General features: G+C 44.2%; 1 protein-coding gene and 2 long non-coding RNA genes across 3 annotated transcripts in view; 2 read left to right on the forward strand and 1 right to left on the reverse strand.

The window, feature by feature from the left end:
• LOC308484915 overlaps nucleotides 1-3,343 on the forward strand; it is a 6,549-nt gene extending 3,206 nt beyond the window's left edge. The window contains exons 3-5 of the long non-coding RNA XR_013990160.1: nucleotides 1,097-1,170; nucleotides 1,851-1,874; nucleotides 3,329-3,343. This is a non-coding gene — a long non-coding RNA (uncharacterized lncRNA). The remainder of the gene's footprint in view (nucleotides 1-1,096; nucleotides 1,171-1,850; nucleotides 1,875-3,328) is intronic.
• A 28,417-nt stretch (nucleotides 3,344-31,760) lies between these two features.
• On the forward strand, nucleotides 31,761-47,126 carry COPS8 (COP9 signalosome subunit 8). Its single transcript, XM_081019536.1, has 8 exons — nucleotides 31,761-31,940; nucleotides 32,296-32,366; nucleotides 36,911-36,959; nucleotides 38,045-38,177; nucleotides 40,185-40,292; nucleotides 41,339-41,401; nucleotides 44,537-44,578; nucleotides 45,765-47,126. The coding sequence occupies exons 1-8, from the start codon at nucleotides 31,857-31,859 to the stop codon at nucleotides 45,842-45,844; spliced, it is 630 nt and encodes a 209-aa protein (XP_080875662.1). The 5' UTR covers nucleotides 31,761-31,856; the 3' UTR covers nucleotides 45,845-47,126.
• A 15,985-nt stretch (nucleotides 47,127-63,111) lies between these two features.
• Nucleotides 63,112-66,793, reverse strand: LOC308484849. Its single transcript, XR_013990140.1, has 3 exons — nucleotides 66,499-66,793; nucleotides 65,322-65,368; nucleotides 63,112-64,402 (listed from the first exon to the last, which is right to left on the reverse strand). It is a non-coding gene; the product is annotated as an uncharacterized lncRNA (long non-coding RNA).
• Between the last annotated feature and the right edge of the window lie 5,084 nt (nucleotides 66,794-71,877).

A 71,877-nucleotide genomic window follows, 5' to 3' on the forward strand; every position in this document is an offset into this window, starting at 1 on the left:
GACATGTGAGATTTTAATCAAAATCTGAGATGTAGTAGTTACTATTATTGTTTAAATGTGATCTGTCGTGAAAAAACCCTGTTGAAGAAGATAACGGTGGTTCCCCAGACCTCATTTCTGGTTGCAAAGGAGCCCCCATGACAGTCCACCTTCAGGGCCCCATAAATGTAGATCCACCACTGCTTGGCCCAATCCCAGCTGCTGACCAGGAGAGTTTGGGTTCAGCAGCAGCTCTTCTTCCACCTCTTTTGCAGGCAAGAGGCAGCAGAACAGAGCAACCCCCACTGCCTCTGCTGACCGTTGGCCATGGTGACTTGGGTGGATGGAGAGTTGCCGCCCCCCTACACTTGGAGGGCATCACATGGGCTACTCCCGCATCTTTAAAAGGGACATTGAATGAAGTTTTATGGAGCTACATCAACTGAGATGCCTGGAAATATTGCTAGTACTTTTGGCATTAACTAAACCAGTTTCAGTGCTAAGCACAATGGTGTAAACTGTCCCAGGGCAGCTGACATCTAAATTGGCAGTCCAGCATCTGTAAAAATCCTCTTCAGCACAGTTTTATCTCTTACTGGTTTCTTCCTTCTTATGCAATGACATTCATGTTTTCAGCTTTTGGTATATTTGACTGGTATAGATTATTTTTAAAATAGCTTTACATACCGTATTTTTTGCTCTATAAGACTCACTTTTTCCCTCCTAAAAAGTAAGGGGAAATGTGTGTGCGTCTTATGGAGCAAATGCAGGCTGCGCAGCTATCCCAGAAGCCAGAACAGCAAGAGGCTATCCCAGAATCTAGATCCCTCTTGCTGTTCTGGCTTCTGGGATTCAGAATATTTTTTTTCTTGTTTTCCTCCTCCAAAAACTAGGTGCGTCTTGTGGTGCGTCTTATAGAGTGAAAAATACGGTAATTTGTTACGACAAGATAGATACACCTTCTTGAAGATACAGAAACCCTCCTACAGGGTTTAGATAAAACAATTATTTCCAGAATTATGGGGATAAAGTACTATGCTGGCCCATTTTGCAGCATCTAGTTTTACATTCTCTATCACTCTCTAATAGAAGCTATTCTGTGTTGTTTTGCATCCAGAAATGCAACTAACCATCTATGGCTCTTTTGGTATAGAGCTGAGCTTGGAGAGCCTAGGACTTGCCGATCAGAAGGTCAGTGGTTCGAATCCCCGCGACTGGGTGAACTCTCATTGCTCGGTCCCAGCTCCTGCCCACCTAGCAGTTCGAAAGCACATCAAAGTGCAAGTAGATAAATAGGTACCGCTCCGGTGGGAAGGTAAACAGCTTTTCTGTGCGCTGCTCTGGTTTGCCAGAAGCGACTTAGTCATGCTGGCCACATGACCCGGAAGCTGTACACCGGCTCCCTCAGCCAATAAAGCGAGATGAGCACCACAACCTCAGAGTCGGCCACGAATGGACCTAATGGTCAGGGGTCCCCTTTACCTTTACCAGTTCAGTATGTCCAAAAAGGACCAGTTCCAGCTCAGTTCACTCTTTTACAAAACAAAGTAGCTAGATTCAAGTCCATCCAAATGATTAATGGCAAAAAACAGCATTCAGAATATTACAATCTGCTATGCTGAAGTAAAAAAATATATACTTAAGAAGACTAAGAAAACATCAAAGCACAGACACAGCATCTTTATCCCAGTATTCAGCCAAAAATGTTTCAAGAGCTGCTGAGGGAAGAAGGGAAGGTATTTTTATTGTATTGCTTGGCTCTCTGCTTATCTTTGCAATAGGCAACACTATGTACCATAATTGCTGTGCGGCTACAGAATCATTCCTCCTCCCTATTTCTCTCTCTCTCTCTCTCTCTCTCTCACATACAGCCACTGCTACCCCTCACAGAAGAGGTGCCTGCCCCTGAAAAGATTTTTGTGTTTTGCCAGGGAAGGGGGGCAAGCAAATGGCTTATTTTGTTGGTGTTGCAAATCAAAGAAGGGTAAAACATTAGGATAAGAGACCATCTTCTCACTCTTTTTCTCTCCCAAGTTCTCCCTACCACCACTCAATAGTAAATAATTAGAGGTGATCCCATTTGTTAGTGTTCTCTCTTGTGCTGGGATTTTCAAGAAGGACACTGTGCCCTACAAGCAGGTTAAGCACAGGGGGCTGTGGGGTCGGGGTGGATGCAGTGCTGGCCTGGTATGTATGTGACCATGAGGCAAACTGTTTCAAAGAAAAGAGCCAACACACCAATCTGGCGGTGATGCATGGATACCGAAGCTCTTCAGTGCAGACAGCATTTAAACACCCTCACTTCTACTCCTGGGCATGGTCGGCCAATTGGTGCCAAAGAAGGATAGAACTTTTTTTATGTATGCAACAACAGCAGCAAGAATACTCATCGCAAAGTATTGGAAGACACAAGATTTACCCACCCGGGAAGAATGGCAGATGAAGTTGATGGACTATATGGAATTGGCGGAAATGACTGGCAGAATCCGAGACCAGGGAGAAGAGTCGGTGGAAGAAGACTGGAAAAAGTTTAAAGACTATTTACAGAAATACTGTAAAATTAATGAATGTTAGAAAAATGTTGGAATGAAGTTATATGGCTTTAGTAGAAATGTTATAAGGAATTAAGTACAGATAGGTTAATAGAGCATTAAAGGAAAAAATAAGGTTAGAATGAGTTAAGATAATTATAGGATAGAAAACAGAGGAAGATGGAAAGGAATTGCTGAAATAATTAACAGAAGTGGAATACAAAAAGGGAGGTGTGAGGAGGTCGTGGAAATAAGTGAATGAAAGATGGGATAATGAAATTGTTTGATTTATTTTATTGTTTTTGTTTTGTTTTGTTAATTTGATGTGTTGTATTGTATTGTATTGTCTTTTTAGTGTTTAAGTTTTTGGAAAAATAATAAATATTATTTTTTTAAAAAATAAACACCCTCACTTCTAGCAAAGCACATGGGCCAGAGACATGGAATCAGTGATACATTGACAGAATATGGACAAACCAAATAAGGCTTTAGCCCCTCCCCCATTCAATTTGTTGCACTTTGTTCCTGAGAAGCTTATTCCACATTTCTGGGGCCACCACAGAAAATGTCCTACTCCTAATAGATGACAGCTTCACCTCCTGAGAGGACACAACCTGAAGCAAGAACTCATTGAGGGTTTTGCTTTGTTTTTACAATCAAGTGGTGTATCGATTTTATGAAATAAATAAATGGGCAAATCTTAAAGCTCTCAAGGAGACATACTGCACAGGGCGAGTGGCAGCGTCTGTATCGAGGGATGGGGCTTCTGGGTCAGCAGAGCTAGAGGGTGTTGACCTTCCTCCCTTGATCTGCTCCAGGGCCCAACGCAAAGGCAGGGAACCAGGCAGCGTGCCACCTGGCCTCTCACCAAAGCGGGAACTGTACCTGAGGCCCAAAGCAGCCACACTCCTGCATTGCAGGGGGTTGGACTAGAGGACAATTCTAGGAATCTGCAGTTCTACCATACTGGACTGTAGTTTTCTGCAGCACCTCTGAAGGAACACCTGTGTGAAGCATCATTCTGGTAGAGCAGTCATCCATGGATACCTTGTTTGTGGTGACCCTTTCCTGGAAGCTGGTGAATGCCAGCTGGCTCTCCTTGGTGTGGATCAACTGATCTTCTTCCTTCAAATCCTTGCAAGGTGCCATAAATACCAGTTCCAGAAGACTTCCCAGACTCCCTGTCTTGTTGGCCTCCCTTCTCATATGGTGTGCCTAGAGGCTTTGGCAAATGCTACCTCACAACAGCAACCTACTGGTACTTAAAAGCTTGCACTGGCTGCCCATAAGTTACTGGAATAAGTTCTTGTATTAATTTGCAAGGACCTTAACGACTTGGCTCCATGATACTTCTCTGTTACTGTTCTTCCATGGTTCAGATGCTGGGCTCTTAGCCACCAGAAACCATGCAGTCAGTACTGTGCGCCCGATTCTGTGAAACTCCCTGCCACCTGAGATTAGGCAGGCTCTCTAGTGTTTGACAAAGACCTTTCTATTCCAGCAGGCAATTTAATGAAGACTTCTGTTATTGGGATTAATTTTAATTGAATTTTTCCACTGTATGCTTTGTGTGATTTTTAGGTACACCGCTTAGAGATTTTGGTTATTACTGGGTAAGTGGTATATAATGAACATACATACATACATACATACATACATACATAAATAACAGCATTCCCAAAACCTTTAGGTATTAGATGGAGAACAGATGGGTGAGATGCTATACACAATGCAACATATTTTTATTTATTGCTCTAAGGCTCAACCCACTTTTCACTATATCAAGGGGAGGTCTATTGCCAAAGGATATGGTACTGTTTGGAGCTGAAAAGATTATGTATTATGTGATTTTTCCTGGACTGAAAAATCTTTACGTGTAGAACAGTAAAAGCTCTTAGGCCATTCATGTTGTTGTTGTTGTTGTTGTTGTTATTAATTGAATTTACCTGCCTATGCCTGCAGGTCTCAGGGTGGTTCACAGAATAAAATCGGAATACAAAACCACAAAATGCATAATCAAAATAAAAGCAACAGCCCAGTAACCTCCCCCACCCCAATGCATTTTAAAAGGGCACAGGATGTCTATTCATGTTTAAATCCAGGGCTTTTTTCCTCCAGCAGGAACTCACCTGAACTCAGTTCTGGCACCTCTCATGGGGCAGGATAAGAGAACAAGGGAGGTGTTCATGGTGAATTCTGGCACCTCTTGTGCTAGAAAAATAGCAGTGTTTATATCTGATGATGATACTGGGTTTCTTACTGAGTTTGTTCAAGTTAATTGCTTTGATTACAACAAGGACAAAGTACAGTGATACCTTGGGTTACAGATGCTTCAGGTTACAGATGCTTCAGGTTACAGACTCCGCTAACCCAGAAATAGTACCTCGGGTTAAGAACTTTGCTTCAGGATGAGAACAGAAATCGCGCGGTGGCAGCAGGAGACCCCATTAGCTAAAGTGGTGCTTCAGGTTAAGAACAGTTTCAGGTTAAGAACGGACCTCCAGAACGAACTAAGTTCTTAACCCGAGGTACCACTGTAGCTGTAACTGTAGTCAGAAAACCCTGGGATTTTAGACAAGCTTTGAATCTGCATATGACAGGCAGCTGTCCTTTAACAGCTGAAAAAATAGCCTGCGGTGTTAATGAGAGAAAATCTACTATGCTCACATTCCAAATTGTTTCCATTCATTTTTCAAAGAGTTTAATTGGTGTTGTATAAGAAGAAAGGCAGAAGGATGACATGGGGAAGAAAAGACACACAGCAAGTAAATTAATCTATTCCAAATAATTGGGGGGCATCCCCCATTTTTTTCCAAGGCACTTCTATTTTTATTTCTCCCACATTGTCTTTCATTTCCCAGATTTTCTTTGCCATGTGCAATTTTGCCAATACCCATTGGGTCCTCCGTTGCATCTGGGGTTAAAAGTGAGTCCTTGGTCTGAAAAGTTTGGAGATACTTAAATTACAAAAGAAGTTTGATCACCATAGCGCCTTTCTAGGGAGATCCTGACTTGGTTACAGATTGAGACCTAATTCATGTCTGTGTATGCTCCTACCTGGTACAGAAACCCAACCCCAAGGGGAATATGGGGCTTTCCTGCCATAAATCCATGTTTAGGCTTAATCTCAAATTACTATAAATCATTTGATTGGAATTAGAGTGAAGGGTTACTTTGGGCAGATTTATTGTGGCCATTGGGGATTGTCTTACAATAACAGCTCTGATGCATGATTATAAAATGCTGCCATTTGTATTCCAATCCTAAGTGGGGAATTTGTCATAATGTGTTTCCCAGGTAATGCTAACAATGCTGCTGATATTCATGCATAATAGGCCTGGCATTTTTCCTGGCCTTAGAAGAGAGGCCAGACAATGACAAAAGAGAAATGCAGCTGTTAAATGCTGTGTGGCAGTTCTAAGACAAGGTCACAGAGCGAGTAACCACCTCAATGACACCGCAATAAAGAAACAAGATTTCTGAGTCACAAAGGTCTGGGAAATTAGACATTGCAGAGAGTGCGCATTGAATGTGCCCTTTTTCATTACTTTCAGAATCTCTCTTCTGTTGGAACTATCACTGGAAGTGTAGCGTTATCATTTTCCCAGGCTGGAAATAGATAATAGTTTTTCAGAGAGCTGAAACTAGGGTGAATGAGGCATTGCTTCCCACGGAGTGCACACACTCCTTTCTTCCAGCCCTACTGTCGTCTCTGGCCAACAGTTTTTGCAGGTTTTTGAAGAACAAAATTCCTGTGAACCCAAGTGCCATCACATCACTTTCAAAATTCAGATGCTCCTCATGGCTTGGCTCCAAATGTCCCACTATGAAGCACTGCTGCTCATTCAGGGTCCTCTCTTCCCTCCCTGCTGGACGCCCCTTGAGCCCACAGGAAACTGGCTCGGCAAGCTCAGGGGATCCAGCAAAGAAGCCTTTCCAATGGTAGCAAAGCCCTGGGCCTCTCCACCTGCAGAGGGACACACAGCAAGATCTTCACATCCAAGCCACTGAAACTGGAACTAAAAATGCTGTGTTTCAATTTCTGTATTAACACAATCATTTAAAATTCACCTATTTTTATTGCTTAGATGAGGAGTTCTTAACCTACCATCGGGGATCTGTGAACGGCGCACAAAAATAATGGTTCCCCCCCCAATGCAATAAAATAATTTTTACACTACATTTTGTGTATATATGTTTATGTGCATTTTTCAGATTCTCAAAGGCTTCCATATAAAACAAGGGTCCCATTCAAGTTTAGCCAGCCTTCCAAGGGCTGTGTGCCAGCCATGGTTGTGGCACACATAGAGACCATGCAGCGCATACCTGTACATGGCCGTACATACAGGCCACACACACATGCAGACACACAGTGCATAGTCTCTCTCACATAAGCATTCTGGCACACACAACACTCAGCTTTTTGTGTTTGGGCTATCGTGGTTCTACGCATTCATCATTTATGTATGGACAAGTTTATGCATTTTTAAAACTTTTATTATTAAAAAGTACATCTTGGCTTATAACTCTACAGGATTTTTACAATTTTGAACTGCCTCAGACAGTAGGGGAGGTATCAAATGCTAATATGCACCAGCTGTTACAATTTGGCAATATTTACTGGTTATATGCAGTGCTCCTCTATGTCAGCTGTCATATATTGACTGTCCTGGCCCCTGGTAGTACACATGCTGTATGGACAGTACATTCGCGGTGCAGCCCCCGGCATTTCCAGGGAAATGAACTGTAAGTAGGGCAGAGAAAGACCTGTGCCTGAGAATCAAGGGTGGCCCGGGGACAGACCAGTCAAAATGGACAGAAGCAGGAGAAAACAAGCTTGCACCATTTCCCATGTGGCAGCCATTCAGATATTTAGAGATGGCCATCAAGCGCTCCTCATAAGGCTGTTTTCAGACCCTTGATCATCTTGATCACTGTCCTCTGTGGCACTCAGAATTGGACACAGTATAGCAGGTGTGGTCTGACATGGCAGAATAGAGTGGTACTATGACTTCCCTTGATCTGGACACTAAACTTCTGTTGACACAGCCTAGATTAGCATTAGCTTTCTTTTGCTGCTGCATCACACTGTGGACTCATGTTAAGCCTGTGATCTACTAAGACTCCGAGATCTTTTTCACGTGTACTACTGGCAATTCAAGTGTCCCCCATCCTACATTTGTGCAGCTGGTTCTTCCTGCCTAAGTGTGGGACCTTACATTTGTCCCTACTGAAATTCATTTTGTTAGTTTGGTTTCTAGACCTTTTATCTTGGTCACCCTAGAATAGCATAACTTTTTTTGCTGCTGACTCATGTTCAGCTTGCACTGCTGACAATCCTGGTGTCCCCCAGCTGGTTCTTCCTGCCTAAGTGCAGAATTTTACATTTGTCCCTACTGAAATTCATTTTGTTAGCTCGGGCCCAGCTCTCCAATCTGTTAAGGTCATCTTGAATCCTGATTCTGTCTTCTGTGGCACTGGTCTCCCTTCCCTGTTTGGTGTCATTTGCAAATTTGAGGAGGGTCCCCTCAGTTCCTTAATCCACGTTGTGTATAAAGATGTTAAACAACAGGGGGCCTAGTGCAGAAACCTGTAGCACCCAGCTTGTCACAAGGACATCACCTGTTTTCCAGGAATTCTCAAAGATTATAGTGGTACCTCAGGTTAAGTACTTAATTCATTCTGGAGGTCCATTCTTAACCTGAAACTGTTCTTAACCTGAGGTACCACTTTAGCTAATGGGGCCTCCTGCTGCTGCCGCGCAGCCGGAGCACGATTTCTGTTCTCATCCTGAAGCAAAGTTCTTAACCCGACGTACTATTTCTGGGTTAGCGGAGTCTGTAACCTGAAGCATCTGTAACCTGAAGCGTATGTAACCCGAGGTACCACTGTATAGATAAAGGCTCTGAGATTACACCTGCAAGCTCCTTTATAACCCTCGGATGCAGCTCATCAGACCTTGGAGACTTGAAATTTGCTACATGATCTTGCAAAATCTTCAGTTAAAAATAAGTGCACCAACATTTAAAAAGCAATTGCCATAGAACAGGGATGCCCTCCAAGTACACTTCCACTCATGCACTGGGGCTCTCCCTTTCCCACCCCTTCTGACTGCTTCATCCTCTTGCATAGCCCTATGGGGGGGGTCGTGTGGGAGTGGCCAATGTGTGGGGAATCCTGGAAACCAGAGAAGCTCCCTTCACACAAGGGTCTCTGGAGCCCAGCCATTACCTGCACAGAAGGTGGCTGGGTCTTTCACAGCTCTAAGCTGCAAGCAGATGGAAATATTTGGTTCTGTTTCCATGAGTGCAGCAAAACAGCTACCACAAGATATTAAAAGCAGCTTCTTGGGTTTATTAATTGTGGGGAGTCCCACATGACCTCACATTTGGTTCACTGTGAAAACTCCTGGAGGGAAATGGAAAAGGGCCTTTTCTGGAATAAAATGCTCCAAATATCTGTGTCAAACTCATGCTGAGGAAATACAGGGGTCTTATATTTTATAAAATGTACTTTTATTTGGAGCCTATTTCCGGATACATTCTTAGGGCACATGGCTTGCAGCCCTTGACACAGTTCATTGTATAGTTTACTTTTAAGCAGCCCTTTTAAGCAGTCCAGTAAGCCATAATGGGATAAAATGAAGCTGCTGAGAACTTATCTTACGTCCGCTACTTCATATCCAGTTGACAGAACTGCAAGTTGGTAGGGCTGTTTAAAGGAATTCTGTTTTTCCACTTACAACACCGCTGATTATAATCAGCAAAACTGAGCTGACGTCAGAATGAAAACATACTCGGTCAACTGAATATATCAGGTTGCTGCTATTGTTTTGACTAGATGTGACTCAGCCTGAATATGGCGAATAATTAAGATCTAGGAAAAGAAATAATTTAAACTTATTTATTTAAATGTTGCCTCACTTACAAGAGAAGCCATGAAAGGTTAGGGGAGATGGAGCACAAGGGTGGGAAGAATGCCAGCTTCTGTCTATTGGATCTTCACCAGCTGGTTGACAGGATTCTTGCAAACTGCTGTCGCTAGGTCTACTCCGTTGTGTTCACACTGCAAGGCACTTCTTATTGCAGATGGTAATATTGTGCCGCTTGAAGCAGCAGGATGAATAAAAACTGACTCCTCTTGGAATAAAAATTGTCCACACCCAAAATATGGTTTCAAAGCTTTACTAACAACCTCACAGGCCAAATGGGGAGGCCTCATGGGCCTAATTTTGATGGGTGTTGAAGGTTTCCCACCTTGTACTTTGTAAATTTAAAACACATCTCAGGACCACAGCAATTCTAGCAAAATGAAACAAACACCCCCCTCCAAAGTAGAACTGACTTCTGCCCTCTCTTGGTATAATAAATAGTACCAGATTTTGAGTCCCTGGTCAGGCATGAGGCTTGGTCAGTGACCTGGGGCCAGTCATATATTTTCTCAGCCTAATTTTCTTCTCAGGGATATTTAGAAGAAGAAATGATGGTGGGATGGGGGGGGGACATAGCCACTGCTTTCAGGAAGGGTGGTCCTGTGCTTCTTATATTTAAATAGATAATGTTACCTGTGGGGGAGCACCAGTGTTAAATCAGATTCATCAGCTCAATTTACTGCTGAAAAACTCCCATTTCATTGAGATCCCATGGTTATAAATATTCTCAGATGGTGACCATCAAACATATTCTGGGAGATATGGAACCTACTATCTGCACAGATTTATTTATTTTTAATCCCTTTTCATTGAAAATACTGTTTTCTTGCTCTGGTTGAAAAAATAATGGGGGGTGGGCAGGAATGCCAACAATATGCAGATTTCTCAGAGGTCACTGCTTCTAAGGAATTCTGACCTACTTTTCTGCATACCTAAGATTGTGATCTTATTTGCTTGCTCTCTCTTCCCAAGGTTAAAAAGAGGTATGTCAAGTCTCAAGATCTCCTCATCATTCTTCACTCTCAGATCCTTTCTTCACTCTCAAATCACTCCAACTTTAGAAATGAGAGTGAGTGAAGAAGCTGCTATTTCTTAAGTACAACCTCTCCCTAGGGAAAAAATACTTTGCTGAAACTGATATTCGAAGCCACTGAAATTATTTGTTTCTGGATTTGCATTTTTTGCTGTGTGCGGTGCTCAGCAGGGAGATTTTTGTGGGGAAGTGATGAGGGCATCAACTGCTTTCTCAACTGTGCTCCTCACACTCTTAACTCACTAATTTAGGAAGTGACAGAGAAGCCCGGAAATTATTTAAGAAGCCAGCAACCAGAAATATGAGGTGTTGGATAAACACCTGTACTCTGCTTTCCTCTACAAGATAGAGAACTTCTAAGGAGATGACAATAACACTGTTTTGGACACACAGAGGTTTCCCAGCAACACGGCTCTGAGTGTTAGTTCCTGCAGAAATCTCCATAGCTGATTTCTTGGTGTAAAATACCAGAACCACACCTGCAGAACTGCCGAGGGACCTGCTTACCAGCCTCACACTGGTACTTATCCCATCTCCACAAGGCCAAAGCCTTGTCTTTCTGAAACTGCAGTAAGAATCTTCTTTTTCCCACTTAGGTAATACATTTTTCAGCATTTAAACAATAGACATCGTATCATGTGTCCTGCACGCCTGGGACTTGGTTAGACCTTTGTGCTCCAAAATTTGTGTTTCATTATGGCATTTCCTCCTGCACACATTTCTTCACTGTTGGATATACTGTAAGCTCCCTCCTCTTGCTGGCCTGCAGCTTTGCAGTCAGCCTGCAAACCTTCCTTCTGCATTCAAGCAGTCCCCAAAAACCATAGGCTCTTCCTCATTAGCCCCAAGGAGATCCACCCTTTCCTTTCCTTATGTGCTGCTGTCCTTGTCAATGCTGTGGCTAGACCACTACATATCTCCCGGCTGGCTTTCCAATCTGTTGCATTTCTTCCCCCCCCCCCCTCAGTCTATAAAAGGTAAAGGTAAAGGGATCCCTGACTATTAGGTCCAGTTGTGGCCGACTCTGGGGTTGCAGTGCTCATCTCGCTTTATTGGCCGAGGGAGCCGGCGTACAGCTTCCGGGTCATGTGGCCAGCATGACTAAGCCGCTTCTGGCGAACTAGAGCAGCACACAGAAACGCCGTTTACCTTCCTGCCAGAGCAGTACCTATTAATCTTTGACGTGCTTTCGAGCTGCTAGGTTGGCAGGAGCAGGGACCGAGCAACGGGAGCTCACCCCGTCATGGGGATTTGAACCGCTGACCTTCTGATTGGCAAGTCCTAGGCTCCGTGGTTTAACCCACAGTGCCACCCACGTCCCACAACTCTGCTAAACCATTTCTTTTGTTGCTCTGGCTAGTGAAGGGCACAGGGCTTGGGGATACTTCTGGATCCATCACTGTGGCTTGATGGTCAAGTGGTTTTGATGGTGCGAAGTGCCTTAAATCAGCTTTTGCCATGGACTGGCTGGATGCAGAGGAGAGTTGGGAGGCACCAGCTGGGGAGCCCCCAAGGGAAGAAGGCTCAGAGCCAGGGGATTGGTGGTGGGATGACAACGAGTGGTCAGAGGGAGCAGACTGGGAGGAGGAGGTGTTGGAAGCTGAAGAGGTAACAGGGTTTAGTGAGCAGGAAGAGGCTGTGGCAGAGGGCAGTCTGGAACCAGAGGAGGCTGCAGAGGAGAGGGGTCAAGAGGCAAAGTGGAGGCAGGCTGCTCAAGAAGCCAGGGAGTCTCCCCCTCCTACTGTGACCAGCTCTCCTCAGGTCTCCCAGAACATTCAGAGGAATGAAGAGGGTGGAGCAAAGAGAGACAAGACGATGAGCCTTAGGCTGCTGGGGAAGGAACCAGGGGAGGAGCCTTAGAGAGGGTGGGAAGGCAACTTCAGTCCTCACAACTGAATAGGTCTTGGGGCAAGACCTATTGGAAAGAGTTGATGTGATCACTAGGCCTGCACTGTTTTGGTTTCTTTGAATAAATAGTTAATTTCCCTGACCCTGGTGTTTTTTATTGCTGACTTTGGCTCCTGGCAGTTTTGCCTGGAGGCTGAGCTACACTCATGTCTGGACTAGGATAGCCTAACTTCTGTTGTCTACACTCTTGTACCCTCTTGGTTAGATTACTGCAATGCCGTGTCCATGGGGCTGCCTTTGAGGACAGTTAGGAAACTACAGGAGGTGCAGAATTCCTGGTTTGGGCTGCAGCTTTGGAACCAAATTTCCCGGAAAGAACCTGCACTTAAGATACAAAGAAAAACATTTGGTCAAACTACATACAACATTATTCATGACTTTTTAAAAGGATGTTTGAGCTGGCTACTTTCATTTGAAAGAAAAAATCACTGCATGAGCCCCAGTCCAGAATGTGCTCCTGATGGAGATCAAGGGTCTCACACCAGTTTCCCACCCAAAATTGCCCCCCTTCTGCTGTTGTTTGCCCCCAAAAGTACTGTTTCCTCTCCCCACCTTGCCCCAACTCAGATCAAGAGTGTATTCCGTATCTGAATCTTGCACAGTTGCATCTCCTTCAAAATAAAAGTGGCCAGCCTGAGCATGCTTTCAAAACCAAACCAAACCAAAGCCATGAATCAGGTAGCGTGCAGTTTGGCCCTTCCATTTTTTGATTTTGATTTTCCTGTGCTTTTAAGAATGTTTTTAAATTTTATGCCACTGCCTTCTGTTTTCATTCATTCTGTTCTCAGCTGTTTTATAGTTTGAATTATAAAAATTCAATTATTTAATATTTACAAAACCTTACAGAAAAGTGATTGATACATTTTAACAACAGCAACAGCAAAAGAAAACCTCTGGCCTTTCTCTCACGCTTGTTTATATTACCTAGAAATACTTAATAGTAGCAGTTGAATGAGCGTGTCCGAAATCTCTGTAACAGAATGTGTTCTGTACAGCCAACTTGTTTTCTCTTTGACACTCAAGGGCACTGCATTCTCATGAATGTTTTACATGCCTTCTAGCAATGCACTAAAAACAATCAATTTTAAGTATGACTAATGCCTTATTTTACCCAGCTTTCAGCAGATAAAGACAACGCCATCAGACAATTAGTAGTCTGGGAAAGTTTGATTTGCCTTGATTTTGCCTGATTTTGTTTGTTTAGAGAGCACTTGAACAAGACCTCCCCTATTTTAATGACTCCCAAATCACTACTGAAACAAATGAAACAAACTCATTCCAGCAAATTAGAAGCAAAACAAATATTGCTCTTTTAATCATGAGAATTAATGGGGAAATGCAACTTTCCCTCCCTGAGAGTCATCTGCCAGGGCTCTCTGTATCCTGGCTACTGAAGAAGAGGCAGGTGGAAACAGGCAGGGGTCATTTTCAGCCCTGGTGCCATTTGTGGGGCTCTTTCATGTGGCACCTGCTCCTGCGTCCTTCCTTCTTCAGGGCATTGAATGTGGACTCAAACCACTTTGACCACACTTAGCATGTATGCCGGGCATCAGCTCCAGATACAGTCCTACAACTTTGCTTCCAGCAAAGTGCTCTATAAACACCGAATTGAAGCTCTTTTCTTTTGCAGGGTGATAAGAGGCAGCTTTCTATTCAAAGGAAAAGCAACACTTGGACTAGATAGAAGTGCTAACAAAACTGGTGGAATCCAGATTGCTGCCTCCCAGGTGCTTAACTCTTATCTAGCCTTTTGTAGGCTTCATCTCAAAGATAGATAGCAAGTCAATGATTTCTTTATTTCATAATGTACTTACTTTAACATGCATGCACCACCCAATATGTCTCATAGAGAAGAAGAAGAAGAAGAGTTTGGATTTGATATCCCGCTTTATCACTACCCGAAGGAGTCTCAAAGCGGCTAACAATCTCCTTTCCCTTCCTCCCCCACAACAAACACTCTGTGAGGTGAGTGGGGCTGAGAGACTTCAGAGAAGTGTGACTGGCCCAAGGTCACCCAGCAGCTGCATGTGGAGGAGCAGGGAAGCGAACCCAGTTCACCAGATTACGAGTCCACCACTCTTAACCACTACACCACACTGGCTCTTAACCACTACACCACACTGGAGACCTGAAGGTGGCCAGTTTTTTATGACTGGAGCTTCGGAAGCTCATTCAGAGCCAGTCAGACCATTGGTCTAGCTAGCTCAGTATTGCCTAAGCCTGCCATGAGGAAATTTTCCCATCCCAAGAGCCACATTTCCTTTTGGGCAACTGCCCAAGGGCCACATGTCCTTGGTGATTGGAGTCAGAGGCAAAAATCTGCAGAGCAACAATTTTAAATTTTACTTCTGTTTTGGTGAGGCAAACGCAGCAAAATCAAACTGGGAGGCAGCGGTTTTGAGTTCTAAGCTCAACCTGATTGGGATAAGGTACAGGTTGCCTTCATCGGTGGGAGAGACCATTGTGTGGCATGTCTCTCCCATATCAGCCTATGCAGACAGGGGCATACGAAGGAGGGTGCAGGGGGTGCGGTCTGTCCCATGTGTCACCCTGATGGGGGTGACAAAATGGCGGGCGTCACGCGTCACTGCCAGGGCCTGCAGCATGCACGAACCACATGTCTCGGTGCCCACAGGCTCTGCGCTGTCTGCCTGCTGCCTTCCCCCCAGCTGTAGGGTGGCTGAGGCTCCTCTGCGTGCCTGCCCCTATGGGCACCATGCGCCCCGTCTTGTCCCTATGGGCGCCATGCGTCCCGTGACGTGTGGCACCCATAGGGATGGCATGGCATGGGGTGCATGACGTCCATAGGGACGGGGTGCACTGAGGCGCCCATGGGGACGACACGGGATGCTGCGTACCCCATTCCGTCCCTATGGGTGCCGCGCGCCCTGCCCCTATGGGCACTGCGCCCCATGCCCTATAGGTGGTTCGCCCCACCCCTGGGCACGCCGCCCCAGGTGCCCGAGAGCCTTCCTCTGCCACTGTCTGCAGCCACAGCAGGCGCTGTAACCTTCTAACTATTTGACTTCACCCTTGAAGGTGCACTCCTCCATTGTCTCTCGAGACAGACGGATGCCAGCTTTTGCACAGAGGGCAAGTTTCTATCCTCTATCCAGGCAAGTGAGAAGCATCATCAGACTTCAAGGGCACATTCCACCCAGGCAAAAACACCTTTTTTTGGTGGGGGATGCCACAGGGCCAGTGTGGGGTGTGGCCTAGGAAGAGTTCCAAGCTCAAGAGAGAGAGAGATCTGGAGGGCCTAAGGTTCCCTAACCCTGACTGGCGCTGATTGGCAGTGGCCCTGCAGGGTTTCCAGCAGGAGTTCTTCTCAGCCCTGTCTGGAGATAACAGGAGTTATTTTCCTGCAAAGCAATTGCCACTGAGCTCGGCCCTTCCCTGTAGGTTCCTGCCAAGGGACAGTTAAACACATGCTGAGCACTACACTTTAAGCTCAGCCTGCTTTGATTTTTGACACCCTCATAACCTTTTGAAGTGGTGGCAATCAACTGACAAAAGCTGATCTGTGTCAAATTCTGCATTTGAGGTTGGCAGTTACACGAGCAGCTTAGTCTATGGCAGTGTGGATGAATATCAGCACAGGCAAATAAAAAATGGGCTGTCGCTGGCTGAAAGGCTCGTGCAATTGACCCCAAGTCCTCCCATTAGTTGAAGAATCTGTTCCTGTACAAAACTATCTGCCAAAAAAAGCTACAGACTTAATTCAGTTGTTTCTCAACTACCATGGCTATCTTGTTCCCTCCTTGAGAGATTAATTGAAAATAAAATGCACTTGCAGATAAGGCTCTCCCATGTAATATAAATCATTAAAGTTGTCATTTAGAAGTGTGTCCACTCCTTGAATTGGAATTGGTGTAGGAGTCTCAAGCTAGCATCAGAATGAAAAGGGGACATGTTCAAAGTGATCAGGAGGAATGTTTCATTAAATTCTTGTACATGTTGAACCTGGTTCAAGAAGAGGGCAATCAGTGGAGCGGTACCAAATACAGGAGAAAATTGAGCATTTGCATGTAGAAGCCAATCTGAAATCAACGAAGATGAGCACAGGAGAGTTTTCAGAGAAGTTGCCCCAGGCTGAAGGGCAGAGGGAAGAAATCTCACAAAAATGGATAGGGAGAAATGGAGGCTTGCAGGGCAGGGCATCAAATCTACTCCTGGAATTAAAGCCAAGGTCAGGGTCTCGTCGTGCCTTGAGGCTTTCCTCACATGGGTGGAGAACTGAGTTAAGGATAGGCAGCTTGGATGGCGGGCACCACTCTCAAGAAGAAGAAGAAGAAGTGTTTGGATTTGATATCCTGCTTTATCACTACCCGAAGGAGTCTCAAAGCGGCTCACAATCTCCTTTCCCTTCCTCCCCCACAACAAACACTCTGTGAGGTGAGTGGGGCTGAGAGACTTCAGAGAAGTGTGACTGGCCCAAGGTCACCCAGCAGCTGCATGAGGAGGAGCGGAGACGCGAACCCGGTTCCCCAGATTACCAGTCTACTGCTCTTAACCACTACACCACACTGGCTCTCAAGCAGGTGTGGGGCGCAGGGAATGCAGTGGCTAGCAAGCTAGTCAAATATTTCACTGCAGATGCCACATGCAAGACTTTTCCTAAACTCTGTTGATGAGCTTTCCCTCTCAATATGCCTGTGAGAATATACAGGCTACAACAAGAATGGTTAAACTGATGTATCACACTCCAAGGAAAGCACATGCATCGGCTCCCTCCCATTTTGCAATTACTTTGTAAACCTGTACTTGACGAATTAATGTTGACTTCAGAGATCTGAAGGAGTCCAATGCACAGGTGAAAGTATGTTGGGCACCTCATTCTCAGCCACATGGATTCTGGTGGCAAACGCAAAGCATAGGCATGGCACTCCTGGCAGTTGCATCTCTTTTAGGAGCTGCATGGTGTTGCTTGAATTTACAACGAGACGGGAAACAGAGCTTACTGCATATGCTCTGTGGTCGTCTTTAGCGTGCTTCCACATATTCTCCAAGGAACCCATATATGGCAGCCGAGGTCCAATTGAGCAAACTTGAGAATGTGCAGAAGAGGCTTGGTGTTCCCACACCTCATTCCTCAACACACCTGCCAGTTAATTTCAATGGACTGTGGTAGACTTGGGTAAACGACAGCCTGTCAAAATGCGTACACTGACCTTCTGAGGGAGATGCTTGAAACTAATTTATTGTGGCACTCAGAGTCAAGCTTTAAGCTTTAAGAAATTATTTGAAACCTACTTCTAAACACATGAAATATTAGGCTTAAGCTGTAACTAATTAGCAGCAACAAATCACAAGGTGTACAAAGCAGCACTGTTGCTAAGGTATGGAGTCTAAAAAAGGATAGCAAAAGTGGGCCGTGTGGCCCTAATCCTTAAACCACTTGCTCTGGAGTATAAGGAAAATCAGTGAAACTGAAGTGTATGAGTTAAAGACAATCTGCTCTTCCCAGTGATTTTAAACAGTCAGAGTTGAAGTGTCACTCATCATTCTCATCTCATTAGGAAAAGGGGTACTTACGAGACTCAACATTTTCTTATTTTTACGGAAGAAATCTGATGGTTAGCAATAGCATATTAAATGCCATAAAATGGAGAGTTCCTGCAGGAAATGAATTGTTATGAGCTTATCTTTCAAAATAGAAAGGTACAGCAAACCTTGTGTCGTCTCTTGCAATTGTGCAGTCTAAATGTTGTACACTTCAGAAGCTAACATGCTACAATATATTAAAAGCAAAGGTAGTTACATTGGCACAAATAAAGAAAGTTCTAAAATTCACATTAGGGTGATTTTGGCACTGGAAGTCATGAGAACTATAGTGGAATTTTAAATCTATAGTGAGATCTTCAATCTTATAATTCTGTAGAGTTTTGTGGTATGTAAAAGACACTGTGATTCACAATGTAAAAGAATCTATACATCTGATCATCTTGAACTCTTTATAAAAATGTTTGTGGTAAAGTAATGACTGTAACATATTATTTCCCTGAGTGGTTAGGTTCCACCCCACCCATTTTGCACTGGTAAAGCTCAACAGAACAGAGAATCTCAGCCTGTGTTGTTTTAACCCCATTCTAAGAGGCAAAACTCATGCAGGGATATGGCAATTTCATGGTTCAGAAATACAAGTTCTGCGTGGAAAATTGAGTTCAAGCCAGCCGCCGTAAGGTGTTTCCTCTGGAATGCCGATCTCTTCCCCTTTGGAGGAGTCCATATTTCTCCAAAGGGCAGCATATGGAGCACTGCTTGTCAGGGTCATGCTCTACTTATGAGGAGAGGAAGGGGCTTGGGAAAGTTTTACATCCTACCACAGGAAGCGATCAGGAGATAGGAGGCAAAATCTGAAAAATTCATCGCAGGATTGTGTTTGTTGAAGCAAAAGGCGGGACCTGACTGCTTGCTAGCATTTTTCTCCATGGGATGCACTGGATTGATTAAAGAGTCTTTCTCAACGTTTCTCTTGTTTTATATCCATCTCACTTCCCTTTTAGGAACCACCTTAACCGGCATTTACTTGACAATGGCCCGGAAATGTCTTTTTAAAAGCTTGGCTTCCTTTTACAACACTATCTGCAAGAACCTTTCCATTTGTCTCATTAGGTTAAGTTCCCACACCCTTGCAAGTGCACAATTTACCCATATACAGTAACCACAAAGGAACCAGGTCTTTAATTTTTGCTAAAGAGGCCCACAGCAGGTATTGCTGGTTTTTTTAAAAATACAATTCAGAATTCTTACTAGGAATCTTTACTGTAATCCCTTAAAAAAGACGCCTAAGCTATACATTAGAGACTGGATTCTCTGTCGGACGTAGATTCCCCACCACATGGGAACAAAAAGGGCAATCCTCCAGGTATACCAGACACAAGCCTTTTAAGGCTTTACTAGGCCAGCTCCCATTGCTCAGTCCCTGCTCCTGCCAACCTAGCAGTTCAAAAGCACGTCAAAGTGCAAGTAGATAAATAGGTACCACTCCGGCGGGAAGGTAAACAGCGTTTCCGTGTGCTGCTCTGGTTCACCAGAAGTGGCTTAGTCATGCTGGCCACATGACCTGGAAGCTGTACGCCGGCTCCCTTGGCCAATAAAGCGAGATGAGCACTGCAACCCCAGAGTCGGCCGCGGCTGGACCTAATGGTCAGGGGTCCCCTTACCTTTACCTTTAGGCCATTTACAGTGTAATGCTTTTGGTGTCAGCAGAAACATACTTGTTTTTCCAGGCTTTTAACAGATCCATCCACAGCAGTTGTTAGTTTTATGACACTTTATGGTCCACAAATGACCATTATTTAGCTCTTAATCCACTTTCTCCTCATTTGTATTAGACCAGACCCCCATATATAGGGGGGAAAGTCCCTTTTGTCCCTGCTTTCTAATTTGTTGATTCTGTTATGCCAATTTAGTACCCATCAGGCATGGATGAGCACACCTTGGGTGTTTTTGTTTGTTTTTGGTTTTTTAAAATGACCCCCACCAATGTGCCCTTACTAACAGGCTGGAAAAGAAATTAAAGCAATTGTAAAGTCCCATCATATACTTTTTGGATTGTTGCCCAATATATCTGGAGTAGGTTTGCTTGTGGAGTTTTCTGGTTTTGTACAAATCTCAGGGATCAAATGAAAATATATATATTCCTCCATCCTGGAGTGCACCAGAAATGTTTACAAGGACAACCAGGAATGAAATAAATGAAATAAAAGCATTTATTGATCTTGAATGTAAGAAAAAAAATCTCAAAGCATAAAAAGAGGCGCATCAGAAAATGACAGTTGATCCACTCACTCCTCAAACACCAAAACAAATAATCTGAAAACCTGAGAGGAATGGTTTGGAACACAATTTCCCCCAATTTATCAGATTATCCCCATATTGGGTAAACCTGAATTGACAGTGGGGAAGCATTGTGGTTGCTGTTGTTTGAGGGTAACATCATGTGGACTATTCAAATTAAATGGGAACACAAATAGCTACACATTCCCAGTAAACTCCAGTGTGGGCAAGCCCTTAATTCATTTCAGTAATGGTTTGTCTGTTCTTACTGATGCTGATATGTTATATGCTGGGTTATATGCTTGTAACCCAGCCTGGGATCAAGAATGATAAAATCAATGATACTCTTAATATTTCTTGTAAGCTGCTTAGAGGTTTTATTATAATCAGACAGTATATCAATTTTGCTAAATAAAATAAATATTTCCTAAACAAATTAACAACAAAACCAATAAATATGCTTTCCCCTTCCGTTGAAGAGCAAGTTCTTGAGGTCTTTAGTTGTGATTTATTTGAATTTTATAATAAAAACATGTTTGAGTCAATGCTTAGAGTGACCATGGCTATTTTAAACCTTCACATTTTGAGAAGGTTTTATCCAGCAGATTCATTACTCGTTGCAATACAACCTGTTGAATAGGAGGCATGTTCCACAATCTGGGTTGAGAGTTCATTTTTTTGGAATCTGAGAATTCCAAAATAATTTCATATCTCATATTTAAGAGATCTGTTCTGGCAAGACTTCAGTAGCATACAATAGTCACACCTCCTTTGCAAATGGGCCCCTTTTGTTAGGTTTAATACCGTTTCCTTTCTTGTAATGTTTCATTTAAGTCCAAAGATTGCCTGTTTACTTAAGGAAAGTAGCCTTCAGATTGTTACCTCAGCCCATATTTATGTCTAAGTAATAAAGCACAGGAACTGGACCATCCAAACCATGACCTCATGGGTATCCAGAGATGGAAACTTCAGTGAAGTACACAATATACCACACTGAAACTTTGTTCCAAGTACTGTAGCTACTTAATACACTGGCAACCCACTGTACTTCTATGTTGGGGGTGGGATAAATGTTTAGTTGGAGCTGGGGATTAGTTTAATTTTAGTTTTTTGTTTTGTTTTTGTTTTTGTTTAGTTGCTACTGTTTTACTGGTGTGTTATATAATTTATATTTTGTTCTTAAGGGGAGAGGGTTAGGGCTGCCTGGGAGTGGGCCTCAGTCAATAGAATGGCTGGGGCAGGTTCCACAGGGGGGGATGTATTGGGACACCCGATCTCAGTGATCACGTGTAGGAGGAGGAGTTACGCTAAGACCAGACCATGTCATTACCGAGGAGGCAGGTTTAGTCATTGTTTGAAGACTATCCCTGCCTCTGGGTATGGTCTTGACTGGAAGGATACTGGAATCACCAAGGGAGACCCACATGACCTGAAGGTGCTGCTGTGCAATGCCAGGTCAATGATTCACAAGACCACTGCCATCCATGACTTGATCATGGATGGAGGACTTGACCTGGCATGTGTGACAGAGACTTGGTTGGATGAAGCAGATGGGCCTGTCCTTGCCACTGCTTGTCCACCAGATTTCTCTTACACACAGCAACCCAGGTCATGTGGGAAGTCATTAGTTTACACCAGGCGTCCTATTGGGAAGACCCAGTTTTCTGAGTGCATGTTCCGGAAGTTGGGCAATAGGGTTCCATCACTGTGAGAAGTGAGGTTACCTCGGGTTAAGTACTTAATTCGTTCCGGAGGTCTGTACTTAACCTGAAACTGTTCTTAACCTGAAGCACCACTTTAGCTAATGGGGCCTCCTGCTGCTGCTGCGCCGCCAGAGCACGTTTTCTGTTGCCATCCTGAATAAAGTTCTTAACCTGAAGCAATATTTCTGGGTTAGCGGAGTCTGTAACCTGAAGTGTATGTAACCTGAAGTGTATGTAACCCGAGGTACCACTGTAGTTGCACCCGCCCTGTGGAACGCCCTCCCATCAGGTGTAATGGAAATAAACAACTATCTGACTTTTAGAAGACATCCAAAGGCAGCCCTGTTTAGGGGAGTTTTTAATGTCTTAAGTTTTATTCTGTTTTTCGTGTTCTCTTGGGAGCTGCCCAGAGTAGCTGTGGAAAGCCAGCCAGATGGGTGGGGTATAAATACTGATATTATTATTATTATTATTATTATTATTATTATTATTAGACATGAGTGATTTAGCAACATCCAGTTGTTACTGTTCTGCTTCAAACTGCATGCAGAATGCTATTTGCAAAGGGAAAGCTTGAGGTGACAGGAGTTCGTGGCTAGAGATGAGAGGCAGACCGCAAATGGCTACAGCAATCTACATTGGACATGAGATGCCAAGAAGACAGCTGTGGAATGGGTGCCCTACATCTGGGGAAGCTGCACTCCTGTTTTGCTGTGTGTGCTTGCACGTGCTTTAAAAAACAAATTAAGCCGAAATGGGAAAAGGTGGGAGGAGACTGTTTTGTTCACAACATCATCCAGATACTCCATAAACCATGGCTATCCAGCAATAAATGTTCAGGGCAGAAATAGGTGTCATCTTCATTTCCTGCCTCTCACATCTTTGAAATGGAAGTAACAATGCTCATCTACCTCACATGGCTGTTGCAATGGCTGCAAGATAATGTATGCAAGGTGTTCTGAATTCTGTTTAAAAATTAAGCAATAACAGTATTTGGCTGTATGAAAGTAAATAATTTTAATCTGCATGCTGTGTAAACAGCAGGTTATAAGCCATCAATAAGAATGTTCCAATGCCATGGACATGACAGTTATCCATCTCTCTGTCTCACATATTGGCAACTTATGGACTGAATGCAACCCTTGACAGCTTTCTGTGCAGCCCACAGACCCCTTGCCCACCCCTCCCCTTGCTGCCCAGTTGCTTGGGGCTGGAAACAGTTGAAGAGCAGATCCTTGGCTGCTTCTATATAGCTGTATGACCAGAAGTTACCTCTTCAATGGACTGAAGACTGACTTTTCTGGGGGGTTTTTTTTGCTTCTTGCCTTTCTTGCATGTAATCTCCCTAGGGTGTGTTAAGTGAACAGGTATATTTAACATGCTCGCAGTGCTAAAGGAGATTTAAAGATCTGAAACTGTGCCATGGTGATTTTCCTACCGTACCTTGCCTTATTCTTAAAAATGCATTCCTGTCTGGTACTGATAAGAAACTTCCTGTCTTTCATGTCATTTCCAGATGATTTGGGAGGTTTCCTTTTATGTGGCACCCAGGGCCTCCCACCCCTTTTCTTGATCCTGCTTTACAGATAAAGGATAAAGGAAGGTCTGCCATGTGGGCACCCATGGGACAGTCAGTGAACAAGCTGCATGCGCAATGCCCTCATGGCAAGACATTTGCAGACCCAGGACACTGAGCGCAGCCTCCCATGTCTGTGCATCACCTCTCCAAACGCTTCCTGCAGATGACCACAGGCCCAGGTCTTGCCAGCAGCACCATACCTTTGAAGTATACGGCTTTCCCACAACCCTTGGCAAGTGACAGTCCTCGCAATTCTTTAGAAGCCATGTGCTCCGTGGTTTTATGGTGCTTTGCACAGCCCCAGTGAACTGCTCACTACTGCTTTTCACTTGGGCAAGTCTTGAAGTATGTAAACAGGGCCAACCAAATGGACGTGGGAGCCTACCCAGTTTATTATTGCTTGTTACTTTGATGTGGAGTTGAGAGACAATGGAGTCATTCAGTCACCTACATGTCTACCTGTGGGATTTAATTGCCCTACAACCTTCTGTGCTGTTGCTCTTCCATGACAGTGGCTCTGGTTCGCTTACTCAGGGGAAAGCTGTCTCTCAGAGTTTCTCTGCCTCTGCAGAACATCAGCCCTCTGATTTGAACTTGACTAGCTGATTTCTCTAGCAACCCTAGAGGAATTTTATTTACAGTTTCAATAACTCAGAAACAGGGAAGCCTATTACATTTCTTCAGTTGTTTTTTACGATAAGGGTTTCTGGAAAAAGAAAAAAGTGAGAATAGTTTATTTCCTCAGGATTGGCCAGTTCTTTATTCATATTCAATTGAATTAATTGTCCTCTATCATGTTCAACAAATCCCAAAGCAATCAAATAATGCTTAGCCCACTTCTTAGAGCTCTCCATTTCTGAAAGCCTTGTTTAGCTCTTGTTAAACTGAACAAGGCACGCTGGGGAGGAGCTGGAACAGTTCAACTGGTTTATGTAAAATGAGCTTTGATTTTCGGGAAGGAAGTCATTTGTGTGCTTTGCTTGAGAGCAGGCACAATCAGTACAAACCCAAGATTCTCAGGAGATATGGAAGGGTGTGGGGAATTTTTACCTTGGCTTTCTGTCAATATTCTGCTTACTTGGTGAGTTAAAAGTACATTTCCCATTATTGTACATCGTGTTCAATTTTGGTTTTCCTGCAAAGTTTTCCCCCTTCATACAAGGCTTTTAAGGAGTTCACCTAAGCCTTAGATCAGCACTGGAGGACCAGTGCTATAGGTTATTTCATGGGGGGGGGGGGGGCACATCCAACAACATGCCTAACCATCTCCTATGGGCCAATCTGAGCACAGGTCTTGCTGTGGAGACAACCAAACTCATATTAGAGCACATAACTAGCCTTACTGTACGACAGTGAAAGCAGCAACGAGGGCCTGATTTGCTGCTTCCAATTCATCCTCAGGTGATCTCCCAGCAGAGCTCTTCAAGGCTGTCTGTAGGCTGTTGACACCTGCATTAGTAGGTGGATCCTGGGGGCACCCCAGAGACCCTCTATGATTTGCTCGCTAGGCACTTTGAGGATCAAGTTGTTCACCTCTGTAGTGAGCCAAACACCACAACAGATGCACCTCTGAGTCAAGTTTCCGATGCTCCACTGAGCCCTGCTTTGTGGGATCATCAGTTTCACTTTTTGCAGCCTAATGACCCTGGCAAGATGCTTGTGAGAACACGGCGCCCACTGGTGTGCCCTCTCGACCCTTTCCCTTCATGGCTGATCAAAGATGGCCAGGAGGTCCAAGGTGTGGTGACTGCATTGGGGGAGGGGGGCCTGCTACCTTTAAGCAGGTGTCACGGCAGGCGCTCCTTTAAAAAACCACCACCTTAGACCTGATGGCATTGAACAACTACTGCCCAGCTGCAACAAAACAACCCCCTTTTTTTGGACAAGGCTTTCCAGAGGATTGTGGCACAGCAGTTATAATAATAATAATAATAATAATAATAATAATAATAATAATATCTTTATTGTCATTGCCCCCTTCGGGGACAACAAAATTACTTGACTGCTCCATAAAAACTCTAATTAATCAATACAGTATAATACAGCAAGGGAGATTAGATGACTTTCAAAGTCCGGGCTTCCCATTCAGGGCCGAGATCGCTCTGCAGAAGAAGCTGTTCTTGAGACGGCTCGTTCTTGTCTTCATCGTCCTGTATCTCCGTCCCGACGGCAAGAGCTCGAAGAGACAGTGACCAGGATGCGATGGATCTTTTACTATGTCCAGTGCCTTCCTAGGGCACCTTGTGGCATAAATCTGCTCTAAGGTGGAGAGTGGGCAGCCAACAATGCTCTCTGCTGCCTTAACAACCCTGCACAACCCCATCCTGTCCTGGGTAGTACAGCTTCCGTACCACACACATAAGCCATAAGTGAGCACGCTCTCAGTGGCACAGTGATAGAAGGCAAGCAGCAGTTTCTGCGGAAGATGGTTTTTCCTTAGTATTCTCAAAAAGTACAGTCTCTGCTGCGCCTTCTTCACAAGCCCCCTTGTGTTGACACTCCAGGACAGATCCTCTTGTAATTCAATGCCCAAAAATCTGAACGTTGTTACCCTCTCCACACAGACCCCATCAATCAAAAGTGGCTGGACGTTGCTCTTCTGTCTCCTGAAGTCCACCACAAGCTCCTTTGTCTTCCTTGTATTTATGAGCAAGTTGTTAGCTCTGCACCACTCTGTCAGCCGCTCCACCTCATCTCTATAATCCGTTTCACCCTCCCTTTCAGGGATGAGCCCAGGGATGTTGCCAGCGTTCTTGGAGGATACTGATTATTTAGACCTATTCCAATCTGGGTTCAGGCCAAGATTTGAGACTGAATCCACCTTGGTTGCCCTGGTGGATGGATAGAGCCTCATCTTTTCAGGAAGGGACAGGGGAGTGTGACCATGCTGCTCCTAGAATCATAGAATCATAGAGTTGGAAGAGACCACAAGGGCCATCGAGTCCAACCCCCTGCCAAGCATCTGCTTGATCTCTCATGCTTGATCTCTCATCGGCTATTGATTCCATGCAGGACCATCTATGAGTCTCAGGGGCCCTATTCTGCAGCAGGTGCTGTCTTCTGTTTCTGAAGGCAGCATCAGATTAATGTTTTTTGGCCCCTTGGCTCTTCAGCTAAGGGGTGCTGCAGGGAACAATCTCATCTCCAATTCTGTTCTGGAGCCAGGTGTCACCAGCATGCTGACCATCTGAGTCAGGAATGGCTGGGCAGGCTCTTGACTGGTGCCGTCCAGATGCAGGGGTCAGGTGGGTAAGACTAATAAGCTGAGTCTGGATCTGCTCTCTGTGGGTGAGAGGTGTGGGGGTCCAGGAACTTGGTACAATGCCTGCCCTGGATGACACACAGCCTGAAGGGGCGCTCCTCGACCCATCTCCGTCACTGGAGGCGCAGGTAACTCCAGGGGTGGCTAGGAATGCCTCTTGAAGTATGAAGTTTACGGCATGTAATGCCCTAAGAGAGAATATTATGAAAATGATATACAGGTGGTACATGACCCCAGTCAAGCTTGCAAAAATCTACCATTCGCCCGATAATAAATGTTGGAAATGTAAAGAAATTGAAGGTACATTTTTTCACCTTTGGTGGACGTGCCCAAGGATTAAGGTTTTCTGGGAGATGATTTATAATGAATTAAAAAAGGTATTTAAATATACCTTCTTGAAGAAACCAGAGGCCTTCCTCCTGGGCATAGTCGACCAATCGGTGTTAAAGAAGGACAGAACTTTCTTTATGTATGCTACAACAGCAGCAAGAATACTTATTGCAAAGCATTGGAAGACACAAGATCTACCCACACTGGAGGAATGGCAGATGAAAATGATGGACTATATGGAATTGGCGGAAATGACTGGCAGAATCCGAGACCAGGGAGAAGTGTCGGTGGAAGAAGATTGGAAGAAATTTAAAGACTATTTACAGAAATATTGCAAAATTAATGAATGTTAGAATGATGTTGGATTGAAGTTAAGTGGTTTCTAGCTGTAATGGTATAAAAGAATATGGAAAAATTGGTTTTTAATATCTAAAAATTTAATGTTATAATATATCAGGATTAAAGATCAGGATTAAAAAGGAGGGAAAGGAATCGCTGGATTAATAAATTGAATTGGAATATAAAAGAGGGAGGTATGAGGAGGTCTGGGAAACAAGTAAATGTAAAAGAAGCGATGAAAAGATGGAATTGTTTTTAATTAGTTTTTCTTTTTCGTATTTTGTATATATTTTTTTTACTGTTAATTTTCTTTTTAATGTAATCTTTTCCTTTTGAAATTTTAATAAATATCATTAAAAAAAAAAAAAGGAATGCCTCTTACCAGCTCTGGTTGCTAAGACAGCTATGTAGGGCTGTTCCCTGACCAGTTGTGCATGAACTGGTAACCTCAGTGCTGGATTGCTGCCATGGGCTCTATGTGAAGCTGGTACAGAACATGGTGGCTAAGTTGCTTGTGGGGAAAAACTTCCGCTAGCACAGCTTCAGCACTGGCCTGGTGGAACGGGTGATGGAGTCTCATGACCAAAAGTTCCCTTCACCATTTGCACTGGGCTGTTGCTATGTTTGGATTCAGACATTTACACACACAGTGGGCATAAATATTTAACATAGAGTGCAAAATAAAAAGCAGTCTATTTCATAGTGAAACTGCAGGAATGAACACATTGTCTGGCTGCAATGTCTACCAGGCTGTTCTTTTTCTGACATGCCCATGGGCTCTAGCTAGCTCATCCACCTGAACTTCAGCATAATGAACTGGCTTATAGCAAACAACAAAGCTACCCTGTGAGCTTTTCTGCATTGGTGAGATGGTCACCCTCTTAGAGAAATGTCTTGATAGAGAAAGAGGAAAGAATAAAACAGATCTATGCCAAAGTTACACCGCTATGGACGGAGAGGAAAAGTCAATGTTGGCTCTTGAGTGAGAAATAATGGCAGCCCTAGGTGGGCAGTTGGCAGTGCAGCAGCACCACCTCCTGGAGGAAAGAGGAAACACAGGCCAAGCGAGGCTGAACTACGCTCCAATCCCTCGTGTGGCAAATAAACCTGATTAACTGCTAGGAATTCAAAATGACACAGACCCATGCAGAGCCCATCTAACTGTTCTCACATTTAAGCATTTAATGCAGATTAAGCCTCTTCCAAACTGTATATTATTATTAATAATTTTATTATTTATACCATGCCAATCTGGCTGGGTTTCCCCAGCCACTCTGGGCGGCTTCCACTACACATAAAAGCATAATTGCAACTTTCATTGTTAGAAGGGAGTTGTTAACTGCTGCTAAAGAAAGAGTGATCTTAGAAATTATAACTGCTCCATCCATGAGAATTAGCTGTCAGGCAGAACCACCCCTGTCCCACCCATGCACTGTTCTGGGGGTCCTTTTTTTTTAAATAAATGATATTTATTGAAAATTTTTTAGAATTACAAAAAAGAACACAGCAGAAAAAGAAAAAAGAGAACAAAAAAACAAAAAAACAAACCACATCAAACAATGTAGATTCAAAAAAAAACAAAAATACACCACAAACAGATAAAAACAAATCCATCATTCTCGAATCCTCAACTTTCATTACCTTCTTTCTTTGACCTCCTCCCTTTTTTTGTATCCTAGTTATTAATTATCGCAGCAAATCCTTTCCATATTTCATAATATTCTGTCATTACATTACCTTAATCTATTTTCATCTTATCTTATAGAAAACCTTAAAACTTAAAACTTAACTCTTATTTTTACCAACTTCTCATAACCATAATATTCTTACCTAATTCTTTAGACATTTTTGCTAGAGCCAAGTAATTTCGTTCCAACATTTTTCTAACATTCATCAATTTTATAAAACAATCCTAGTAGTAAAAAAAAGAAATAAAAACAATCCAATCTTCATCCAGCGTCCCTTCCTCCTGGTCCCGGGTTTTGTCAGTCCTCTTTATCCCATTGATCTAGCGCATTAACCTGGTAACCTTATATCCGAGGCCCTTAAGTCTCTTCCATGTCCCTTCTGCAGCTCTTCTTCATATTCTCCTTTCACTCGTGGGAACTCCAGCTTGGTAATGTTTTTGACCCTTTTCAACAAATCAGCCCCTTTTCCAAAGTCCAGACTAAACTCCATGTGGTATTTAAAAACATGTTTCAGAATCCCTCCAAGGTTAAGAGCCCCCTGTTCTGGGGGTCCTGACACATGCACGCCTGCCAAGTAATAGGGTTCGTTACATGAATCCTGCCCAAGTTTTTTTTACTGATGATAAGGGGCTTGTGAGTGAGAGCAAGGCTTGCCTGAGAAGGTGGGGCTGGTTTTTTGGTAATATTTACACATTACCAGAAGAAACATTGAATTCACAAATGTGTGCCTGGCAGTGTGTGTTACAAATAGAAAACCAGGGCATCTTTCTTATGGTAAAAGTACATGGAAATCTACCTAACTCATGCACCACCAAGGCCACCTGAGCCTCCGGGAACAGTGTAGATTCCAGAAGCACCCCCAAATTGTGAACCTGCTCCTTCCAAGGGAGAGCAATCCTATCCAGGACAGGCTGTCTCCCTACCTCCGGACCATGAGGACTTGTCTTTTCAGGATTCAACATTATTGGTCCACATCCAGCCATGGGCATAGCCAGGATTTTTGTTGGTGTGGGGGGGCAGAACCTCAGATGTGTATTCATTTAGGGGGCAGCTGCCCCCCTTAGCTACGCCTATGCATCCAGCCCCTCACCACCTCCAAGCAGTGGTCTAAAACCTCAACTGCCTCTCCTGATTCAGTCTGAACAGAGAGATGGAGCTGGTTGTCACCAGCATTTTAACAAATCTCCCAATGACAGCTCCCAGATCTTCCTTTGGATGTTACATAGCACAGGGGCCAATATGGAGCCCTGTGGGACACCCCAGGATAATTCCCAGGAGCCCTTTAAGACAGTGCCCCCCCCATCCACACCTTCCTGAGGCACCACTGAAGTATCCTTCAGTGGCCAACAGTTCCAAAAGCTGCAGAGAGATCTAGGAGAATGAGCAGGGCTGCACTCCCCTTAACTTTCTCCTGACAAATGTCCTCTTTTTAAAATGATTTTATTGAGTTTTTGATGATTTTATACATATAAAACAAAACCATTTCAAACATTAAAATACAAGGTTGTTTCAAACCTTCGAACCTCCCTCCATGGGTTCCATATTTAGATTTAAGTTTACTGCATGTTTTACCCTTATCCATTTATCATATAACCATAATTACCACAAATAATTCCACATTACAAATGTCATTACATCCCTGCCAAAGATTTTAACTGTTTACAGTGGTCTTTTAAATAAATTACAAATTTACTCCAGTCTTTAGAAAATACTTGATCTTCCTGGTTTCGGAGCTTCCCTGTCAGTTTTGCCATCTCTGCGTACTCCATCAGTTTCACCTGCCATTCTTCTTTGGTTGGTGCTTCTCCTTCCTTCCATCTCTGGGCTAGTAGCATTCTCCCTGCCGTCGTTGCAGACATAAAAAGTCTTTTATCCTCTCTTGGTATCTCTTCACCTATTATACCTAACAAAAAGGCTTCTGGTTTTTGGACAAATGTATTTGTTATGTACTGAGTTGAATAGGATCCAAACTGCAGCAGTCTGATTGGTCCTAGAACAATAGGATCCAAAATGCAGCAGTCTGATTGGTCCAAGAACAATAGGATTCAGAATGCAGCAGTCTGATTGGTCCTAGAACAATGCAGCAGTATGATTGGTTGGCAGGAACCACCCAATCATGCTCCAGATAGAAGTGAATCCACAACCTGATTGGCTTACAGTAGAATTCCGGAATTAGCCAATCATGTGCAGCCCATTGTGTAAATAATGTATATAAAGCAGATACTGTGAGGGGACTTTCATTCATTCCTCCTCACCACTATGAGCGGAATAAAGAGCATGAAATCACTTTGCGACTCTGAGTATATTTCAGTATTTTTTAACAAAATATTAAAAATATAATAGAACATCAAACATTGAAAACTTCCCTAAACAGGACTGCTCAGAGCAGGTGCTCCGCGGGACTTGCTCCAACGGTGGCATCCAGCTCTGTCTGAATCTGACCCATTTTGTCCCTAAAGGCCTCACCAAGTTGTCATAGCGGCCTTCCAAGGAGGGCAGAACAATTCCGTAGGGCCCCTCTTGCCTTTCTGAGTCCCGGGATGTCCAGGGACTACAGCTCCCGTCATCCCCAGGCGAGGAGCGCCACCAGAGGGGATGATGGGAGTTGTAGGCTGCGAGAGGCTTCTCTACTTTCCATATCTCTGTGGCATCTTCCCCCCGTCGGCGGTGCGGATGACGTCAATCCTCTGGGCCGGAAGCGGAAGCCGAGGGAGAGCGGCGAGAGCGCCGGCCTGCGCGCCTTGGAGGACCCGTCCCTCCGCCTGGGCTGGAGCCGGCGCCGGGCGCGAAGATGCCAGTGGCGGTGATGGCGGCGGCGAGCGGCGCCCTCGGCTACCGGAAGCTGCTGGAGCAGTGCGAGACGCAGGAGCTGGAGGTGTGTGGGGCGGGGGGGGGGGCGGTTGCCTGAGGCTGCTTCCCCGAGCCCCCCCCCCGACGGGCCCGCCTCCCTCTCGGCCTCCCTCCCGCCAGGCGCCTGGGGGCCTCTCTCTGCGCGGGGGCTGGGGATTCCCAGGCTGAAGTTGCGCAGCCCAGACGCAGGAGAAGCTCCTCTTCGGGGGACGAAACAGAGACATGAACTGGTTAAAACAGAGGCAGCCGCTGGGATCAAGGGATTCAAACAGCCTGGCGGGGGGGGCGGGGGGGATGGCAGAAATAGATGCTGTTCTTCCTACTATGTAGTCACTCAGTTGCCATTAATTCTGTAAACCGCTTTTATTTTTGTTTTTTAGGCCCCTGGAGGAATAGCAACACCACCCGTTTATGCGCAACTCCTAGCTTTGTACCTTTTGCATAATGACATGTAAGTAAAAACTATTTTCGATCTACCTCTAATACCTGGACTTGAGAAGAAGTGTGTCTTTGAAAGCAGCAGCTGCTAGAGGGTCACTCTGAGCTTTACTTATTTATTTACCGTATTTTTCGCTCTATAACACGCACCCGACCATAACACGCACGTAGATTTTAGAGGAGGAAAATCCATAGGCATGCCACCCGTAGGCATTCCCTCCATAACACGCACAGACATTTCCCCTTACTTTTTAGGAGGAAAAAAGTGAGTGTTATGGTGCAAAAAATACGGTAATTCTTCAGTACTTTCATATAGCAGGCAATGCTTGTGAAATTGGAAGAGTTTACAGAACAGGCGCACAAAAGGAGACTTATTTGTTTGGATTTGTTTCTTTCTCACGCACTGTTCCTCCCACAGGAACACATGGCAACAATCATCAGAACTGTTGAAACAATACAATTTAAAATGAAAAAAATACATCTAAAGGCAATCACATACATTGTAGATACTAATTCCAAGTTGGCCACTGTCAGTATCTTTCAGTCCTCAAATACCTGGGTAAACAGAAAATTTTACTTGACATTCTTTATTGATACTGTTTTAAACAAGAGTGTGGCACAGCAATAGTGAAACACTTTGAAGTTCTCTTGTTTTCAGTGAGGGAATTGCACATGTTTTAACCTTTACCTTCAGAATCAGTGGGATTTTTTGGAAGGGTGATCATTTTGATCATGGCTATTTTCTCTGAGAGAGTGAAGTTGGTGTTGCTCCATCTCTTTAGGTCTTTGTTGATTTGTCACCACAAGGAGTTGTAGTTGTGGAGGTATAATTTGTTGAGGTTTCTGTTTATTTGTACCCCATGGTATCTGAACTTGGTGCCACAAAGTTTTATCTTGGTGATGTTGGCGAATTCTTTTTGTGTGTGAGGGGGCGTGTTGAAGCACGTAACTTCCAACTTTGCAAAATTTACCTGTAGGCTCGACCCCACTCACAAGTGAAAACAAAGTTCACCACAGCCAATCACAAACAAGCAACCACACCCTAGCCAACCCCAACCTTTCTCACCACCAAAGGAACATAAGTGAATAGTAAAGAGAACCTGCACAAGCAACACTGACACAAAACCCCACACATACATTAAGTTGAATAGAAACTTTGCCACCCAACCCCATCTGTAGAAAATGTACAGTGAGGGGAAAAAGTACAGTGGTACCTCAGGTTAAGAACTTAATTTGTTCTGGAGGTCCGTTCTTAACCTGAAACTGTTCTTAACCTGAAGCACCACTTTAGCTAATGGGGCCTCCTGCTGCCACTGCACTGCCAGAGCACGATTTCTGTTCTCATCCTGAAGCAAAGTTCTTAACCCGAGGTAATATTTCTGGGTTAGCGGAGTCTGTAACCTGAAGCATCTGTAACCTGAAGCATCTGTAACCCGAGGTACCACTGTATTTGATCTCGTGCTAAATTTGCCCATTTGCCCTCTGACAAAGAAATGACCAGTTCATAATTTTAATGGTAGGTTTATTGTAGCTGTGAGGGACAGAATAACAACAAGGAAACCCCCAGAAACCCAGAAGACAAAAGTCAGAGATTGGTGTGCATTATAATGAGTGAAATAAGTATTTGATCCCCTATCAACCAGCCAGATGTCAGGCTACCTGGTATCTTCACTGTATGTAACGAGCAGAGATTAGAAGCACCTGGTGTAAGGGAGAGGTCTTACCTGTAATCCCAGTTTGTTACAGTACCTGTACAAAAGACACCTGTCGACAGAATCAATCAGTCCAGCAGATTCCAAAGTAGCCACCATGACCAAGACCAAAGAGCTGTCCAAGGATGTCAGGGACAAGATTGTAGACCTGCACGCTTGGTGAGAAAGTGACAACAATTGGTGCAATAATTCACAAATGGAAGAAACACAAAATAACTGTCAACCTCCCTCGGTCTGGGGCTCCATGCAAGATCTCATCTCGTGGAGTTGCAATGATCATGAGAATGGTGATGAAGCAGCCCAGAACTACACGGGGGGAACTTGTCAATGATCTCAGGGCAGCTGGGACCATAGTCACCATGAAAACAGCTGGTAACACACTACGCCGTGAAGGACTGAGATCTTGCAGAGCCCGCAAGGTCCCCTTGCTCAAGACAGCACATGTACAGGCCTGTCTACAGTTTGCCAATGTACACCTGAATGACCCAGAGGAGAAGTGGGTGAAAGTGTTGTGGTCTGATGAGGCCAAAATCGAGCTCTTTGGCATCAACTCAACTCACCGTGTTTGGAGGAGGAGGAATGCTGCCTACGACCCCAAGAACACCATCCCCACCGTCAAACGTGGAGGGGGACACATTATACTTTGGGGGTGTTTTTCTGCTAAGGAGACAGGACACCTTCACCACATCAAAGGGACGATGGACGGGACCATGTATTGTCAAATCTTGGGTGAGCACCTCCTCTCCTCAGCCAGGGCATTGAAAATGGGTTGAGGATGGGTATTCCAGCATGACAATGACCCAAAACACAGAGCCAAGGAAACAAAGGAGTGGCTCAAGAAGAAGCACATTAAGGTCCTGGAGTGGCCTAGCCAGTCTCCAGACCTTAATCCCATGCAAAATCTGTGGAGGGAGCTGAAGGTTCAAGTAGCTACACATCAGCCTCGAAATCTTACTGACTTGGAGAGGATCTGCAAAGAGGAGTGGGACAAAATACCTCCTGAGATGTGTGCAAACCTGGTGGCCACCTACCAGAAACGTCTGACCTCTGTAATTGCCAACAAGGGTTTTGCCACCAAGTACTAAGTCACCTTTTGCAAAGGGATCAAATACTTATTTCACTCATTATAATGCACATCAATCTCTGACGTTTGTCTTCTGGGTTTCTGGAGGTTTTCCTGTTGTTGTTCTGTCTCTCACAGCTACAATAAACCTACCATTAAAATTATGGACTGGTCATTTCTTTGTTAGAGGGCAAACGGCAAATTTAGCAGGGTATCAAATACTTTCCCACCTCACTGTAAGTTGAAAAATAAATACATTTTACATACTTTTGTAAACCAAGAAATCTTTAATAAAAAATATGTTTTTTAAAAAAAGAATCAGTGGGATTTTAAAATACTGCACTTTTTAAATTGAATTTTGCAGATCCTTAATGGGCAAGATTGTTAAGTCAGATAGCAATATTTGTTTCTACAAAGCTAGCATGATTCACCCAGTACAGCTCACTTTACTAAATATCAGCTCAGGACAAATCAGTATGTGAACCGACTCACCCTTCCTTTTTGACCTTCATAGTTGTCAGTCACAGTCCTTCAGAGGCAACAGAAGCAACACTTGCCAGGATTCCCTTGTCTCAGCTGTCTCAGCTCCAGACCTAGTTACCACAAGCTTCCTTGCTCACATTCCCCAGCCCTCTAAATGTCTCCTGCTCCTTCCCATTGCACACAGCCGCATCTGTGTACTTTTGCCCACCTTCTGCTTTCTACAGATTCATGTCTCCTCCAGCTGTGCTCTGCCCACGGTCTGCATTTCAGGCCCCTGGATACTTTGAACACTTCTTGAGACACCTTGTTTCTTGACAAGCTTCTCTCTATCTTCTTTTCTGACCCAGCATACAGCCTTTCCTGATCTGAACCATTTTAGACGTTCTTCAGAGGCTCCTCTTCAATGAACTCTCACTGCAGTTTGCTGCTTCCTTGCTCTTTTCTTTGGGCCTCATTCTCTACCTGTCCATCCTTCAGGTTCCTCTGTCTCAGTCTACTCCTTAACCCACCCTCTACCTTCAGCTTCCTTGTCTCTGGGTGTTACCACCCCTTCTCTTCATTTCTTTGCTCTTTCCAGTCTTGGCCAGTCCCTGTGTGAGGTTATAATCCCAGCCAAACAGGCGACTTTCACGTTACACTGGGCTACACATTGTTTTAACTACCTGAGCAACAGAACATTCTGTGCTACCACAGCTTAGCCTATGCACACATGTGTGGCTTACAGGAAGTATCAAGTGTGCAGAAGATGTGTTCCAAACCTTGTACAGTGGTACCTTGAGTTACAAATACCTCAGGTTACGAACTCCACTAACCTGGAAGAGTTACCTTGAGTTGCGAACTTTGCCCCAGGATGAGAAAGGAAATCGTGTGCCAGCGACGCAGCAAGAGGCCCCATTAGCGAAAGCACGCCTCTAGTTAAGAACAGTTTCAGGTAAAGAACAGACCTCTGGAACTAATTAAGTTTGTAATTAGAGGTACCACTGTACTTGACGTTAGAAGCGAAACTTTATATGCTAAAATGTTTTTTCCTGTACATAGTATAGACTGCATGAGGACTAAACATGCCCATATGTGAACATGCTGCTAGATAAAAAAAGAAAGAAAATTTGTGAAATCTGTGTGTTTCCATTGTTTTGAATTGTTATCTGCAGCTTATATAAAAGTGTTGCATTGTTCGGAATACGTTTCTTGCTTCTCTTTGAATTGTTGCCTCTTTTAATAGTCTTCTAGTAGTAAAAACTTGTTTTTAGTTAATGTCATTTTAAAAAATACTTTAAATTGACACTTTTATGTTATTAGGAACAATGCACGGTATTTGTGGAAAAGAATCCCTCCTGCAATTAAGTCTGTAAGTACTTTTCAATACTTTAAAGGACAGAGGTGTCACGCATAACTTTAGGGTTGTGTTTCCAAAAGTGAAAGCTAAAAAGCAACACCTTTGCTGGTTGCTGAACGAATGTTCTATTGCTGTTGAGGTTGTGTTTTGCTATTGTTTAATAGATACTTGCTGTATTTTATAGATTTGTATTTTATCTCTTTAAGTTTGTACATCTCAGGTGCTCCATGCAGAGTATTTCATGTCGGAGTTCAGACTCATTTCTAGAGTCATGGATTAGGTAGAAGAAGTTTCATTTTTCTTGCAAATGTGTTTTACCTCCCAGTCCCTCTTTTTCCATAGCAGCAGCTTACAACTATAGAGCACATGAGGAATTTTGCTTTTGCTTGGTAGGAATTGATGAGATACTAGATTCTAAGCATGCATTTAACACATGAAAATTCAGTGTGGCTGACAGAACTTGGGAGTGATGTTGAATGTTAACATCCTTAGGATGGGCACTCCACAAAGAAATAACAATTGTAGTAGAACCATTTTACTTTAGAGCCAAACTCTTCACAAATTGCATACAAGTGGAATCACTTTAACTGATTGAGTGACCTAGAGAGTCTTGCATGTTGGGCTTTAATTAACTTTGGGAGGATAGTGCCAAGAGAGTTGGTGCAATACGTATTATCCCCCTCCCCCCTGATTTTCTGGAGTGGGAAGTTGAGAGGCCAGATGGAGGGCAGTGTGCTTCACTTGATGCTTAATGTGAGAAGTGAGAGGGCAGGGGAAGGAACTAGAGGAGGATTCCACTGAAGATACACAAAAAGCAGCAGCAGTCAAAATCAAGCACAGAAGTAGGTGCTAGAGCAGATGGGAAGAAAAGAGGTTTTAAAATGCTGCTTCCTGCTCAGGGAAGAGTTTGTGACACAGCAACAGAGGCAACCTAATTCAGTTGCTAATAGGGGAACATGCTGGTTTTTGGCTCTCATGGCCACCACAGCTGAGTTCTTGGTAGTCCAGTTACCATAGTTGTGGACTTCTTCCTTTCCCTCTTCTTCTGCTGATCAATGGCTTGTCCGTCTAAATAATTTTTCTTCCTTTCTTTGTAGGCAAACCCTGAACTTGGTGCAATTTGGTCAGTGGGGCAGAGAATCTGGCAAAGAGATTTCCCTGGAATTTATACAACAATTGGTGCACATCAGTGGTCTGAATCTATTCAGCCAATCATGGAAGCACTTAGAGGTACATCTTTCTAAAACCCTAGTCATTTTCACTTGGTGTGGAAAGTGTGTTCTTTCAAATGGTTGCTCAAAATCAGCACAGAATTTATAATTGCTGTTTTGTCCTGTTCCAATACAGATTCAAAAGCTTTGGCTGTTAGTGTATGCATAATCGCTGTGAAAAAACAGTTTGCTTGAACTTTACAGCATTTCCTTAAAGATTTTGCTGGTTTGTTTCTCTTTTAATTTTAGTGCCTGGTGATTTGTCTCCTGTACAAGTTTGATGTAACACATTAGTTGGGGTTGGCTTTTACATGGCCATGTGATAATTTATGATGAAGCAGTTTGACTTATTTTGGGAGTTTCAAAGGGGTGGGACTGATGCTATCTGTGGATGGAAGTCTGTCCATAGAGGAAGAGAGTTGGTTTTTACCAGTCCCCCTGCAACCCACATTGGCCCTGAAAAGCTCTTTCTGCGAACTGGGAGACTCCCCAGAACAGCATGGGAAGTGGCAGAGGGGAAGGAACAATTAGTGACAGTTGCCCCTCTCCCTTCTCCAGTGATGACCCATAAACAGAAGGAGACCTGTCTGAATATAACTCAAGAGTTTACAAAGCAAAACTTGAAGTTGTCAGAGGAGTTGGGTTTGTCTATACGGAAGATGCCTGAAGGCTGCAATTCTATGTCTACCTAATTGAAGTTCCACTGATCTCAGGATATTTTTTTCACAAATAAAGGTGCTCAGGATCACCTGCTACTCTGCTTGTTGCCAAGTTCTTGGCAGGTTGTTTTGAAGTGAAGAATGAGAAAAGCCCACTGCAGCTCAGGCAACATAAATGTTTGGATTCCTTTGTTTTGTTGTGGCCATATTTGGCAAATTCTTACTTGTATTGTATGATGATCCGTACATTAAGGTAGCACAACTTGTCTGTATTCCCATTGAAGCCTCAGAATGGTATCAAAGTCAAACTCTTGATAGAGGGTTGTCCTTGATAAAATCTTACTCATAGTAGTCCCATTGAAATCAGTGGACTTCTATTAGTCGTAAGTATGCCATAGGTAGATATAACCCAGAGGGCTGGGCAGTATCTGGTTTTCAGCATCGTAATATATCACAAGCTAGACATCATGATATATCACGATGTCTGAAATAAGGCTGGAGCCATCAAGAGGCATTGGCTGGCTTCACAGTTTTTCCTGCGTTGTGATTTTTGATGGTGCCTTCTCTTGTGATTTTCTGCCGCCTGCAGGAGGCAGGGGAGAGCTGAGCCAGCAGAGTTAACAGGGGCTACAGGAGTCAAGAGAAGGATTGACTGACTTCATGATTTTTCCCACATTGTGATTTTTGCATAGGGCACGCACACACACACACACACACACACACATATCATGATTTGCAATATATTGCCAGGTCAAAAATTATGAAATCGATACCATGATATGGACTTCAAACTGGTTTTGGACCCAGAGTCCTTCTAAAATATTGAAAAGTGCAAAATGTTTTGGCTGAAGGCAGGTTTCTTCAGGGGCACTTTGTTTTCTTATCAAGACTACTTATCTCCAAGCTGAGTACTTAGCCAGCATATTTTAAAATGTTGCATCTTCACCAATTTTCCTATGTGCAACAGTTGTTTTCGGGTACAGTGGTGCCTCTGGTTACGAACTTCATTTGTTCCGGAGGTCCGTTCTTAACCTGAAACCATTCTTAACCTGAGGTACCACTTTAGCTAATGGGGCCTCCCACTCCTGCCATGCCGCTGGCACACAATTTCTGTTCTCATCCTGAGCTAAAGTTCTTAACCCAAGGTACTACTTCGGGGTTAGCGTAGTCTGTAACCCGTGGTGTTTGTAACCCGAGGTACCACTGTACATTGAAAATGCCTCTGTATAACCACTTTCCCATGGGGCTATGCTTTTGTCATACGCATTAAGCTCTTAAAACCCCCCAATTTATTCATTACATAAACATGCAAAACATTTTTTTTTACATCTGATTTTCAACATTCTTCCCAATTATCTCTCTAATAGATGCAACTAGGCGGCGAGCATTTGGACTGGTCTCTCAAGCATATACCTCAATAAGTGCAGATGACTTTGCAGCCTTTGTTGGGCTTCCTATAGAAGAAGCAGTGAAAGGTACGTGTGTGTGTGTGTGTGTGTGTGTGTGTGTGTGTGTAAAAACGCTTTATTAAACCTGGTGTTTCACACCTTGGAGTAACCTTGTACTGGTCTACTATAGATATGTTGTGGTTACCAGGTTTTGTTGAATGCCTGCACCTGCAGCCTAGAAAAGTGAAGAAAGGCTATTTGCCCCGTAGTAATAATGGAGCGCCCTTAGTCTCATCCTGCATCTTCAGAGGCTGGCTGCTTTTGAGGAGCCTTTGAATAAAGGATGCTGGAGGTATGCATTGAAATTGCAGTTCAAGACTTATATCAGATTTCAACATACTTTACTGTTTCTTATGTAGAAGCATTACATAGAATATGCATTCCTTACACATAACAGACATTCTGATGAACAACTTCTAATACAAATGTGAGTTGCATACACCTCAGGGTATGTGAGGGAGGGAGGGCGTGTTTATGTTTTCTTTTAACTAAATTTTTGAATGCATACTTAGAAAGTGTACTTATGAATTCACAGGATGCATAAGAGTTTGAAATTTAATTTTGCACCATAGGAAGCTACCTTGTACAGAGTCAGACCCCTGGTCCACCTCGCTCTGCATTGCCTGCACTGGCTGGCAGCAGCCCTCCAAGGTTTCTGTAAGGGAAACTTAACTTTAGTGATACAGAACAAGTGTCACAGTTGTGACAAGTGTCACAGTTGCCTTTATGTCATATGATGAAAGAGCTTCAAAATAAAAGTAAAACTTGTACGTTTTCAAAGAGTGATGCCCAAGTAAGTCACACTCAGGGTAGACCCATTGAAATTAATGGCCTTTACTGTTTAAAATTACTGTTTAATGGCATCTGACTGCTGAACAGATATTATTCCCATTTTGCTTTTGGCTTTCAAGTGGATTTTTATTTGCTCTCATTATGGCAAAGAAGTATATGTGGGCATAGTAAAATAAGAATGCTTCTTGCACAGAAGATAAGGAAATTTTTGGGACAGAATTTACCTTGTTGAAGGTTCTGTATGGCATTGATGATTTTGCATCTCGTTTTAATCATTTTAGGTGTTCTTGATCAGGGATGGCAAGCGGATTCATCCACTCGCATGGTTATGCCTAAAAAGCCAGGTAGGGGGAGCTCTTGATCCATTAAGACATTGTGTCTGGGTGGGTGGGTACATTTTTGTTGCTTGCCTTTCCTGTGAATGAATTTAAAAGGATAATTAACATTTGCATGCCAGGACTTAATTCAAAGTTAAAAAACAGCAAGGGGTATTCCTGAAACATCATGTCAGAAATATGACTTGGTGTATTTCTCATGGGCACAGACAGCTTTAATTAAGCAAGCGGGTGTAAAGCTTTTCGGCAAAGGAAAACAGAATGTGCCTTAATTTCTCTTGGCTAGCCTTGGCTTTGGAAACTCAGTTGAATATGTTTGTCAGTTTACTTTAACTTACATGTGTGATGCAAATAAAGTGTAGTGAAAACTTAACAGTAGTTGCCATTTTGAAATTACAACTAACTTGGGTGTCAGTTTGTAATTTGGTTGCTGAATCTAATGCAGGGGTCAGCAAACTGTTTCAGCAGGGGGCCGGTCCACTGTCTCTCCGACCTTGTGGGGGGGGTGTGTGGACTATATTTTGAAAAAAATATATGAATGAATTCCTATGCCCCACAAATAACCCAGAGATGCATTTTGAATAAAAGCACACATTCTACTCATGTAAAAACATGCTGATTCCCAGACCATCTGCAGGCAGGCCGTATTTAGAAGGCGATTGGGCCGGATCCGGCCCCTGGGCCTTAGTTTGCCTACCCATGTTCTAATGTTCTGCATTAATGGAATAAAGAACAAACAGGGCATGTTGTGAGGTTTGATCAGTTGCTGAATATTGTGTGTACTCCAAGCCAACTAAAATTTCTCTAAAGTTTACTTTAGAGAAATTACCGCTCCTTACCTCTCTTGCCCTGACCTAGCCACTGTGATCCACGCGACAGTCACCTCCAGACTGGATTATTGTAACTCGCTCTACGTGGGGCTGCCCTTGAGACTGACCCAGAAACTCCAGCGGGTGCAGAATGCTGCAGCGAGACTCCTTACGGGGTCCTCGCTGCGAGATCACATTCACCCGGTGCTTCATCAGCTGCACTGGCTCCTGGTGGAGTACAGGATCAGGTTTAAGGTGCTGGTTTTAACCTTTAAAGCTCTATACGGCCTAGGACCCTCGGACCTACGGGACCGCCTCTCCTGGTATGCCCCACAGAGAAACTTACGGTCTTCAAATAAAAACACCTTGAAGGTCCCAGGCCACAGAGAGGTTAGGCTGGCCTCAACTAGAGCCAGGGCTTTTTCGGCCGTGGCTCCGATCTGGTGGAACACTCTGTCACAAGAGACCAGGGCCCTGCGGGACTTGACATCTTTCCGCAGGGCCTGCAAGACAGAGCTGTTCCACCAGGCCTTTGGCCAGGGCACAGCCTGACTCACTCCCTCGGCAATCTTCGCGGAGCTCTGGCCCAATGGTTGCCAGTGGCTTGAATTAATTAATTTTATAATGAATGATTTTAGAGTGTTGTTTATGCTGTACTTTTGTACTGTTTTATTGTTGTTAGCCGCCCTGAGCCCGGCTTCGGCTGGGGAGGGCGGGATATAAATAATTTTTTATTATTATTATTATTATTATTATTATTATCATCATCATCATCATTATTATTATTATTATTTGCTCTCTCTTTAACTAGTTCCTAACCTTTATAATACATACTTAACTCAGTCTGGGTTGTTTTTTTTGGTGAATAGTTCTTCGGGATACGGGAGTAATCTTACAGAACTGCTCTCTTTAAAGTTTTAACTTCTTTTAACAGCAGCAGGAGTTCCTTGAGGTGAATTCCCCACAGAGCAAAGGAACCTACAACAATTTTATATGGCAGAGATGGAGCATAGCTGTAGAACAGTTAATAATTACAGTGTTCTTTTCAGCCAGTGTTGGCTCCTGTAGTGATACTTAACATCACACAAAATCTTAAGCAAGTTTGTAACAAAAATTAATTAACAGCAAATAAGCCAGTCCTCCAACACACAGGCTTGGGTTTACAATCGCTCTCTTACAAATAGAAGAACTGGCTTACCCAACAGAGATTCCTGCATTACCTCTCATTCCATTCCAGAGCATCTCTCAACCCTCAGGAGGTGAATTTTATTTTGGGGGGAAATCTGTTAAAGTTTCTCATTTCCTGTGAATATAACTCCATTTACTAGTTCTCTGGGTGCGGCCCACAGAGAATTTTGAGGAGCAGCAGTAATACAACTTTGTAGCCTTCACAATACGCCTAGTGCCCCCCTTCTCCAGGCCAAGAGGGAATGGGCTCCTTGTGGAAGGCAGCAGTGGGAAGTCGTGGGGAGAGGGGCCTTCATGTTCCAAGTCCTCACCCCAGACTTCCTGGCCTTCAAGCCTCTGCTGTTAATCCCCCAGGGCCACACAGGCACAGACATACCAGAAATAGGCTGCTAGGCAGAGCTGGTTGTGTCCCACAGGGTGACACCTTGGCTCACCTGGGCTAGGATAGTCCCAGCTCTGTATGGTGATGTATTAAATGACAACAACAGTGCTTTGAAAATAATGTAAAGAGCAGAATTATTGGATATAATATTCAGATATATATTAGTAACATAGCTCTTCGTTCCAAAGCAATGCTAGTTTGTTAATTTCTTTTTAAAATCATTGCCATTTTTAAAAATAAAGGAGTATAGATGAATCACTGTTTTTGTATCTTGAAAGTGGAAAAGAGATGGAGTGAGTGACTGAGAACAGAATAAATGTCCATTTCTTAGCACCAGCAGCATTTTCAGTAGCTGGCTTTTCATAGTCCTAGACATCATTTCTGACCAGCACTTAATTAATGTTGTATATGCCTCAATGACCCAGTGCTTGGGATTTTTCCAAACTGCAGAACACCTTAATTTGATTTTTAGTATCTTCCAGTCATGCTAGGTGTGATACATGCCTTACTTGAGTTCAGGGTAAACTCTGCTTCAACTGATAAAGTCAGTTACTGAAAAAGAACGCCTTAATGAGAAGTTTGAAAGGATTCACTGAATGCAGTGCTTTTAGGCAAAGCAAGTAAAATCTCTGTAGCAAGTAAGCAACTTAGTAATGGATAGCTCTATAAAGGATTTCACAGTAAAATTAGGTACATCTAGAAATCCATTCTTGGTGCAATGGTCCTTGAACAATTTATAAATGTCATTTTGTATCTCTGTTTCAGGTCCCCAAGAGCCTTCATTCAACAGATTTCACCCATTATCAGGTATGTGTTCATTTATGAGTTATGTCTAGAGGGTGGTAGTCTGCCATGGCAAAAACAGCACAGTTAAAAGGTATGGGTTGGATCCAGCATTGTTCCTATCCAGAGTTGGCCCGTGGAAATTACTGGGCACAGCTCATTTAGGTCTGTTAATTTTAATGGGACTACTCAGATTGCATCCAGCTAAATTATACTCGAACAAATTTATTATGGCATATTCTTTCAGATGCAGGAAGTATAATCCTATATTGGCAAGCATGTATGCATATAATTCTAAGACAAGTATAGGAAAGTGAGGCTGGGAAATGAAATCAAAGCAGGGGCAATAATCGCAGTAGCCAGTTAACAAGGTATTGTTGTCTATAACAGAAAGTTGTGTAATCACCAACACTGCCTTGTTGATGACTGTAGTTTATTTTGCTTTTAGGTAATCATCGCTGTTTGTCCTTAGATTTCAGTTCTCTCTGGCCTCACTCCCCTCTGCCTGCCTTAGTCATATGTATGTTTGCTTGCTGATGAAGTGGACTGTGGTCCACAAAAACATATGCCATAATAGATGTGTTTGGGTGGCCTTCTTCTCCTTCCTCATCTGGTCAGTGCAAGGTCTGCTGCAAGTGCAACAGGACTTCCCCCCCACCCATCCCGTGACCTCCCCAGATCTGCTGCAGATGGTTGGGTGAACTTCTCAAACAGATTTGGGGGGGAAAGAGAGGGAGGGGGACATTCCATTGCAGGAGCAAGAGATCCTTTTCGCTGGCAGAACTAATTACTTAGTGCTATGTTGAGTACAACTGTTAGTCTTCAAGGCGCCACACAAGTTGGCTTTATATCTACACCATCTAATTTATGTACTAGTATTGTGTCAGAACCTATGTAAAATCATGTAAGACTCGGGCACAAGAATAGAACTTGAGCTTGGGCCTTGATTTCCATGTGGGAGTGAATCCCCCAACAGGGCAAAGAGATCCTCCCCCCCCCCCCTCTCCAGATGACCCTTTACTTGGACACACATCCTCTGCCTTCAAGAGGAAACCCATTGCACTTGGCAATTCAAAAGCAGTGCCTCCTAACTGAATATGGATCAGACCTCAGATGTGACTTCTCTGTGCTTTTCAGTGGCAGGGAGCTATTACTCAGTTTCCCTTCCCATTTCTTCTAATTTTCATCCCATTTTGTGCCTTATTTTCAGAACCTGCTTCAGTCCCACCAATTCCCAATGAACAGCAGCTGGCTCGGTTAACTGACTATGTGGCTTTCCTGGAAAACTGATAACTCCAGTCACTCATCCATTGCATCCTGTGTACTTCTAGACCTTTCAACACTATGTTTGTCCTGTTGAATGTTGCAATATATGCACTATTATGGAATATGCTGGTAAAACATAGTTTTGCATTTCATCTTTGTGTGTATTTTGCTGGAGCAAGGGTTTAATTCACTTGATTCCCCCTGATTATCAATCAGCTGCACAGCAGTATTATATATTCAGTTTTAAACTCTTGTGCTTTATTGTGAGGAAGGCAGATTCTCTCCAACGCTGATGTCTTGTAAATGCAGCAGTGGAGAAGAATGTCATCCGTTGCCATGGGTGGAACAGAAACTGAACTCTGAAAGGACATGGAAGGATTGTACCCAGATCAGGGAACAAGGTGTAAGTCTATACCTGAGGGGGTCAGTCTTTGCAGTGTCCTTCCATAGAAAGTGGAGTCTGATACTACACGCTAAAGATTACACTCTTGTTCCTTTATAATGAGATTCTGAAGTTGCTTTTTCTGTTTTTAATTACCTGAAGTCTCCTTACTCGAGGCAGTTTTTGCCTGCTGTATGCAATGTGTCCTTTTCTCTTTAAAAGGAAACTAAGTGACCATTTTAAAAGCATATTTGAGCAGCCATTAGGTCTTCTGGGGGAAGATGGAAAAATATTGGGGTGTAGTTTTCAGATAGCTTCATGTGGCTTCAGTTAGCTTGATGATAGTCTTATTGGTGTTTAGGTTCTTTCAGACATATGTGGCTTGTATTTAAGCCAGCAATTCTGGAGCATGTTTGCCATCACTGAAAAAATAGTTCTGTGGTTGATGTAAATGGATGAAATTATGCTGCAACTTTGGATGAACATTTCTGAATTGGAATCCTGATCGTATTGACTGCCATCTTCAGTACTGCCTGGAAGGAAGCAGCTTGCTCTTGCCATGCCCTTGTCTGTAATGCTTCCATTTAAAATGCAGCCCTCCTCTAGAGTCTCATTCTTTTTTCTCTTTTCATTTGTTCCCCTCTTCAGGTGTTGGTCGCCATCATTTCATAGCTTGTCTCTGAAATGGGTAGTGTCTGTCCTTTTGTTCTCCCAATGCACTATTACTGTACATTCTGACAGTGTTTTGGATGTTTTTGGGTGCAAGAAGGTCCCAGTATGTATACAGTTACTTTAAGAGGCTCTTTGTGAGTGTAACCATTGATCTCAAACTATTATTTATTATTGGGAGGGGGGAGCCTCAGCTCTTGAAATTGTTGGAAGTTAATTTTGGTAATATTAAAGTGTGCTTACATCAGACCAGAATCTTACTTTCTAAGGTTTTCTTCTAGTGATGCCTTTAGTATTAACATTATTTCAGCACTTAGATCAACGTTATCTAGCAGCAGTAGTCCTCTATTCTAGGACATAGATCTTGTGCAGAATGTAGATTACATAGTTCCTTCTCAATGGACTTCACAGTAAGAGCCACATCATGTTTCCTCAGATGTACTGTCAAGTAAATTTGTTCAGGAATGCAGTGCAAGTGTTGCGTGATGGAGGAGCAGGGTGGGGAAGGCAGCAGAGGGGGTTTCTGGAGGACTAGAGAATATGCTTTTGTGGAAGAATTTTAGGTGCTGAGAATTGGACAGGGAAAGGGGCTTGAAATCCTATGGAGCGGTGTGGAAAGAGCATGGAAGGCAGCTGAAAAGACAAAAAATGCGGAGCAAGCCAGTAAATAGATGAACATGTCAAGTAAAATGGAATAAGAACCAAAGGGACTCCCCAATCATTTACTGAACTATTTAATTTTATTGATACAAACATTTGCAGTTTTAGAGATATGCACATGCAGTTGCTTCCCTTGATAACACTGACCATAGAGAGAGAATTTCACAGATTGGATGACTGAATCTCTCTCAGGAAACCAGCTATTTACACCAGGAGTCTGTGGGCCATGGTTGAATTGCATGTCTGCGATCCGGGGAGTGGCATGGAAGAAGCCGTTCAGATTGTTATCACTGAAAGCATGTCCATCTTCCCTTAACTTCTCCCCCACCCTGAAGTCATTCATAGAAATGTTGAACTCTGAAAATCCAACACACCCCTCCTGTGTTGGCCTCTTGGGCCTAGGTGGGATGAGTACCACCAACTAGCAGCAAGAACTTGTTGCTTCCTAGGAACTTTTGAAATCTTTGTGCTCCTGGAAAAGTCTTCATTTTCATGTTCTTGCCTCTAGCTCATCAGTGCTTCACTGAAGATACTCTCAGCATTCCCTGCTAAGGCTTGTATTTACACATCAATACCTTTCACTCTTTTTCCTTTGTACAGTGGTACCTCGGGTTAAGAACTTAATTTGTTCCGGAGGTCCGTTCTTAACCTGAAACTGTTCTTAACCTGAAGCACCACTTTAGCTAATGGGGTCTCCCACTGCCGCCGCCATGTTATTTCTGTTCTCATCCTGAATCAAAGTTCTTAACCTGAGGTACTATTTCTCGGTTAGCGGAGCCTGTAACCTGAAGCGTCTGTAACCGGAGGTACCACTGTACTGAACTTGACAGGACTGCGCTATGTATTAAATACCTCTAAAGTGCTTTTGTTTTCTTGCGGGCTTTTCTTTCTCCTCCTCCCACCCTCACTCCTGTTTGTGGAGTTCTGGTCTCATGGACTTCTGGTCAGAATCCAGCCATGTGCATCCCCACCCTTTCCTCCTGACCCCTCAATTTCCTCTGTGTGCGTCCGCATGATTGTCAGTGGACTGTTGAATGAATTTCAGTAAAAGGGGGAGGGGAGAGAGTGGTATGAGTGCTTAAAATCAATTCATTGATATGATTTATTGTTAAATCAATGTATATTGATTTATACTGATTTCAGTTGGCTAATGAATTGTTTTAAAATTGGCTTGCGGTGATTGTTTCTTGGATGCATTTTGTTTAGCTGTTTCACCTCTTTTGAGATCCCTCCTGTAATTAATTCCTGCTTCTACCATCACAGATAGCCAGCCTCCTCTCCTTCCCACTGTTACACCAGCCACCACGGTTGAGTCTTACAGCCTGTATACAGGCGGAGACCATGGGGTGGGGGTGCAGCAAAGCTTCAGGTTGCCATTCTGGTGGCAGTTACAACTTCAGTGGCAAAGGCTGGGCTGGTGCCATTCCGCCTCTGGCTCACGCCCACCCCTAGCCATGCCACTGTGCTCACCATGTTAAAATAGGTAAAATAGCCTTGAGTGGTGGTGGCTTTCTTGTCTTGGAGGTCTTCATTATTAGTTTCTCCTGAATATTTTTGTAATTGTGTTCAAAATTGGTTTGGGTATAGATGCTGCCATTAAAGTGGCATTTGTTCACTTGGGAAGTAAGGACTTTGCATTTCTCTGAGGCATCATTTGTAAAAGTTAGAATAGTGATTCACTTTTATTGTAGCTCTTGCGTAACCTGCAACCTAGTATTTTTCATGCTCCGATTAAACCAGAAGGAATGGAAATAATAAGTTAAATCAGATGTTTTATGACAAGTGATATCTGAAATCCCATAATGGCAACAGCACACCATTGTTTCTGACTCTATCCTCTCCAAATGTGAAAGGGTATTAGCACCTCTTTATTTTAGTTGTCCATAGTGGGTGGCTGATGAGGAACCAAAGGTTCAGAAATGCATGGGTGGGTCAGTATCTTATGATAGGAGGGATGTTATGATACTGCTGCCAGAATTCTACGCACCATCAGGGCTTGCAAATGGCAGGAAGATGTCAGCAATATGCTTTATGTTTAGGAAACTGTTGTGGAAAAGTTTTAAAACCTTTACCCATTCTTGCACTCCAGCATACAGAGGAGATGGTTCTTAACATTAACAGCATCTGCTTTGAGGCAATTTAAGTGCATGATAATGATGAATCACAGACTTTAATAGGACTGTTGCCTAACTAGCATATGTTAAGGCCACATAAGTCATAAAGCTGCTGTTGCCACGACGCTCCCCATAAAACAAGAACTATGGAATATATCTTCTTGAGAAAGTTCCCTGTGCTCAAAAGTTTCAGCATTTTCAGTGTGTACAATCACAATTTTGTCTTTTATTTTTATCGACTTCCCACCCCGTTTTCCATGGAGTAGTTTCCCTTCTGTTGCACCCTATCTGCTATCTATTAAATTGTAACCACAATATTATAATTAATTACTTCTGTTGCTCATAGCTCCAGTCTTTAGGGGTGTCAAGGGCTCTGCTCCGTAAAGCATGCCAGAATGTGAAGCGCATGGGAGGGGGTAGCAAAGTTGTTATAGCTTCCAGAGGAGGGAGAGCACTAATGCTTGAAATGTGATGTGATACTCCTGTTTGGTTGTCCAATATCCCCATTCATGATATCTACTAGTTTCCAGCATTCTGTCCCCCTGTAGCATGGCCTAGAAACAGATATTAATAGGCCTGAGTCTGGGCATCTATACAAAGGACCAAACTTGCAGTTGGAAAGGCATTAAGAGCAGGTGCTAGCTGAACATCCCTTGGGAGAACATTCCATATGTAGTGTACCACAACTGAAAATACTTTTTGTCTAGTTGCAAGCCTGCTAACCTCTGCAGGCCAGAAAAACACCTAGAGAAAGATCTCAACCTTACTAAGCAGGCAGGATACCTTGTTCTGGTGTCATAAAGCTGTAAAGGATTTTAATGATAAGCACAAGCATTTAGAATTTCGCTTCAAAATGGATTGGCAGACTGAAGATGCACAAGGGCTGGTGAGAGGTTTCCTTTAGCAAGGCCCAGTCAACATTCTAACAGCAGAATTTGGGATCAATTAAAGTCGGCAAAAGGGACCCCATGTGGCATGCATTGCAGTAGTCTGATCCGGACGTTACCAGTATAGATACAGCCTTACACTAGGTTAGTCTATTTATCACCGAGCCCAGCACTGGATGGCAGCAGCTCTTCAGGGCCACATATCAAATCAGGGTTCCTCCATTTGCAAAGCATGTGATCCACCACTCTCCTGCGACTTGTCCTCCCTCAATTCTGGGAGGGATCAATTTACCTCTGTAAAGCATGTGTTTCTCAAAAACAAGTCATGCCAGTCAAATCTAATTTCTTTTTTTGATAGAGTTGCAAGCTTGGTAAATTGGGGGAATGCTATGGACGTAGTGTATCTTGACTTCAGTAAGGCTTTTAACAAAGTCCCCCATGATCTTCTTGCAGAGAAGCAGCTGAAATGTGGGCTGGATGAGGTAACTGTTAGGTGGATTTGTAGCTGGTTGAATGACCAAACCCAAAGTGGGCTCACTAATGGTTCCTTGTCATCCTGGAAAAAGTGAGAAGTGGGGTTCTGCAGGGTTCAGTCCTGGACCTGTTGTTCAACATCTTTATAAACGCCTTGGACAAAGGAATTGAGGGGATGCTCATCAAATTTGAAGATGATACCAAACTGGCAGGGGTAGCAATACTACAGAAGACAGAATTGGGATTCAAGATGCCATGAAGTACTGGCCAATAGTATGGATGGTGAACACTGAGAGATTTAGGAGACACAAACCTGAAAGCGTTCATGTGCAAATGAAGGTGCACAAGCATACATGTGGAAGGAGTACATGAGTGCCCAAGGGGAGCACAGCCTGTTCATTGAAAGCTGCCCTTGAGTACAGTGGTGCCCCGCAAGACGAATGCCTCGCAAGACAGAAAACCCGCTAGACGAAAGGGTTTTCCGTTTTTGAGTTGCTTCGCAGGACGAATTTCCCTATGGGCTTGCTTCGCAAGACGAAAATGTCTTGCGAGTCTTGAGATTTTTTTTCCGCTCCCCCCCCCCTTTTTCTAAGCCGCTAAGCCGCTAATAGCCTTTTAGCAGATAAGCCGATAAGCTGATAAGCCTTTAATAGCCGCTAAACCACTAATAGCGCTAAGCCGCTAATAGGGTTGCTTCGCAAGACGAAAAAACCGCTAGACGAAGACACTCGCGGAACGGATTAATTTCGTCTTGCGAGGCACCACTGTATAGTGCTTTTAAAATCATTTAGCTTTCAGTCTGGATATATATTCATCTTGGATTCATTCAAAACTGTTTTTGCCATCTTCCTCTTAGACTGGATTTCAGACTCTAAAATGCTTTAAATATGGCATAATAGCCATACATACAGCCACTTACAAAGTACTGCAGTGGGTATAAAATTGTAATGTCCCGGTCAGCGGCAAGCATAATTTTGCCAGTGCCCTCTCCCATGGTTCTCGGATCAGATACATGTGCAGTACAAAAAAGTTTCACACTTGGACTGCACCATAAGGTCCAGTCGTGGCCGACTCTGGGGTTGCAGCGCTCATCTCGCTTTATTGGCCGAGGGAGCCAGCGTACAGCTTCCGGGTCATGTGGCCAGCATGACTAAGCCACCTCTGGTGAACCAGAGCAGCGCACAGAAACACCATTTACCTTCCCGCCAGAGCGGTACCTATTTATCTACTTGCACTTTGACCTGCTTTTGAACTGCTAGGTTGGCAGGAGCAGGGACCGAGCAACGGGAACTCACCCCGTCGCGGGGATTCAAACCTCCGACCTTCTGATCAGCAAATCCTAGCCTCTGTGGTTTAACCCACAGCGCCACCCGCGTCCCTTCATACTTGGTGGGATGTTACGAAAGGTTGGGCTCCCACCTGGTTACACACGCACACCATGCTAAGTTCCTACTTTGATAATGCCACCTGCACATTTCCTGGATGGTTGCTTGCCAAGACGCACAGCTGTGTGTCACAGCATTCAACACAAAGCCTGTAACTCAGGTCAGGTATGTTCAAACTTCAGGACACCTGGATTCAGTTTATTATATAAGTAATACCATGCAATATTTACCTCGGGTGTAAAGCTCTTGCCGTCAGCTGCCTGTGAGTTCTAACAGTGTTAGATAACACCTTTCAGTTCTGTGCATCAGCTTGCTTGACAGATCCTACATGGAGGGAGCTTATCAGGAACGCAGCCAGCAGTGGATGGGGAAACTACTGTCTGTGGGAGTCCAGGGCCTCTGGGGCGCCATTGGGCTTTCCGCCCCTGCTTAGGCCTTTTCCTGTCCATTGTGGAGATGAGCCCGTGCCTGGGCTGTAGTGCTTCAGACGGGGGCTTCCACGATTGAAGGCTTTCTTTTCCCCACATAGAAAAGAAGACTAAGAATTCTAGCCAAACCTTGACATGCCAATTTTTTCTTTCTGTATACGGGTGAGCCTTCCATCTGAAATAGTAGTCCAACATAACATTGGCTTCCTCCCTCCGTGACACCTTGGCCTTTGACTGAAGGGACTGGAGATTTCTACTGGGGAGGCCAAAGCTGCAGTCCATTCTGTTCAAACAGCCTAATAGCTGAGAATTGCTGGTTAACAATTCAGCAATGCTTCGCTCTCACGGCTTGGAAAGGCGGATTTCCCCAGCTAAGGGAAGAGGCAGGTGTCTGAAGAGATTGTGGGAAGAAAATACTGCTTTCTTTTTGTTCTCATAAAAAGGCCCTTAAAGGTTCCTGCAACAGTATTCTTGATGGATCATTCTCATATGAATTCATAGGAGCATCTGCTCAGAAATATATTTACAGATATGCTGTATTGATATTGTTTGATATTCCCATAGATCTTATAAAATATGCTGCCCCTTGCACATAGTCCAAGAGGTGGGGGGGCAATTTGTTTGCTAGAAGTGGTCATTTGGCTGGTGGATGATAATTGAAAGCACAATGAAAAACTGGTTGCGAAAATTCACACACATGCATGTCTAAAATTTGCTTTGTGCCCAGGACACGACCTTAAGAAGGGAGTGTATGCAGAGCTAAATGTGAGCAGCAAAGCAGAGGCGTTCATTGGGGAACAGTTTGCTCCAAGAATGTGGGGTCCAGATGTTTGAAGAGTTTATGAGGACGAAAACAGCTTTTGTGCAGCTGCATCTCTAAAGCTCTGTGAGGGTTTTCTTTAAAAGACTTTGTATAAATGGCAGCAGAAGGTCATTTGTTCAATGGCCACACAGGTCCATTTTTATTGACTACCACTGGTTTTTCCCATGTTGTAGAAATGGCGCTTACAAGTAATGCATCTGATACTTGATTCCTAAAGAATATTTGAATCTTGGCAGATGATCCTGGGCACTCTCCCATTTCAATTTCCCTTGGTATTACTTGGAAATAAATTTCCACATGAATCCCGCTGGATCTGTTATTTGCTTGGAGATTTATTGTCGTTCCCCTTTACCACTTCCTCTAAAGACTTGAATGTGCAGAAGGATAGCTGAAAGCGAGCACTCGCTCTAAATCGAGTGAAGGTCTGCTGGGATGAGAAGCATTTTTAAAATTATCGTAATCACCAATTAACTGCCAGGCGTTTTTGCTGCTGAGAGAGAACAGTTCAGATTGTGGTTTGGATGACAATGTGGCTCTAGTTTTGTTTTACAAAACAAAATAAATCATGGTTATCTGTCTGGCACGCCAAATTCAGTTTTTGCAAAGTTAATGGTGTTAGGGATGTGAATAGATTCTAGGAGAGGATATATTTATTAAATATTATCCTTCCTTCGTGTTTGTGATTGCATCCCTTTGCAGATTAAGAGGAAGCTTAGATAGGCTAGTTTTAGGCTTCTAGTTTAAGTAATGCAGGATGCTTTAAGGCAGACTGGATTCTCCTGCTATTTCCCCCTTTTCTCCCCTTTAAAACAATAATCACACACAAAGTAAAAAAAACCCAAAAACGTTTACTCGGAATACTTGTGTTGAAGAGTAGCAGATATAGCAGCTTTGTTCAGGCAGGCTTAAAATGGTAATTCAGTTACATGCTTAAGTGTATTTTAGAATGGTGCCTTAGCACTGGAGCTCAGATACAGCAGAACTTCTTACATTGCTGACTTGATGGAAAGTGGTGAAAAACGGATTGTGTGTCCAGGCAGGTCAGGAGAATATTTATATGGCTTTGACCCGAAAAACTGTCTGCGGACAAACGCCAGCTCCCTCGGCCTATAGAGCGAGATGAGTACCCCAACCCCAGAGTCGTCTGCGACTGGACTTAACTGTCAGGGGTCCTTTACCTTTACCTCTTTTTTTGCCTCCCCCTGTCAGGGCATAATGGGAGTGTTTACAGGAAAAGCCTTGAGCTTCTGATCAAATTCCTGGAATTGCAGATCACTGAAGTTAAGGACCCAAGAAGTCTTCAGGTTTTCCTGAGGAAAAATACAATGCTGATGTATTCTTATTCATACAACAAAGATAAATGTCCTACTTCGTGGCTTACCATTGGCCTAATGAAGGATAAAAGTAAAGGTAAAGGTACCCCTGCCCGTACGGGCCAGTCGTGTCCGACTCTAGGGTTGCGTGCCCAAGAGGCCGGGGGCCAGCGCTGTCCGGAGACACTTCCGGGTCACGTGGCCAGCGTGACGAAGCTGCTCTGGTGAGCCAGCACCAGTGCCGCACACGGAAACGCCGTTTACCTTCCTGCTATAAAGCGGTACCTATTTATCTACTTGCACTTAGGGGTGCTTTCGAACTGCTAGGTGGGCAGGAGCTGGGACCGAACGACGGGAGCTCACCCCGCCGTGGGGATTCGACCATGCGATCGGCAAGTCCTAGGTGCTGAGGTTTTACCCACAGCGCCACCCACGTCCCATTATGAAGGATATGGTATACTTAATCAATGCACATCTAGCTATTTAAAAAAAACAAAAACTTCAAAGGAAGGCTATTTTTTTCACTTTCCCTTAGAACAGGTGTGGGGAATCTTTGACAGGTCCCTGGTGAGTGTTGTAGTTGAGCGTCCCTTAGTGCCCCTGGGTGACATTTTTGTTTTGTTTGATTTAAATAAATGTATATACATTAACAAATATTCTGGGATATTTTTTTTAATGAAACAAAAAAATACTAAGTACATAGATACATAAAACAGTTAAAGCAACGATGGAACAGATAAAAGCAGAGTAAAACAAGCACAGATAAAACTGCGAGTAAAGAGACCTGAGAAAATAAAAATAAGATCTTCACCTGCTTAAACAAAACAAAACCATCAGTGGGAGCCAGGTGAGAAGCGTCCCTAGTTACCTGCTTCTGCTGAAGTGAGGCATCCATTAGCATCCCACCCCCCTCACAAGCCAAGATAGGAAGCCCATGTATTTTTACCATTACATTTGGCTCCAAGTTAACCATCACTCAAGAAAGAAAGAATCACATAAACACATTGAATTTGTTTCAGTGGCCATTGAAAATGAAACCATGTATGGAATACCACTTCTTTACAAAGTAAAAGTGCTTTTACAAAGGAGCAGTTAGACCCCTTCACAAAAATGTTCAAAGCCTTTTCTGAACGCAACATTCAAACTTTTTCTTTTTAAAAGAATTGCATTCCTTTGCCCCATCCCCTTGGACGGGCAGAAATGGTAGCAGGGCAGTGGCACTGTGCTTGGCCGTAAAGACAGAGAAGCTCGTCAAGCGCTCAGCTCATGAATGCCTCCTTTGGCACAGCTGGGGCCCCTTGCGGAGGCTGCCTGCCTTTCCCGCCTGCTCCATTGCCTGCTGCAGCAGCAATTTCCGTGTGAAGACACAGGACACTTTATTTAAGGTTAATGGGCGTAAAAGGCCACAACTTTATTGATTACAGGAATTGAGAGATATTGGCCTTAGGCATTGGTTCCTATCGACTACCCGGCTTCATCCCAATTGCACGAAGACCAGGAAGGGTTAACCACCAGCCGGGGGAGTCCTGCTGAAGTGCGCCAACTAGGATCCCCCGGGTGTCACTGCTCGGGGGCGTGCCTTAGGCCCACACCTCCATAGGCTTCGGACAGGGCAACGCCCCCCGGAGTCCTTTACCGGACTACCCTTTGCTTTGGGGGAAGGTGATGGCGCTTCCTCCCCCTTCATTTGCATAACAATTAACCCCTACCAATGCCTAACCACCGATACCGGGAAAGTTGTGACGTTTGCTACGAGGTAGGCGAAAAAACCAAATGGCTGGAAATTTGCCAAGTGGAAAAATTCCTACCAGGCCCCTTGCGGCGACCAACCGGAGTCCATAGCAAGGTCAGGGAGCTAAACCTAAGGGAGGGCCGGGTGGGAAACCGAAGCAGCTGGAATGGGGAAGAGAGGAAAGGCCCCGGGCGCACCAGCCTTAAATGTGCTAGGCCACGCCTCCCCGGCCCGCCGATTGGCTGGCCGGGGCGGTGACGCGCCCGAGGATTCTCCTACTCTCGCGGGGGCTATGAGCCAGCCCCCGCGTGCATGGGGAGGGGGTGGGCCCGCAACCCCACCTCCTTTCCAGCTCAGAAGTGGCTTTGTCATCCATTGCCTGTTTTCAAATGCATGACACCCAGGAGGACTACAAATGCACCTTTTTGTAACAAAGGCTGTAATTCCAGATTCCGCCCAATCTCTCTATGCAAGAGAGAGAATTAACCTTGCTTATATCTCACTGACAGAGGACATCACATTTCACTGATAAAAATGTGTGCTTTGGCCAAACCAGGAAGGGCTTGTGAGACTTAGACAAGTTGCCAGAGGAGCTTGTGCTAAAAGGGTAGTGATTGGGCTATTTACTCCAAAAGCAAACTAGCAAAGCTCCCAAAGCTCACTGTTAGCAGAGAACAATGTGTCCTGGCCTGAAAGGATCCTGGTTGTTTACACTTGGTAGCCTTTGCCATGTTCTGCTTCCTCTCGAACACACATGCCAGCCAGACTTCTCCTCATGACCCTGGAAGCCACTGGATGGAACCCAGTTTGCTTGAAGTGGTTAAACAAACAGTTGTGTTTGATTCATCTGAGGAGAGGCTGGTGGGAAAATGCGTGTGGGATTTGCTGCCAAAGCCATGATGAGTATACTCTTTCCATCTGGGAAGACTGAGTCATCTTGCGGAAGAAAAGTGCTTGCCTTTCTTGGGAATGAAAGAAAACAAGATGAAGAGTCTCCAGCACAGAGATGCAGGTGCTCCCAGGTTCCCTCCAGCAAGTCCTGGTCTGACATGGGGGAACTCAGCTTCATTGAGGACATCCCATTGGAGACTGTCTGCTGCCATCTTGGATAGGCGGGCTGCATGTTTCCATGGGAGTGCCAGTTGTGTGAAGACTTCCCACAGGGCCACTAGGAGAACAATGCTTTGCAAGAGGTTGGACTCAATGACCCTTTGGGTCACGTTCAACCCTCCAATTCTATGACTAGGTGAGCCTTTGGCCTAATCTAGCTGGGCTCTTCTCCTGATCGCATGTTCAAATTTTGTAGTTGTTAGTTTCTGCAGGGCAGAATGTGTAAACTGGGGTGGCCAACTCACAGCTTGGGAGCCTGATCTGCCATCCCCCACCCCTGACAACCCCACCAATTTTCGCAGTGCCAGCAATAATAAAATATTTTTTAAAAATAGACACAGCACACCAGTGACATGTGGTTCCCAGAGGGCGGGTCAAGCACAAATACAGCCTTCAGGCAAAAAAGAAAGGTTTGCCACCCTCGGCTAAATTGCTCAGCATGGAAATTTCTTCTTTGGTGACCACTTGTAGTCAAGTAAGATGGTCTACCATGAACATGGTCTTAATACCACCTGCAACCCCGTATCATTTGGCCCTGGGGTGCCAGTATAAAAGAAGGTAAAGGGTACCGTAATTCCAGTTGCCTTCGCATGAGATTAGGAAACAGAGAAAAAGCATTAATTGCTTTCTCTTCCTCATTCCACTGGGCATTGTGCAAAGTAGGAAGGTATATACGCCTCTTGTGATGAGAAATGCGTGTCTCTGCCCTCACACTGGCAGAGTATGGCGGGAGGAAGCAAGGGTCACTCACAGTTTTGCTTGTGTGACAAGCAGAGGCAGTTGTGGCCCAAAGAGCTCTGCCAAAGAGGTCCTAAGGATGTTGCATAATCTAAACCAACACTGAAGGGAAATCTTGCCTAAAGTTTCATTTGAAAATGCCTCTATTTTGAAACTCAAAATCTCATGTCAAAACTTAAAGCGTGAGTGCTGGAATTCTGTAAACTAAACCTAATTTCCTTTCACGTTCAGTGACCCAGACCTGCCATTTAGGGAGTGCAAAAAGTGCACATCTATCAAACTATCTATCTATCATCTATCTATCATCTATCTATCTATCTATCTATCTATCTATCTATCTATCTATCATCTATCTCTTTTTTATTTTAAATGTACATTTCAAAAGACACACCTGGAATGGGAAATGTGGAAGATCTGAATTCATACTGCATCTTTCAGGCTGGTTTAAACAACACATTGCTTTGCAATTTTAGATAGTTAATAAGACATTCTGTGTCAATAGAGCTCAACATACAAGGCTCTGCCCAAACTACAACTGGATAATTATTTTTTACTGGCACAAATGTCAATTGCAGGCCCATCAATTGCAGTCAGTGTGGCATTTTTCACACTTCCTTTGTTCCTTAGATAATCACAAACCATTGGGGTTTTCTGAATACCTAAATTATTGTGTTGGAATTATGGGGTTGGTTTTGGTACACTAGGAGAAGGTTCAGGGGAGGGAAAAGTAAATGATATCTGAACTGCTGCAGTCCTGTTATAACTTACATTGCAAGCCATCCCTAACCTGACCCAAAGTGCCATGGACAATTGAGGCAGCAGATAAGATTCAGAGTGGACAGAAAAATCCAAATTCTGCCCCTCCTCTTGCTCACTAAAATGGCAGGGCGTTCTCCTGCGCAGCTTCTACTGAATGAAAGAGACACTGCAAGGCTGAATCACTGAGCCTCATGCAAGGAAGATTGTTCTACACTCCTGAATTAATCAAAGGAGAGTGGGGTGCCATCTGAACTTCCTGGTACAAGCTTAAAACTGCCCCAAGCTGGCCAGCCCTGCATTTGTCAAGGCCAAACTCTCACATTTCTGTTCCTTTACTTGCAATTCAAAGGTAATAGCAGTTATTACCTTGATCACTCTGGATTTTTGTAAAAACCAGATCACACTAACAGCAATGCCCCCTTCCTTCCCCATTCAGCCCTTCAGCTGACAGCCCATCCCACTCAAGAGAGGCTTCAGGGCTGCCAGAAGTTGGGGGGGGGGGGGAAGAGCCACCTTTTGCTGGCACTTTGGGGGATTCAGGCCCCTGCATGCAGAAAAATAGCATGTCAGAGTTGAGGCTAAATTAGACCATTTCTCCCTGAACTCTAGTTTTGATTTTGATGGAAAAGTAACAATCGATCAGTAGGTGCATTGAGAGGTACTTGATACCTGTGATTATGGTTTCTGCCAAGTCCATTAAACTGTCTTCATTAGACATATATTAATTATTTGTTCAGTAATTTGTTCATGTAAGGCAGTCTGAGAACCCAGGCACAGGGTCACCAGCGCACGGAAACAAACCCTCAGAAAGCAGCACTATGTCTTTATTAAGTTGCATCCCTGTTGCTGCTAGAGCCATTTCCCTATGGAGATAATTTGCCTCTTTACAGGCACATTTTTGAAAGCAAATTCTTAAGAGAAAGACAAGACAATAGCACTTCCTTGATGTTATTCTGATATGGTAATTTGTTATTGCAAGTCTGTCACTGATGGCTATTTCACCCAGTGAAGAGGAAGGAGAGCTCTGTCCCAGCTCTGGGTCATGAGAAGCATGTTGTTTTGAACGAGGCAAACTGTTTTTTCAGCCAGCTTCTTCAAGCTGAAGGTGCTGAAATCTTTTGTCCCCAGAGGATAATTTCCAAATTCCATGGCACAGTAGTTACCCAGTTTCCATCTACTGTGCCCAGTTGACTAACTTATTGGCTGTATCTCTCATCAGATTAATTCAGAGTCCCATGATGTTCCATTTGCTCCATCTCTTCCCACTAACTGAAATGAGTAATACAGTAAAGGGACTCCTGACCATTAGGTCAAGTCGTGACCGACTCTGGGGTTGCGGCACTCATCTCGCTTTATTGGCCGAGGGAGGTGGTGTGCAGATTCCGGGTCATGTGGCCAGCATGACTAAGCCGCTTCCGGAGAACCAGAGCAGCGCATGGAAATGCCGTTTACCTTCCCACTGGAGCGGTACCTATTTATCTTCTTTCACTTTGATGTGCTTTTGAACTGCTAGGTTGGCAGGAGCAGGGACAGAGCAACGGGAGCTCACCCCGTCACTGGGATTCGAACCGCTGACCTGATTGGTAAGTCCTAGGCTCTGTGGTTTAACCCACAGCAGCAAAAGAGGCTGAGATTCATACCACCACCGACAGAATTTGTAGGGATCTTAACGCCAGTTGACAGGTGTGCATCCACAATTGATGTTTAGTCTTACAAATGCTCTCTTTGCTTGGTCAGATAAAAGGTGTCAGGAAAGAACACACACATCACACCCCGCACCCACCAAGTTGGAAGAATACACCAGGGAAGTAACCTATAGTGTTTGCTATAAGGGAGACAGACACTGTGAGCACCCAGAGGACCCCCTTTTGCACATTGCCTTGCTAGGTGGGTGGGGCCCCAGGAGTGGCCTCTCATAATGTCCTTCCTTGGTGGAGTACATGATACACCTGTCCCATATCACATTAAGAGATGCAGGGGGAGGGGGAGGGGAAGCGTCAGGACCACTGGTTCCACTCCATACGCATTGACATCAAGATATGAAAAGAGCCGAGGTGCCTACAAATTCTACACAGGTAGGTTTTATCCTGAGGATGGCACCTAAGGACATAAGTTTAGCCAGCATCCACAAGGGGAGTAGTACCCCTTCCCACTGTGGGTGCCCTCGATGAAAGTGTGTAAGGGACTGGCATGGGCAGGGAATTCCCCTCCCTTTGCTGAACAGGGAAAAAATGTCTAGACTATTCCATCTAGATCAACTGAGGATCCCTCAGCTACTCAGCAGGTAGCTCAGAGGACAGAGCTCTTGATAGCCTCCTGCTCTGCAGGGAAGCCCAGGTAGCAAACGGGGCTTGAATTTCAGTTTCTGTTGCATTTGGATGTCAGAGTTTAAGGGCTTTCCCACACTTACCTTTTGCCCCACTCCTTCCAGGCAGATGCCCAGTGCCCACACTTCAGCGTTCCGTATCTGAGTGTGGGCTTAGTTTTTTTCTCCCCCCGAAGCTTTCTCTGTGAAAATATTTTCTTCAAAGTTGAGTTGGAACAAATGTCAATTCGGTTCTTTCGCAGGCTGACATTTGCTCCAATTTTTGCGTGGGGAAAGCTCCCAAGCAAAAAAAAAGGGGGGGGAGGCACTCTGACTGTTCCTGGAAAGACCAGAGGAAAGGTAAGTGTGGATAACACCAAACTAAGGCCTTTTTCATTTCACTTCTATCCTGTTTGTCATCCAAAGATCTGAAGTTGGTATTGCATGGTTCATCCCTTCCACTTTTACCCTTGCAACAGCCCTGTGCGGTTAGGCTTAGTGGCTGGCCACAGTCACCCAAGGAACAATGGCTGAATTGGGATTTTAACCCGCCTTGTCTCTGTTCTAGCATCTTATCTGCCTTGCCACACAGAGATCTGAATCCAGCGCTGCCCAGCTGCACCCCTATCTAGACAGGGGTAACCGAACTTCTGTTGTCTATGCTCTGGTGACCTCTAGGTTGGAAGGTTTGGAAGTTTCAACTGGTGCAGAATTTGGCGACCAGGTTGCTCACAGAAGCAAGACAGTTTGAGCAGATCACACTGATCCTACACTGGCTCCCAGTTAGCTTCCAGGCTCAATTCTGAGTGGCTCAGGACCACAATACCTCAAGGACCGCCTTTCCCCATAGGAGCTGACTGGGACTGTGTGACCATCCTCTGAAGACCTTCCTCATGTGCCACAAGAGGCCCCTCTTTGTTCTCCACCTCCACATGAGGTCCAGAGGGTGGCAACACAAGAAGGGGCCTTTTTTGCTGTGGCTCCTCATTTGTGGAATGCTTTCCCCAGGGAGGCTTGCCTGGCACCTCCATAATACACCTTTAGGCGCCAAAGAAAAACCTTCTTCTTCAACTAGGCCTTTGGCTGTTAACATTCTACAACCTATTAAATGTGTTTTGGAGGAGAGGGCTTTTGCTTTGTTGCTTCTAGTTTAACTATTTACTTGTGCTTCTATCCTGTATTTTTATGTTGTGAACCACCATGATGAAGAGCAGTACAGTGGTACCTCAGGTTAAGTACTTAATTAGTTCTGGAGGTCCGTACTTAACCTGAAATTGTTCTTAACCTGAAGTACCACTTTAGCTAATGGGGCCTCCTGCTGCCGGCGCGCTGCCGGAGCACGATTTCTGTTCTTATCCTGAAGCCAAGTTCTTAACCTGAAGCACTATTTCTGGGTTAGCGGAGTCTGTAACCTGAAGTGTATGTAACCTGAAGTGTATGTAACCTGAGGTACCACTGTATATGAATCTAATAAAATTAAAATTAAATAATAACCAAACTTTTAATAAACTGTGATGATTAATTTAGTTTTTAATTTGATACTGAAATTCTGACTGTTAAGCAGTGAGATAATGTTATGGTTATCTAGTCAAGATTTCAAAATCTAAAACCCCCGCAAAACAACCTATAGAGCCTGGCATTGTGTCTGCACAATCAAATCCTCATTCTAACCTTGATGGAATTTAAAACTCCTGAAAATTGCAGGTTGTTCTGTTCTTGTAATCTCACTAGGTGGCCTTGGCTAAACCATGGGAAAATCATTCTGAACAACTTTACAGGATTATTAGAAAGATAACAATGTGCAACTGGCTTCAGCATGAGGGAGAAAAGCTAAATAAATAGTAATTTATAAGTCTGAACTCAGCCTAAGATGGCAAGTCAAACCAGGAGTCCTCCACTGCTCCAAGGTGCCAGAAAGGGGCAGCTGCATCTGCCCCTGCAAGGATGACCAGCCCTGAAAGCCTCCTCTCCCTCCAGACCGATGCATGGAAAATCCAGCTACATTAGCTTTGGCTGGAACATCAGGCTATTTTAGGAAACTTTATAAACAGCCAAGAGTGTGTGCCTCTCACAAATCTTAATTTGCTCAGAAAACAACTTTTACATGGCTTAAACTGGCTTTTAACAGAGCGGCAAGTTCTGCCATTAAGAAGCACCAGGAGTTATTCTGCTGTTTAAAGCAAGTACCACCAGTGTACTCACATATAGCACATGTCCCTAATTTAAAGAACTTGTAAAAAGACAGTCCCGGGAGAGAAGATAAACTTTGTTCCTGGCCTGCTCATCCCAGTATTTTCCACCCTTCTCCTGGAGACACTGAGAGTCCAAAACTGAAGTTTTAGGTCCAACTCTGATCTGGCAAGCCTGTCTGGAAGGACACCTGAGGACAGGGCACGGCAGGAAGTCTCTACTGGGCCCTTGCCATCCGTGGAAGTGAGGGGCGTCTTCTTTCAAATATGAGAAGTTTCGCAAACTATTCCCAAGCTATATGGTGAGAGAAGAGGAGTCTGGAGCCCTCGGTTAAATGTGAGATCATCCGAAACGAAGATGGACATCATGTACAGATTAGTTCTTCAGCCACATCCAAGTACAGTTGGTGCAGAACATGTGAGTCACGGCCCTGGCAGAAGGAAGCTGAAACAGAAGCTGAAGGCTTGTCGGGTGTCCAGGGCCCTCAAGACTCAGTGGCTGCCATTGGGAGGAGAACGTTGAACAAGGTCACATGCGAGTTGTTGTCGCATCTGGGCACCGTAGGCTGTGGGGGAAGAATGCTGAGCAGGGCCTCCAAGAAATGCAGGACTTTCTAAAATCAAAAGCAGATAGCTAAAGATCCTGATTGCTAGAGCTGCCATACGTCTGGATTTTCCCAGACATTACCGGGATTTCCAAAAGGCGGCGCTTTGTCCTGCATCTTAGGCAAGTCAATAGAAAAAGTCAATAACTTTTGGGGTGTCCTGTTTTTTACTTTTTGAAAAATGGCAACCCTATGATTCCAAGCTGAAAATAATAATACTGTTGCACCCACAATGCAGAACCAATAACATTTGTGTTAGAAAGAGCACAGCCGGCAGCTCCTTCCTCTGAAGCAGAGAAAGAATGGCCCACATTTTGATAGGGGGCATTTTAGGCTCTACCTATTTAAATGAAGTAGCAGATGAAACAGGAAACTCTCCAAGGGTGGGAGGGGAACGGTGAGGTTTTTTCCACTTAGCAGGACAGTGAGAACCTCTTCCAGACATAGGAAATGTTGCAGAAGATGCCGTGGAGGGGAGAATGAATACACTTGGGATGCAATCTCCTTTTGCTGTACCTGGAACAGTGGAAGTCTAATTCAAAGTACCACTACATTCAAATTGTTCCTATTTTGTGTGTCTGTCTCATGAGTCCATTTCCTGAAAACTAAGTGAACCCTCCCCTCCTTTTAGATTTATATACCACTCTTCATCAAAAGATCTCAGAGTGGTTCCCAAGATAAAAATATGAAGTGAAAATCAAAAACTGCCACCATTTTCAACCCCCTTAGCACAGATGTTGCAGGCAATGGTGAGAGATGTAATGGCCGTACAGGATGAGCTTACAGTCTCCCACTTTGCAAATGAGTTGTGGTGAGTCTCAGACTCATGAACTGCCACTCCTCTCTTGTGCACCAGAGAAGGAGATCAGAAGCTTTTGCTCCCACTTTTAAGCAAACCACAGTTGGATCCTGATCTGTTTTCACTTACCATGGTTTAAACAAACAACCCTGAGTTGGGTGTGTTTCAAACTGGAGCTGCAAAAAAGAAGAGGGGAGGCAAAGTGAGGCTTGTTGCAGCTCTTACATACAGTCGTAAAACCATGGTTCCCTGTTACATCTGAACTAAACCTCAAAGTAGGCAAAGCAGTCTGAGTGACAGAGATGCTTCTCCATTCCAGCAACCCAGGCCACATGCAATTACACTAACCTCTATCATGGGGATTTCATGGACTCCTGCACCTCTCCAAAGCATGGGTGAAAACTAGGACTCTGTACACACCCCCCCCCTAATCCACCTTGTGGTCCCAATCTGTGGTCCTCAGATTGGATCAATTTGCCCACCTCAGGGAGTAAAGGTAAAGGGACCTCTCACCGTTAAGTCCAGTCGCGGATTACTCTGGGGTTGCGGCTCTCATCTTGCTTTACAGGCCGAGGGAGCCGGCGTACAGCTTCTGGGTCATGTGGCCAACATGACTAAGTGAACCAGAGCAGCGCACGGAAACGCCATTTACCTTCCCGCCATTTACCTATTTATCTACTTGTACTTTGATGTGCTTTCGAACTGCTGGTTGGCAGTTGGTCCCCAGATTGGGTCAATTTGCCCACCCCAGGGAGTATATAAAGCTAAAACTGGCTTTTTAAAGTAAAGGAGAATCAGTTATGAACACGTACCTGTAAATCAGGTGATATGAGCAGAGGCGGGCTGTCAAAATGGAAGGTGCCCCCCACACCAAAGCCTTGCTTAGCTTAGTTGGCACAGCATGAGATTTGGGTTTGAGCCCTACCTTGGGGATGGACTAGATGACGCTTGTGGTCCCTTCCAACTCTGCAATTCTGTGATTCTACTGGGGCCGCATGGTGTCTTCCAGCAACAACTCACAGAATTCTCGCAATACCCTGCAGGAGCTTTGTGAGATCTCGCTGGAAGCTGCAGCCTCAGTGGCAAGGGTTGTTGGGGCAGCTGCCGGGTCCCCACCTTGTGGAATGACACTGCCCAAGGGGGCTGCTTCAATGCGCCTCCTGGGACGGCAGACCCTGTGTGGCAGCACATGAGATGCTTCTCTGTTTTGACTGCTGAGAACACAGGAACCGCACCAAGTCAGGCCATTGGCTCTTGAGCCCAATATTTTCTGACTGGCAGCAGAGGACTTTCCTAGCCCTGCTACCTGAGGTCCTTGAAGGGGGAGATTCCAGCAACTGTTCCTGGCAATGCTGCCCTCCTGGCTCCTCTCCTGCTGGGCCTTGGGATTGCCCAGGATTTCAGAGGAAGCCGCTGGGAAAGCAGAATGTCTCCTCTTGCCCTCACTAGATGTCACTGTTGTTCTCTGCGCAACTGCTCTGGCCATTTTCTCTGGCTGCAAAAGCAGAAGGGAGGAGAGGGAAGCCACTGAAATGCGGCCAGTTAAGAATCAGCTACTTTTATAATCTGCATGATTCAAAAGTTTTCAACAGAATCCTGAAGATCTTTCTTCTGTATCCTTTATTCTCCAGTGCCGCCCCCATAAGAAAACTGCCTCTACAAGCAAATTAAGACAGACACGTAATTTGACTGGACTTCATATAAAAGTGCGAGTGATTTTGCAGCATGCCATAAATGGAATGATTTCCAGTGCATTGAGACAAATGACAGGCAGAGCTTTCCCACCCCTTTGCTCTTAAAGGGGGAAAGCGGGGGAACAGGATCCAGACTATATCTTGCACCTTGTACTAGATTAAAGAGACCCAGCAGAAAGACTGTTTTAATTTTACTTATTGGAAACAACTGGCACATTGGGAAAATTACCGTAATCTTCTGCCAAGTATGCCATCAAATGACCCCCTGAAAGGGAATATTTGCAAACCACAATGACTAACCTGTTATTATGGGATAGATTAACAAAAGCAAACAAGAGAGAGGAGAGACACTGGTGAAGACAGGAATTTGAGGATCATTTGATTTTTGCCAAAGGAAATAAAGAATGCAGCCCTGCAACATCTTACTCAAAGTAGGTAGGCCCCACAGAGGCCTCTCCAGAATAAACAAATTGAAAAGTGGTGCTGAAAAAAAGAAAGCACAGCATCAGAGCAAACTGGGGCTTCCTGACTTCTCAGTGCAATCTGTGGGCAGGAAAATCAAATATGATTTCACTGATTATTATTTTTTTGCCATTTTGCTGAATATTATTCAGGGAGGACTCCAACAGCTCAAGAGGAACTTGACTTTTTTAAAAATAGTTTTTCTCTCCTGAGAAATTTATTTAATAGATGCTGCAATCAAAATACAGTCACCTGAAAAAAAAGGGGGGGGGAGGAAGGAAAGGGCAGCCCATAGTACCACTCCTCCCCCCCCCCCATACAGTGCTCAGGGTGCCTGTTCTAGCTAGTCTGTGGGTGGGTCTGCCTCATAGTGACTGGTGGCGAGTTGCATCTGCAGCAGATGGTGGAATGAATGGGGCAGAAAGAGTTTCACTACGCATTAGGCATGAGATATTTTTTTAATCAATAGTTTAGTGGGGCAGGGGTTGCCCTGCTTGAAAATGACCCATAGAGGGCAATAGACATTGGGCATAATATTGAGTTGGAAGCGTGGATAAAATTATGGAATGAGGGTTTGAGATTTACGGGATGTATGGCTTTAAAAGAGAATGTGTTAAAAATGATGTATAGATGGCATTTAACGCCAACAAAATTGGCTCAAATGTATAGAAAGAGAGATAGAAGATGCTGGAAATGTAAAGAAGTAGTAAAGGTAAAGGTAAAGGTACCCCTGCCCGTACGGGCCAGTCTTGCCAGATTCTAGGGTTGTGTGCTCATCTCACTTAAGAGGCCGGGAGCCAGCGCTGTCTGCAGACACTTCCGGGTCACGTGGCCAGCGTGACAAGCTGCATCTGGCGAGCCAGCGCAGCACACGGAACGCCATTTACCTTCCCGCTGGTAAGCGGTCCCTATTTATCTACTTGCACCTGGGGGTGCTTTCGAACTGCTAGGTTGGCAGGCGCTGGGACCGAACGACGGGAGCGCACCCCGCTGCGGGGATTCGAACCGCCGACCATGCGATTGGCAAGTCCTAGGCACTGAGGTTTTACCCACAGCGCCACCCGCGTCCCTTCAATTGTAAAGAAGTAGATGGTGATTATTTTCATATGTGGTGGACCTGTGACAAGGTTAAATTTTTTTGGGAATCAATCTACAATGAGCTTAAAAAGAAATACACCTTTCCCAAAAGACCGGAAGCTTTTTTGCTAGGTCTAATGGGAAGGGAGATTAAAACAAAAGATCAGAATTTGTTTATGTATGCCACAGCTGCCGTAAGAACCCTACTGGCCCAAAAATGGAAAACACAATATATACCAACCATCTAGGAGTGGCAGGTGAAGATGACAGATTTTGTGGAACTTGCCAAATTGACAGGGAGGATCCGGGACCAAGAGGACCAGAGATACAAGAACGATTGGAGTAAATTCATTGAATACTTAAAGGAGAACTGTAAAAACTTAAAGACACTAGCAGGACTGGAATAATACCTTCAATGTAAAATAGTAGAGATATAAGAATAATATACGTGATAAGAATATGATAAATATACCAACTGAAGGGAGGTAGGGAAGTCGAGTCAAAGGGAATATATTGTGATGGTATGGATTGTTGGAAAAAGAATATCTAAAGAAAACAATAAAAAAATATTTTAAAAAAAGAAAAGAAAATGACCCACAGAACATGCGAATCATCACCTAGGATCCACAGCGGCAGATAAGAATACAGCTGTGCAAATTAAGTCAATCGGGAAGTCAGATGTTATTCTGGCAAGAAGGTAGAAAATTCCTTCTTGGCACCCTAACTTTTTGACTGTCTTGTTGCTGTGCGATCATCTTGTCGCTGTGCCAGTTTGTGTGTTAGTGATTCCCCCTGGGCCGCGGAAGACCCTTGAAAGTGTGTCACAAGACTGCAGTGCAGATTTGGAAACAGCTCAGTCAAGGAGCTGAAGGTGCTGAGTTTTGTGGGAGAACTGCAGGTATTTCCTGAACAAAGATATCAAGTCTTACTGGCAGGATTCCAATTTAAAATGGTTGAGAAGCACTCCCCCCCCCCCCAGGACTTTGTACTAATATGGAGGGTCAGGCATTAAATGAGCAAAGGTGAATACAGAAACCTCAAGCCCAGTAGGAAAGACACATGAAAAATGAGTCTCTGAAGGTACAAACAGCAGTACATTGTTTATTGTTGTTTGTTCCATCCACCTTGTGTGCAGCTATACCAATATAATTTGCCACAGTTTTATTTATTTATAGGGTAATTTCAAGAAGATTGCAGTGGATGCCTTGTTAACCAAGAATCATACTTCTAAAATGTGCTATTATCAGCAATGTGACCCACGAATTACACAAAAGTCACAAGCAGAGCCCTCTGAACACGTCCCATCTCAGAGTTCCCACAGTGTGGCCTTTAAGCTCTTAAAAAATCCCTCCTTCAAAGTGGGGGTGCACCACTGAGGTTTGATTTTCATTTCATCTCTTTTGAAATCACATTGTTGTTTCTTAAATGTTGCTCGAGAACCAAAGCCCAAAGGATTTGCACACTTCTTCCATAATGTTCCGTTTAGCAAGTGATAGATAACACACTGTAAGATTATTTAAAGAGCTCCTAATTTTTAAAGCGCTATGTTTGGCATTTATTTATTTATTTATTTGCAAAAGTATTTCTATCCAGCTTGCTGGCTCCACAGTGGAGCCTCCCTGACTGCCCTGCCCTTGCCCTTAAATTTGTATTGCTTAAAAACTGCAAAGAGAGAACACAAACAAATTTTTTTTAAAAAAAAAGAACAGCAGTAGGATCCTCATAAAAGAAACAAAACCAAGTAGAGAATAGTATTGAACCAGTAGTGAACAGATAGCTAAAAAACACCTGAGATAATCATTCAAACCACAATTTATAAATAACTTAAATTTGCAGCTAAACAACCCAGGTTTTAGCTACTACTTAAAGGTGTCCAGAGGGCAGGGGATGTGTGTGTAGGTGACAGCCACCTTGCAACCAGTTGTTGTGGGCATCAGTCTGTCTCAAGAGACAATGGAGTGTGCTTTTGGGAGTGAAGCCAAACCCCTACATTCGCAGCACCAAAGCGACCTCTCTGGGCTGCGTGTGTGTGGCAGTCCTGGCTGGCTAGATAACAAGACCCCGCTCTCGGGCTCACTGGAAAGCAGAGCACCAGAACACTGGAAGAAGGAGTACAAGGCGCCATCCAGCCATCTTAGGAACTCCACTCCAGATTCATGTCGGATTTACTCCATAGCCTTTTCTTCTCCCATAAGTCAGCAGAGGATTAAAATCAGAGTTTTCCTTCTCCTAGAGGGCTACTTTCCCAGGTTGATGAGCAACATCTGCCCCTCACTTCCCTCTACAGCACATGCAGAAACCACCTTCCTGACCACTGGGTCCACTATTGGTCTCATCTGCTCAATGCGCCAGAGCCTCTCCTTGCATGTAGCGGAAGTCCCTAACTCAATAAGGTTTTGAGATGCATCAGCCACCCTCACCTGGTTTAGCCGGCCAGTCAAAGGCATTTCCTGGGGTGTGGCTGCAGTCGCCTGCTGACAGCTTCCAGGAGCCACAGGTGGGAGCTGAGTGCGCCTGAGGGTGGGGGCAAAAGGTGGACAAACTACCCCAGAAGGAGCATGACATGTTCCCCACCAGAGGTACTACTCCTTCCCTAACACCCCACACACCCCAGGATGCGTTCCCATTGGGGTAGGATCACACCTGCACTCCCATTTTGCACCATGAGCCATGGCTGGTGGGTTGACAGAAAACAAACCCTCAGTGCTCTCTGCACATATGCTGGAGCCTCCACAGCATGAAAAGATGCTCCCAAGGGTGTTATTAGGATGGTGCATTATGGGGCCTAGAAGCGAACGTCTTTCGCTTCTTATGGTGCTGTTTTGGCAGTTGTTCTGCCTGGACACTGAGGTCCAGTGCTGAGGGTCTTCTGGCAGTTCCCTCGCTACGAGAAGCCAAGTTACAGGGAACCAGGCAGAGGGCCTTCTCTGTAGTGGCACCTGCCCTGTGGAATGCCCTCCCACAAGATGTCAAAGAGAAAATAACTACCAAACTTTTAGAAGACATCTGAAGGCAGCCCTGTTTAGGGAAGCTTTTAATGTTTAATAGGTTATTGTATTTTAGTGTTCTGTTGGAAGCCGCCAACCCAGCCAGATGGGCAGGGTATAAATAATAAATTATTATTATTATTATTATTATTATTATTATTATTATTATTATCACCACTGCTGCCCCCCTGCCCTCACAGAGATGGGAAGAGCTTAGAATCATATAATTGTAGAGTTGGAAGGGGCCATGAGGGTCATCTAGTCCAACCTCTGAAAAGCAGGAATATTCTGCCCAAAGTGGGGATTGAACCCACAATCCTGAGATTAAGAGTCTCCTGCTCTACCTACTGGGTTATCACAGTCGAGTGTCTTTTGTCGCCCATTTTGAAGTCTGCAGCTTTGTGTCAAAATGGGGCTGCAAAGATGGAGCTATGCAATATGTTTAAAAGTCAAAGTTTATTTTGA

Source organism: Podarcis pityusensis (genome assembly GCF_964106645.2).
Source record: "Podarcis pityusensis genome assembly, chromosome: 1".
Classification (NCBI taxonomy): Eukaryota; Metazoa; Chordata; class Lepidosauria; order Squamata; family Lacertidae; genus Podarcis; species Podarcis pityusensis.

Bases quoted from the DNA above. Each gene is read 5' to 3' on its own strand.
- COPS8 (XM_081019536.1), top strand. From the start codon at position 31,857: ATGCCAGTGGCGGTGATGGCGGCGGCGAGCGGCGCCCTCGGCTACCGG. The intron at 38,178-40,184 runs GTACATCTTTCT...TCTCTCTAATAG, and splicing joins AATCATGGAAGCACTTAGAG to ATGCAACTAGGCGGCGAGCA. The intron at 41,402-44,536 runs GTAGGGGGAGCT...TCTCTGTTTCAG, and splicing joins GGTTATGCCTAAAAAGCCAG to GTCCCCAAGAGCCTTCATTC.